Genomic DNA, 72,089 nt, shown 5'->3' on the forward strand with positions numbered 1-72,089 from the left:
ATGTTGTAGAAGTGTTGTGTTTGAGTTGAATGGTTTGGGAGGTATTTGTGCATATAGGAGGCTGAGTTCTGCCCTTTGGAAGAACTCAGGTTAGGCAGCCGAAGGGACTTTCGGCCGCCGAACCTGCCTGTGGAGGCAAGCCTTTGGCTGCCGAACCCTGCTCCTGAAAGTGGACTTTCGGCTCTAGAAGGGAGTTTCGACCGCCGAAGGTGCCGCCGAACATGCATGAGTTTCGTCTCTGGAGAGAACCTTCGGCCGCCGAAAGTGCCGCCGAAGGTGCATGACTTTCGGCTCTGGAGGGACTTTCGGCCGCCGAACCTGCCGCCGAAAGTGCCCTATTCAGCCTTCCTTTGCATGATTTCTATGATTGTTTTAACGTGTTTTAGGGGATTTTTTGGGAGTATTTTAGAGTCATGTTCTTGTTTGTTTGGTCCCTCATTTGAGTCCACCTGTGTAGGTTCGAACTCGAGGAACCGAGGACCCCAGCAGTGAGATAGCTGCTTCAGAGTCTTGTCAGAGCTAGCCTAAGGTGAGCGGAATGACTGTTTATGTTTTAAAGCAAATATGAAAGTTTTAGCATGATTCACGCATCATGAATACCATGAGATATATTAGGTTGTTTGCATTAGAATTCACGAATATGTTGCATTGCATATTATGTTGTTGATGTGGATGAATATTGAATGATCCATTAGTCCTTGTATGATATGGTATGATATGATGATGATATGTTATGAAAGTCCAGGAAGACCCATTCTACGTCCCTGGCACTATGTAAGAGAAAGTCTAGGAAGACCCATTCTATGTCCCTCGCACATTGGAATGGTATGATATGTTATGTAAGAGGAAGTCCAGGAAGACCCATTCTACGTCCCTGGCACTATTGGATATGTAGAGGACTATTGGTGACAAGTTCATCCTTAATGTGATTTGTTTGTGTTGTGATGCATTTCATGGGAGCATGAACTTTAAATATAATGTTTTATTATTCTGCTCACTGGGCTCTAGTAGCTCACCCCACTCCCTTAACCCCAGGTTTGCAGGTACGGGATAGACCAGGAGGTCAGCTAGAGTAAAGTCATGTTTGTGTAATAGCTAGCGGTGGACATGATAAATTATTGAAATGTAATGTATTGTATAGTAATGTAATGAACATTATTGAACAGTTATGTAATGTAATGATGTTATTGAGGATTAGAGTTGTGCTTGATCCTAGTATGTTGTTAATCCCTTTTTGGTTATATGATCTTTTAATGAAATGTTTTATGATGTTATGTAAACCAAACTTAAAATATGATATGTTACCCCATTGGAGCATTGATGAGGACTCCAATGTGGGGTTGATGGCTATGCTTATGAGTTGTGCTTGCTCACGTTGAGTTTGGTAAATAAATGAGAAAAGTTCAAAATTTTTATGTGTGTATTGATCATGTATGGGATTAAACAGGTGTACAGGTTGTATGTTAGGCTTGCTACGGGTCCCGGCGGCCTTAAGTCGATCTGGATCCTAGCGCCGGTGGCGGTCCGATTTTCGGATCGTTACACTTCTAGGCAGCTGAAGAAGCATGAGTTGAATTATCCTACACATGACTTAGAGATGGCAGCTGTGATCTTTGCACTCAAGATGTGGAGGCATTACCTTTATGGGGTAAAGTGTGAGATCTTCACAGATCATAAAAGCTTGCAGTACATCTTGAGTCAGAGAGAGTTGGATCTGAGGCAGAGGAGATGGGTAGAACTGCTTAGTGACTATGATTGCAAAATCCAGTACCATCCGAGTAAGGCAAATGTTGTGGCAGATGCCCTAAGCCGGAAATCACTTGGCAGTTTATCCCATATCACAGCAGAGAGGAGACCGGTGGTGAGGGAGTTCTAAAAGCTCATTAATGAAGGGCTGCAGTTGGAGTTGTCTGGTACAGGTGCTTTGATAGCCCAGATGAGAGTGGCACCCGTGTTTTTGGAGCAGATGGCTCAAAAACAGCATGAGGACCCAGAGTTAGTGAAAATTGCCAGGACTGTTCAGTCAGGCAAGAATGAAGAGTTCAGATTTGACAATAAAGGGATCCTCCACTATGGGAGTATATTATGTGTACCAGATGACGTGGGTTTAAAATGAGACATTATGAGGGAAGCTCATAATGCCAGATACAATGTTCACCCTAGAGCCACCAAGATGTACCAAGATCTGAAGAGAGTTTATTGGTGGCTAGCTATGAAGAGAGAAGTGACACAGTTCGTGTCTGCCTGCGAAGTATGTCAAAGGGTGAAGCTGGAACATCAGAAGCCGGCTGGAATGCTTAACCCACTGCTGATTCCAGAGTGGAATTGGGAGAATATAGCTGTAACAGCCCGAAAACCGATACCCCTTTGTAACGGCCCAAACCGCTACCCCTTTGTAACGGCCCAAACCGCTACCGGCGCTAGGATCCAGATCTGCTTAAGGCCGCCGGGACCCGTAGCAAGCCAAACATACATCCTATTACCTGGTCAAATCCCATACATGATCAAAACATTAACATAAAAACTTAAACATGTAACGACCCCAAAATGGACCGTCACCGGCGCTAGGATTCAGGTCGGCTTAAGGCCGCCAGAACCCGTAGCAAGCCTGCTATACTCTCTGTGTACCTGTAAATCTCATACATGATCATACATTTTCTGTGAAAATAAAACTCATTTCTGAACCAAGGCTTAACCTGTGCATGCACTATCTCTGTACTCTGTACTCTGTACTTTGTACTCTGTACCCCTGACTAGAGCTTGCTCTAGATGGGTTAACTCATACCTGTTAAGCCTGGTTTTTCACATACTCTGTAAAACATATACATATACAGATCACGTACCCAATACAAGATTTACAACACAAAATACCTAAGTCAAGCACAACTGTAAACACAACTAGTACATCTCTTGAACATTACATGTCCACTCTAAGCTATTACAAAACTCTTCTCTCTTCCTGTACTCTGCTCTGGATTTCCCCTGTACACTGTACACTGAACCTGCAAGACTGGGGTTAAGGGAGTGGGATGAGCTCTATAGCCCAGTGAGTAGAACAGTAAAATAAGTCATTAAAACATGATCTTATGGAATGCATCATAACACAGACAAACCACACCAAAGGTAAACCTGTCACCAAATAGTCCCAGTATCTCATACCAGGGCGTAGTCAAAGGCTCCTGGATTTCCTGTCTCATATATGTATATGTGTATATAACACCTGTACTTACCATTGCCAGGGCGTAGTCAAAGGCTCCTGGACTTTACTATACCTGCCAGGGCGTAGTCAGAGGCTCCTGGACTTCTATACCTGCCAGGGCGTAGTCAAAGGCTCCTGGACTTCTCTCAGTGACTATTGGATCATTCAGCATTCACCCACACCAACAAATAACGATGCAATGCAACATATTCGTGGAGTCTAATGCAATCAACCTACGGCACAACCATGATGCATGAAACATGCTAAAAACATTCCATTGCTCAATTAAAAGAATTAAGTTTAGTTCTACTCACCTCTGGCTATCTGGACTGACTCTGCAGGCTCTGTAAACTCTGGAGCAGGACTCACTGCTGCTCTCTCTGGTTCCTCTGGTCTGTGCCTACACAGATGGACTCAAATGAGGGACCAAACTAGTTGATGAATAACTCTAATAAACTCCCCAAGAATCCCCTTAAACTCACTCAAACATCCATGCATAGCATGCAAAGGAAGGCTGGACAGAACACTTTCAGCGGCAGGTTCGGTGGCCGAAAGTCCTCTCCAGAGACGAAACTCATGCACCTTCATTGGCCGAAGCTCTACTTTCGGCAGCCGAACCCTTTCGGGGGCAAGTTTCAGGGGCTGAAAGGCACTCCAAAGACGAAAGTCTCTAACCTTCGGCAGTACCTTCGGCGGCCGAACCTCCCCTCCAGAGCCGAAAGTCCAAAAAGCTCGGGGGCAAGCTTGGGCAGCCGAAGCTACCTCCTCATGGGTTCGGCGGCCGAATGTACCTTCGGCTGCCGAACCTGAGTTCATCAGCAAGGCAGAACCTTGCTCTGCCTCTCGCCAAAATGCACCAAACTCTCCCAAACTCAACCACCTCACTTCCTTAACATGCATACACCTAAGCATATGCTCAAAGGGGTCAAAACCTATCTAAAAACCCCAACAACACAAAACATAAAACACATATACAAGCTTTCTCACAAAAAGATCACAAAACCTCTCTTTTACCCTATTCATGCAACTCTCTCCCTAAAACCTCATAAAACCTTCAGAAAACATAAAAACAAGCTCAGGATCTTCACTTACCTCTTGAAACCAAGAAGATGAACGATCCTAACGTGGAGTTTTGGAGCAACTCTCCTTCAAACTCTCCAACATGCACAACTTTGTGTTTTTAGCTCAAAACCTTCAAAATCCATAAAAACTCAATCAAACCTTTGCATGATTTGATGAAAATATGAAGAAAACTCAAAAAGGACAGGGTCTCACCTCAGAAAGTGAAAGAAACGGCAAAGCTTATCCTTTCAACCGACTGAGGGCCTTTTATAGGTGGCTGGCCAGACCACCTTCGGCGCCACACGTGAAACCGAAAGCCATGCATGTTCGGCGGCCGAATGTCACCTTCGGCGGCCGAACCTGGCTTTTCTGCCTTGGTTCTTTTCTTTCAAACACTTAGTTCCATTTACCTTTAAAATATTAAAACAGACTATATTACTTTAGAAAACCATCAATCTTACCCTTCTAAAGATTCCGACATCCTAAATTCCACCGGAAAGTAGAATTCCGATATCGGACTCTAGCCGGGTATTACATTCTCCCCCCCTTAAGAACATTTGTCCTCGAATGTTTCGCAAATACACAAATAAACACATAAACAGGAGGAAAACGAACCTCAAAACAGATATGGATACTGCTGGAGCATAGACTCCCGCGTCTCCCACGTACACTCTTCTAGATTATGATGGTTCCACAGGACTTTCACCATCGGAATCTCCTTGTTTCTTAGCTGTCTGATCTGTGTGTCCAAAATCCGTACTGGCTGCTCTACATAAGTGAGATCTCTAAGAATCTCCACTTCAGGCTCACTCAGAACGTGATTCGGATCTGACACATACTGCCGTAGCATAGAAACATGAAATACCGGGTGAATTCTCTCCATCGAAGCAGGTAAATCTAGCTTATACGACACATTTCCGATCCTCTGCAAAATCTCAAAGGGTCCAATGTATCGTGGAGCTAATTTACCCTTTCTTCCAAAACGAACCACTCCTTTCATTGGAGACACCTTTAGCAAAACCATACTACCCTCCTGAAACGCTATCTGCTTTCTGCGTACATCTGCATAGCTTTTCTGCCTGCTCTGAGCAGTTTGAATCCTCTCTCTGATCACGGGCACCACTCTACTGGTAATCTCTACTAACTCTGGCCCTACAAGAGCCTTCTCTCCTACCTCTTCCCAGCAAACAGGTGATCTGCACTTCCTCCCATACAATGCTTCATAAGGAGCCATCCCTATGCTAGCATGATGGTTGTTATTGTAGGCAAACTCCACCAGAGGGAGATGCTGCCTCCAAGAACCGCCAAAGTCTAACACACACATTCAGAGCATATCCTATATGGTCTGGATGGTCCTCTCTGACTGTCCATCAGTCTGCGGATGGAAAGCAGTGCTAAAATCCAACCTCGTGCCCATCGCACTCTGCAGACTCCGCCAAAATCTGGAGGTGAACTGATGTCCTCTGTCTGACACTATAGATACTGGAACTCCATGCAATCTCACTATCTCATCTAGATATACCTGTGCCAACTTATCCACAGCATAGTTACTCCTAACTGGAATGAAATGAGCAGATTTCGTGAGTCTGTCCACAATCACCCATATAGAGTCTATTTTGTTGGATGCTGCCGGTAAGCCCACTACAAAATCCATAGCTATGTTCTCCCATTTCCATTCTGGAATCGGCAGTGGGTTAAGCATTCCAGCCGGCTTCTGATGTTCTAGTTTCACCCTCTGACAAACCTCACAGGCTGTCACAAACTGCATTACCTCTTTCTTCATGGCTGGCCACCAATATACCCTCTTCAGATCCTGATACATCTTGGTGGCTCCTGGGTGAACACTATACCTCGCATTATGAGCTTCCCTCATAATGTCTTCCTTCAGACTGTTAACATATGGTACACAAAGTCGACTCCCATAGCGAAGGATCCCTTTACTGTCAAATCTAAACTCTACACTGTTGCCTGACTGAATAGTCCTGGCAATTTTCATCAACTCTGGGTCCTCGTGCTGTTTCTGAGCTATCTGCTCTAGAAACACTGGTGTCACTCTCATCTGTGCGAGCAATGCACCCATACCAGACAACTCTAGTTGTAACCCTTCATCAATGAGCTTATAAAGCTCCATCACTACTGGTCTCTGCTCTGCTGCTATATGGGATAAACTGCCTATCCTCAAATTCAGTTCTCTCTGGCTCAAGATGTACTGTAAACTCTTGTGATCAGTGAAGATCTCGCATTTAACCCCATAGAGGTAATACCTCCATATCTTGAGTGCAAAGATAACTGCTGCCATCTCTAGGTCATGGGTGGGGTAATTCAACTCGTGCTTCTTTAACTGTCTAGACGCATAAGCAAGCACCCTATCACTCTGCATCAAAACACAACCCAATCCCACTCGAGATGCATCACAGAACACTGTGAAATCCTCATGACTAACAGGCAGAGCTAACACTGGGGCTGAAGTCAATCTCCTCTTGAGCTCCTCAAAGCTCTCTTCGCACTAGTCTGACCAGACAAACCTCTGGTTCTTCTGAGTCAGTTTGGTCATAGGAGCAGCTATCTTCGAGAAGTTCTGGACGAACCTCCTGTAGTAACCTACCAGTCCCAGAAAACTTTTAATCTCAGTCACTGTCGTGGGTCTGGGCCAGTTAGCTACAGCCTCTATCTTCTTGGGGTCTACCTCAACCCCTTCTGCTGATACCACGTGGCCCAAGAAGGAAATGCTCCTCAACCAAAACTCACACTTAGAGAACTTGGCATACAAACCATGCTCTCTCAGTGTCTGCAAAATTATCCTCAGATGCTGGGCATGCTCCTCTGCATCTCTGGAATACACTAAAATGTCATCGATAAAAACAATAACAAAGTGATCTAGATACTCGCTGAAAACTCTGTTCATGAGATCCATGAATGTTGCAGGGGCGTTAGTCAACCCGAACGGCATCACTAAGAACTCATAATGCCCATATATGGTCCTGAAAGCTGTCTTTGGCACATCTGCCTCTATGACTCTCAACTGATGATACCCGAATCGCAGATCTATTTTAGAGAAACAACCTGCTCCAGCTAGCTGGTCGAATAGATCATCAATCCTAGGTAAAGGATACCTATTCTTGGTAGTGACCTTATTCAACTGTCTGTAGTCAATACAAAGTCTGAGGGATCCATCCTTCTTTCTGACAAAGAGCACTGGAGTACCCTAAGGTGAGGTACTAGGGCGGATGAAACCCTTATCTACCAATTCCTACAACTGCTTTTTCAACTCTTGTAATTCTGTTGGCGCCATCCTGTAGGGAGGAATAGAGATAGGTCTGGTATCAGGCAGCAATTCTATCTCAAACTCTATCTCCCTACCAGGCGGTAGTCCTGGAAGTTCATTTGGGAATATATCTGGAAATTCTCGAACTACTGGTACTGTGGCTGGTTCCCTAACCTGACTATCTAGCTCTCTCACATGAGCTAGAAACCCCTGACAACCCCTCCTAAGCAATCGACGAGCCTGAAGGGCTAAAATCAAACCTCTGGGTGTACCCCTCCTGTCTCCTCTGAAGACACACTCTGACCCATCCTGATCTCTGAGACTAACTACCTTCTCTCTATAGTCCAAAGTCGCACCATACACAGATAACCAATCCATCCCTAGAATGACATCAAAATCTGTCAAGTCTAGAACCACAAGGTCAGCTGGAAGGTATCTACCCTCTATGAACACTGGACTGAAACGACAGACTGACGCTGCCACTGATGGGTCACACTTGGGTCCACTGACCCAGAGAGGATACTCTAACTCAGAAATCATCAAACCCAACCTCTCTATGGCTCTCGAAGCAACAAAGGAATGAGAAGCACCGGGGTCCATCAAAGCATACACATCAGAACACCCTATGATGAGATTACCTGACACCACTGTGTTCGACGTGTTAGCCTCCTCCTGTGTCACAGTGAAAATCCGTGCTGGGGCTACTGGATTTCCACCTCGGGAACCTGCTGCTGAAGTAGAGGCTACCCCTCTCCCTCTACCTCTGCCACTACTCTGAGGCATGGCTGGAGTCGCTGGCTGTACTACACTGCCTGAACTCATCTGCTGGGATGGTGCAAAAGTCACCTGAGGACACTCCCGAGCAAAATGCCCTTCTTGTCCACATCTAAAGCAGGCTGAAGATCCCAACTGACAAGCTCCCCTGTGTGGTCTCCCACATCTCCTACACACTGGACTGCTTGCGCCAGAGCTTGAGCCACTACCTATTCCCAGACCAGACTTGACTTTATTCCAGAACTTACTCTTTGTTCCTTTTGCTCTATCCCATCTCTTGCTACCTGAAACTGCTGCACTGGGGGCCTTAGAACCCGAAGCCTGTGCCTTTGACTGTCTCTGAATATTGGCACTTGCTTCCATTTTCCTGGCTGCGTCCACTATAGAGTGGAAACTCTCCTTTTCTGCTGGAAGAATCAAGGAAGAATACCTAGGATGCAATCTCATAGTGTATCTCCTTGCCTTCTTCTGATCAGTATCATAGGCTTAACCCATATACTGAAGCAAATCCATGAACTTATCTGTAAACTCATCAACACTCATCTCATCTGTCTATCTCAACTGCTCAAATTCTATGACTTTCATCTCCCTGGAACTATCAAGAAAAGCCCACCCTGCAAACTCATTAGCGAACTCTCCCCACGACATACTATCAATCCTGGGCTCCATATAGTTCTTGAACCATTCTCTGGCTTTCTTACATTTCAGTGTAAACCCTGCCATCTCAATGGCTCTACTATCATCAGCTCCCAGTTCACTGGTTATCATTCTAACTGATCTGAGGTATTCAAATGGATCATCTCCCGTGTTGTATTTAGGAGCATCCAATTTCAGGTACTCGGTCATTTGCACTTTCCCTCCAGATGAGCTAGGTTGATGTCTGTCAACAACAGGGGCTACTGGTTCTGGTGGTGGTGATACTGGGTCATTTAGCTCTGGGTGTGCTGCACTTGGATGGGTAGGGGAAGGTGGATACATAGGATATGGTGGGTAATAATGAGGATAAGGCATGTAGGGCATGTAAGTAGCATATGGCACAAAGCTATAGTACTCCGACATACCTTCCATCGGATACCCTGGGTCCTGAGGAAAGAATGGTGGGTGATTGCTTATGCTTCTAGGCAGCTGAAGAAGCATGAGTTGAATTACCCCACGCATGACCTAGAGATGGTAGCAATAATCTTTGCACTCAAGATGTGGAGGCACTACCTCTATGGGGTAAAATGTGAGATCTTTACAGATCATAAGAGCCTGCAGTACATCCTGAGTCAAAGAGATTTGAACTTGAGACAGAGGAGATGGGTAGAGCTGCTGAGTGACTATGATTGCAAGATTCAGTATCATCCGGGAAAGGCGAATGTCGTGGCAGACGCCCTAAGCCGGAAGTCACTAGGCAGTCTATCCCACATCACGGCAGAGAGGAGACCAGTGGTGAAGGAGTTTTACAAGCTCATTGATGAAGGTCTCCAGTTGGAGTTGTCTGGTACAGGTGCTTTAGTGGCCCTGATGAGAGTGGCACCCGTGTTTCTGGAGCAGGTGGCTCAGAAACAGCATGAGGACCCAGAGTTAGTGAAGATTGCCAGGACTGTGCAGTCAGGCAAAGATAGTGAGTTCAGATTTGACAGTAAGGGGATCCTCCGCTGTGGGAGTCGACTTTGTGTACCAGATGACATAGGGCTAAAAGGAGACATTATGAGAGAGGCTCATAATGCAAGATACAGCGTTCACCCCGGAGCCACCAAGATGTATCAAGATTTGAAGAAGGTTTATTGGTGGCTAGCTATGAAGAAAGAAGTGGCACAGTTTGTATCAGCCTGTGAAGTGTGTCAAAGGGTGAAGCTGGAACATCAGAAGCCGGCTGGAATGCTTAACCCGCTACCTATTCCAGAATGGAAATCGGAGAATATAGCTATGGACTTCGTAGTGGGGTTACCGGCGGCGTCCAACAGATTGGACTCCATATGGGTGATTGTGGACAGACTCACCAAATCTGCTCACTTCATCCCTGTCAGGAGTGGCTACTCTGTGGACAAGTTGGCGCAGGTATATGTGGATGAGATCGTCAGGCTGCATGGGGTTCCTTTTTCAATAGTGTCTGATAGAGGGCCCCAGTTCACCTCCAGGTTTTGGCGAAGTCTGCAGAATGCCATGGGTACCAGGTTGGATTTCAGTACTGCCTTCCACCCCTAGACGGACGGACAGTCCGAAAGGACCATCCAGACTATCGAGGATATGCTTAGAATGTGTGTGCTGGACTTTGGCGGTTCTTGGAGGCAGCATCTACCTTTGGTGGACTTTGCCTACAATAACAGCCATCATGCTAGCATCGGGATGGCTCCATATGAAGCTTTGTACGGAAGGAAGTGCAGGTCACCTGTTTGCTGGGAGGAAGTTGGAGAGAAGGCCTTGGCAGGGCCCGAGCTAGTGGAGATCACCAGCAGGGTGGTACCCATAATCAGAGAGAGAATCAAGACTGCTGCAAGCAGACAGAAGAGTTATGCAGACATTCGCAGAAGACAAGTAGAGTTTCAGGAGGGAGATCTGGTATTGCTCAAGGTGTCTCCAATGAAAGGAGTGGTTCGTTTTGGGAAGAAAGGTAAACTAGCCCCATGATACATCGGACCCTTTGAGATCTTGCAGAAGATTGGGAATGTGTCGTACAAGCTAGATTTTCCTGCTTCAATGGCGAGAATCCATCCGGTTTTCCATGTTTCAATGTTGAGGAAGTTTGTGTCAGATCCGAGCAACGTTCTTAGTGAGCCTAATGTGGAGATCCAAGAGGATCTCACCTATGTTGAGCAGCCAGTGCGGATCATTGACACCCAGATCAGAAAGCTAAGAAACAAGGAAATCCCGATGGTGAAAGTCCTATGGAACCACCACAATTTGGAAGAATGCACTTGGGAGACACGGGAGTCCATGCTCCAGCAATACCCTTATCTTTTCTAAGGTTAGTTCTTGTATGTTTCATGTGTGTTATGTGTAGGTTGTGATGACTCTATGCATGTGCTAGTTGAGGAACATTCGGGGACGAATGTTCTTAAGGGGGGAGAATGTAATACCCGACTAGACTCCGGTATCGGAATTCCTACCGTCCGGTGGAATCTCGGATGTCGGAGACCTCTAAAAGGGAAAAACCATGTTTTCATGAAATGTTTTAATGTTTTTGATGATTTTAAGTAAAGAGGAAATGAGTTTTTGGAATAAAAACACCCTTGGAGGAAACTCAGGTTCGGCCGCCGAAACTCAAAGTTCGGCCGCCGAACATGCATGCTTTTCGGGTGAGCCTTAGGCCCCCGAAGGCATAAGTGAGGGAAGCCCAGGTTCGGCCGCCGAACATGGCATGCATGCGGGGGCACGTTCGGCTCCCGAATGTGGCCTGGCCAGCCACTATAAAAGAGCCCCTTAGCCGAAATGGGCGAGCTTTCTCCCCATTTTCGGCCAAGGTGAGCCCTTCCGCCGTTCCTCACCATCCTTGAGTTATTTCCTTCAAATCTTTCAAGATTTTCACAAGTTTTTGCTTTGTTTTGAAGATTTTCGGGTTTAAAGCAAGTTTTGGAGCTTTGAGGTTCAAGAACTCAAAATCTCCCACCTCCGAGTTTAGGACGTCTCTCCCTCGATCTTCAAGAGGTAAGAGTCGATCTTAAGCTCATTTCATGTTTAAAATAAGTTTTATGCAAGATCTTTGGGGTAGAATGCATGTTTAGCTCATAGTTAGGTTTTTGAGTTTATGTTGTGTTTTTGAGCAATGTGTTGTTATTGTGTGTTGTAGTTGGGGTTTAAGTTAGTTTGAAGCCCCTAGGAGCCAATGTATGTATATTTGCATGATTTGGATGAGTTATATGCATGTTGGAATGGAAAGGAGAAGTTTTTGTGCAAAGGGAGCCAAGTTTCTGCCCTTTGGCAGAAACCAGGTTCGGCAGCCGAAGGATTTTCGGCCGCCGAACATGGCTTGGGAGGCAGGCCTTTCGGCTGCCGAAGTTGCCCCCGAAAAGAGACTTTCATCTCTGTCTGGGACTTTCGGCCGCCGAACTTGCCCTGTTCAGCCTTCCTTTGCATGTTTTTGCATGATTGTTTGAGGTGTTTTAGGGGGTTTTTGGGGGATGTTTTTAGAGTTATGTTCTAGTTGTTTGGTCCCTCATTTGAGTCCACCTGTGTAGATTCGGACCCGAGGAACCAAGGACCCCAGCAGTGAGTTCAGCTGCTTCTGAGTCAGTAGAGCTTCAGCAAGAGGTGAGTAGAATAAACTCTTATGTTTTAAAGCAAATGAATTATACAGTTGAGCATGTTCATGCATCATGAATGCCATGTGATGAATTAGGTTGTTTGCATTAGAAATCACGAATATGTTGCATTGCATTTATGATGTTGATGTGGATTGGTTATTGGATGATCCTTTAGTCCTCATATGGTATGATGATGTTACGGCATGATATGGTATGGAAGTCCAGGTTGTACCCATTCTACGTCCCTGGCACATTGGTATGCATGATATGTTATGATTAAGAGAAAGATCGGTTGTACCCATTCTACGTCCCGGCACTTTGGAATGTAGAGGACTATTGGTGACAATACCATCCGAGATGTGATTTGTTGTGATGTGTTGCATTACATGATGGCATGAGACTTAAATGTTGTTTTCTATTATTCTGCTCATTGGGCTCTAGTAGCTCACCCCTTTTCCCTAATCCCCCAGGATTGCAGGTACGGGCTAGACAGAGAAGTCAAGAAGAGTAAAGTCTTATATTTGTAATAGATAGATAGTGGACATGATAAATTGTAAGATAAATGTAAAGTTGAATAGTCATATTATGTATATTGATATTGAGGATTAGAGGTTGTGCTTGACCCTATGGATGTGTTATCCCTTTTAAATACATGATCTTAGATGTTTTATGATATAGACGCTTAGCCAACTCAACACATGTATATCGCCCATTGGGGCATTTATGTGATCCCACAGAGGGGTCAAGTTTATGATTATGGTTATGTTCAGTGCATGCACAGGTTGAGTTTGGCGTATGATAGAATGTATGAAAGAAATGTTTTAATTTTTATGTATGTTGTTGATCATGTATGGAATTAAACAGGTTTACAGGTTACATGTCAGGCTTGCTACGGGTCCCGGCGGCCTTAAGCCGATCTGGATCCTAGCACCGGTAGCGGTCCGATTTTCGGGTCGTTACATCCAAGCTCCCAAAACACCTATTTAAGCTTCAAAACTTCAAAACAAGGGTAGAACTCATGAAAACTTGAGGGATGGGTGGAGAAAGCATGAAAACGACCAAAGGAGGGCCAAAACGCACCTGAGCTCGAGAATGGGGAGAAAACTCGCCCATTTCCGATCTGAGGGCTCTTTATAGGTGGTCTGGTCAAAGACCTTCGGCAGCCTAACGTGCCCCCTAAACTCATGCATGTTCGGCGGCCAAACTTGAGGTTCGACGGCCGAACCTTGGCTCGTTCAAACAAGACTTTCGGAGGCCAAAGGCGCTCCCGAAGCCTTCCTATGTTCGGCGGCCGAACTTCACTTTCGGCGGCCGAACCTGGCAAACGCCTCCTTGGTCTTTTCCTTTCAAAACTCAATTCTTTTTCATTTAAAACCATAAAATCATGTGAAAACATTTTAGAAAACACATTTTACCCTTCTAGAAGACTCTGGCATCTTCAAAATTCTAGATTCCAACGGAGATTCCGCCGGAAGGTAGGGATTCCGATGCCGGAATCTAGCCGGGTATTACATTCTTCCCCCCTTTAAGAACATTCGTCCCCGAATGTTCCACAAACAAACAGGCAATCTCAAAACATAGCATCAATCATACATGAACAAGCAAGCAAACAAGCGAGCAAAACTTAAAAACCTCTCTCCTAAAAGAGAGACACAGGTACTGCTGGAGTATAAACTCCCGGGTCTCCCAGGCACACCTTTCCATACTGTGGTGACTCCAAAGGACTTACACCATCAGGATTCCTTGTTCCTCAACTTCCTGACTTATGTGTCCATGATTCGCACTAACTGCTCAACATAGGTGAGATCCCTTGAGATCTCCACCTCTGGTTCTTTAAGAACCTCACTTGGATCTGACATGAGCTTCCATAACACAGGAACCCGGAAATCCGAATGGACTTTCTCCATAGGAAATCACCCTTACCAAAAGAAACACCTTAGCAGTACCCAACCTTCTCCTGAAACTCAACACGCTTCCAAAGCGCTACTCTGATCCTTTCCCCTTTTCTCTTCATCTTTACTAACTGGCTCCTTCTCACTGCTAACCCAAAACTATCTCTAACTCTCACAGGTAGTACCCGGATTTCAGATCTATCTTGGAAAACAACCAGCTTCTACTAGCTGTCCTAATAGATCATCCATCCTGCACGGGAATACCTGCCCTTGGTAGTGACCTTGGTTAACTGCTTACAGTTGTTACAAAGTCTCAAGGATTCATCCTTCTTTTCCCACCACCACACTGGAACACTCCAGGGTGAGGTACTAGGTCGGACAAAACCCTTGTCTACCAAGTCTCGTCCCTACTCTGACTACTACCTCTCTCTATGCAGGCGCCACCCTGTAGAGAAGGAAAGAAATGGTTCTGGATCCAGACACCACTCCTACTCCAAACTCTAACTCCCTGACAGGTGGTAAACCTGACAACTAGCCTGGGAAGACATCTAAGAACTCACTGACAACTGACACTGAGGCTGGTTCCCTGACCTGACTACTAAACTCTCAGACAAGAGCTAGAACCCTCTGACAACCCCTCCTACGCACCCTACGAATCTGACAGGCTGACAACAAACCTCTAGGCATCCCTACTATGTCCCCTCAGAAGACTACCTCTGACCTATCCTGTCCTCTGAACCTGACTACCTTGTCTCTGCGGACCAAGATAGCACTACAAGTAGAAAAACCCAGTCCAACCCTAAACTGACGTCCAGACAGTCAAGTCTAAGACCTCAAATTCGGGTGGAAGGCATCTACCCTCAACTATCACAGAACTGAACCGGCAGACTGACTCTGCCACAGATGGATCACACTCGGGTCCACTGACCCAAAGAGAACACTCTAGCCCAGAAGCTATCAACTCAACCTCTCGACGTCTCCTAGAGCAACTAAAGAAAGAGAACCACCAGAGTTCACAAAACATACACATCAGAACATTCAAAAGTGAGCGTACCTGGCACCACTGTGTTCGATGTGTCTGCCTCCTGCTGAGCTTGGGTGAAGATCCGAGCTGGAGCTGACGGACCTTCTCCGCGGGAACCTTCAGAAGAAAAGGCTGACCCTCTTCCTCTGCCTCGACCACTAACCTGAACCATGGCTGGAGCAGCTGGCTGAGCCGCTCTACCTGAAGTTGTCCGCTGGGATTGAGCCATCCAGGGCGCAGTGGAACACTCTCGTGCTATGTGCCCCTCCTGTCCGCACCTGAAACATGCTGTCATCCCCACCAAACAGACTCCCTTGTGCGGTCTTCTGCACCTCAAACATCTTGAACTGCCTGAGCCAGAGCTTGAGCCACCAAAACCCAGACTAGCCTTCAAATTCTTCCAGAACTTCTTCTTCGACCTTCTGAGGCCTCTGCCCCACTTCTTGCTTTTCGTGGAGGCCGTACTCAGAGTGGAGGGATCAATCCCTCCTGAACTTGAGATTCTGAAATCCTGAGTCTGAGCATCCTCCTGAGAATCTCTCATGCCTTCTCCTGGCACTCTGACTCCCAAACTGACATCTCTTCTCTAAACATCCAACTCCACTTCCCTCATACTAGCTGACATCCTTCTTGGAGCCATTCCTTCTCTGCTTACATCAAAAGACCTTCCAGGGTCCCTTGATGTTCCCCATCTGCTGACTCCCCACGACTGCGCTCTCGGCAGAGCAGGGGGAAAGGTGTCCATACCTTCCCTCTCAGATGGAACTCCAATCGATTCCACAGATCGACGAGCACCTCGCATTCTGGCTCCTCTAAAGAACAACACACAAGCAATCAAACAATCATTAGCATCATACGGTTCAGGTGGAAACACATGAACCTGCCACATACATAGCATACATAACATAACATACATAACATACATAACATTAATGCACATACATAAAATCATGGCATTTCACATCATCATTCATAGAAGACAGGACTTGACATCCTATCCCAGTGGACATGATTTTACCTATTGTGCTTGCCCTTCTATGACCTCTAAACCAACCTCTTTCCGATGTGCAACACACCGTACTCTCAAGGCCCAAAGCTCTGATACCAATTTGTAACAGCCCAGAAACCGATACCCCTCTATAACGGCCCGAACCGCTACCGGCGCTAGGATCCAGATCGGCTTAAGGCCGCCGGGACCCGTAGCAAGCCAAACATACATCCTATTACCTGGTCAAATCCCATACATGATCAAAACATTAACATAAAAACTTAAACATCTGATGTAAATACCGAGCTTGACCTGTATGCAACATAACTGGAAACATAAAGAAACCCCCTACTAGAGCCCTCATTAAAACTCTAGCTGGGTCAACATAACATACATCAAGCCGGAGTCACATCCAAAAAAGTAGAACCTAACCTGTGCATGCATCAAACCACAAACATAATACCTCCACTAGGGTCCTCATCAAACTCTAGCGTGGTAAACAACACATGCCAGAAGATTAGTTCAAACTCAACTCAACATTAAACCATAACATACATCATGTACTAAATAGGGACTAACCAAGTCATAGGGCCAAGCACAGTTCTAATCCATAAACATAACTCTACTTTACTTACATTACATTACATTTCATTATCTTACAATCCATTATCTCAATTTATATTACATGTCCACACAACTCTAATCTATTACATAAGCACAACCTTAACTCTTAAGACTTCCCGAGTGACCTCATACCTGCAACACTGGGGTTAGGGGAGAGGGGTGAGCTAAAAAGCCCAGTGAGTAGAAACAAAGAAAATAGTTCATTAATTACATGCTTTTATGAAATGCGCCACAGCACAAACAATTCACATCACGGATTGGACATGACCACCAAAACTCCCTTTGACTGTAACATAACATGGTGCCCGGCCCTTCGGGCTCCTCAGGACTTCATTATACCCGGCCCTTCGGGCTCCTCAGGACTTCATTATACCCGGCCCTTCGGGCTCCTCAGGACTTCATTATGCCTGGCCCTCAAGGGGCTCCTCAGGACTTCATTAACATAATCATAGCTAGAGCTATTGGGGTCGCCTTGGTCCATCCACATCAACAGTAAATAATGCAATGCGTCATATTCGTGTGACTAATGCAATCAACCTATTACATATAAACATGATGCATGAACATGCTTTAGGCATTTGCTTTCATAAAATAAAAGATTAAGTTTAGTTCTACTCACCTCTAGCAGACGCTAAACTGACTCTGCAACTGCTAACACTGATGGCCTCCTCGGTCCCTCGGGTCCGATCCTACACAGGTGGACTCGAATGAGGTGCCAAACACACTCTAAACAACTCATAAACAACTACCCAAAAACCCCCTAAAACATCACTTAAACATGCATAGAAAACAACCATGAAAAGGCTGGACAGGGCACCTTCGGCGGCCGAATGTCCCTTCCAGAGACGAAAGTCATGCAAGTTCAGCGACAGGTTCGGCGGCCGAAACCCCTTTCCAGAGATGAAACTCATGCATATTCGGCGGCACCTTTGGCGGCCGAAACTCCCTTCCAGAGCCAAAAGTCCAACTTTCGGGGGCAGGGTTCGGCAGCCAAAACAAGCTACCACAGGCAGGTCCAGCGGCCGAAACTACTTTCGGCGGCCAAACCTGAGTTCTTCCCAGAAGGGCAGAACTCAGCTTTCACATGCACAACAACCTCCAAACCTTCCAAAACATGCATTGACTAGTTTAAACTTTCAACATATCATCACATAAACACTCATAAACATACATTTACATAAAAACTCACATAAACCTTAACATGCATACCTACCCATACTCAACCATTAAAACCTCTTAAAACTTCATTAAAACATAAAGGAAAGCAAAGATCTACACTTACCTCTTGGAGATCGAGGGTTGGTGTGATCCCTAACTCGGAGGTGTGGAGGATCCAAGCTCCAAAAGCCTCCAAGCTCCCAAAACTCCTATTTAAGCTTCAAAACTTCAAAACAAGGGTAGAACTCATGAAAACTGGAGGGATGGGTGGAGAAAGCATGAAAACGACCAAAGGAGGGCCAAAACTCACCTGAGCTCAAGAATGGGGAGAAAACTCGCCCATTTCCGATCTGAGGGCTCTTTATAGGTGGTCTGGTCAAAGACCTTCGGCAGCCTAACGTGCCCCCTAAACTCATGCATGTTCGGCGGCCGAACTTGAGGTTCGGCGGCCGAACTTGAGGTTCGGCGGCCGAACCTTGGCTCGTTCAAATAAGACTTTCGGAGGCCAAAGGCTCTCCCGAAGCCTTCCCATGTTCGGCAGCCGAACTTCACTTTCGACGGCCGAACCTGGCAAACGTCTCCTTGGTCTTTTCCTTTCAAAACTCAATTCTTTTTCATTTAAAACCATAAAATCATGTGAAAACATTTTAGAAAACACATTTTACCCTTCTAGAAGACTCTGGCATCTTCAAAATTCTAGATTCCAACAGAGATTCCGCCGGAAGGTAGGGATTTCGATGCCGGAATCTAGCCGGGTATTACAATAGCTATGGATTTTATGGTGGGGCTACCGGCAATGTCCAACAGATTAGACTCCATATGGGTGATTGTGGACAGACTGACCAAATCTGCTCACTTCATCCCTGTCAGGAGTAGCTACTCTGTGGATAAATTGGTGCAGGTGTTTGTTGATGAAGTGGTCAGGTTGCATGGGGCTCCTGTTTCAATAGTATCTGATAGGGGACCCCAGTTCACCTCTAGGTTTTGGCAGAGTCTGCAGAGTGCTATGGGTACCAGGTTGGATTTCAGCACTGCTTTCCATCCGCAGACTGATGGACAGTCAGAGAGGACCATCCAGACAATTGAAGATATGCTCAGAATGTGTGTGCTAGATTTTGGCCGTTCTTGGAGGCAGCATCTACCTTTGGTGGAGTTTGCCTACAATAACAGCTATCATGCTAGCATAGGGATGGCTCCATATGAAGCTTTGTATGGAAGGAAGTGCAGGTCACCTGTCTAGTGGGAGGAAGTTGGAGAAAGGGCCTTGGCAGGGCCTGAACTAGTAGAGATCACCAGCAGAGTAGTGTCCATAATCAGAGAAAGGATCAGACCTGCTGTGAGCAGGCAAAAGAGTTATGCAGATGTCCGCAGGAAACAAGTAGAGTTTCAGGAGCGGGATTTGGTATTGCTCAAGGTGTCTCCTATGAAAGGGGTGATTCGGTTTGGGAAGAAAGGTAAGTTAGCTCCACAGTACATCGGACCCTTTGAAATCTTGCAAAAGATTGGGAATGTATCGTACAAGTTGGACTTACCTGCTTCAATGGAGAGAATCCATCCGGTTTTCCATGTTTCCATGTTACGAAAGTTCGTGTCAGATCCGGGCAAGGTTCTTAGTGAGACTGATGTGGAGATCCTTGGAGATCTCACCTATGTTGAGCAGTCAGTACGGATCCTAGACACCCAGATCAGAAAGCTAAGGAACAAGGAAATCCCGATGGTGAAAGTCCTTTGGAATCACCACAACATCGAAGAGTGTACCTGGGAGACACGGGAGTCTATGCTTCAGCAATATCCTCATCTCTTCTAAGGTTAGTGTTATGTTTTTTTGTTGTGTGTTTTTGTTGTGTGTTTATGTTTTATGCTATGCTATGCTTGTTTGGTGAACATTCGGGGACGAATGTTCTTAAGGGGAGGAGAATGTAATACCCGGCTAGACTCTAGTATCGGAATTCCTACCGTCCGGTGGAATCTCGGATGTCAGAAACCTCTAGAAGGGTAAAATCATGTTTTTATAAAATGTTTTCATGTATTTTATGGTTTTTATGAAGAAAGGATTTGAGTTAAAGTTTTAAAGAAAAGAAAGAAAGAAAATGAAGGAAGAACCCAGGTTCAGCCGCCGAACCTCAAGTTCGACCGCCGAACATGGGGTGCATGCGGAGGCACGTTAGGCTCCCAAAGTGGCCTGGCCAGCCATCTATAAAGGGGTCCCCTATCCGAAATGGGTGAGTTTTCTCTCCTCATTTCCGGCCAAGGTGAGTCTCCGACCTCCCTTAGCGATCTTGTGTTCTTTCTTCAAGTCTCTCATATTTTTATGAGTTATTTAACTTGGTTTTGAAGATTTTTGGAGCTAAGATCAAGATTTGAAGCTTGGAGACCCTGGAACTTTCTTCCTCCATTTCTCCAAGTTTAGGTCGCCTCCCCTCTCGATCTTCAAGAGGTAAGGGTAGATCTTTAGCTTATCCCATGTTTTAAACAAGTTTTATGAAGGGTTATGGGGTAGAAATGCATGTTTAGGTTAGTTGATTGTTGTTAGGGTTAATGTTGAGTTTATAGATAATGTATGTTGTATGAGTTGCTATATGTGTTTGTGATGGGGTTTAGGTTAGTTTGAGACCCCTATATGCTTATTTGCTTGTGTATGCATGTTGTAGAATAGCTAAATGCATGTTTGAAAGGTTTGGGAGGCAAAATGTGCATGAGGAGGCTGAGTTCTGCCACTTTGGAAGAACTCAGGTTCAGCAGCCAAAGGTCCTTTCGGCCGCCGAACCTGCCTGTGGAGGCAAGCTTTTGGCTGCCGAACCCTGCCCGAAAGTTGGACTTTTGGCTCTGGAAGGGAGTTTCGGCCGCCGAAGGTGCCGCCGAACATGCATGAGTTTCGTCTCTGGAAGGGACTTTCGGCCTCCGAACCTACCGCTGAAAGTGCCCTACTCAGCCTTCCTTTGCATGATTTCTATGATTGTTTTAAGGTGTTTTAGGGGGTTTTTAGGGAGTAGTTTAGAATTATATTAGTGTATGTTTAGTCCCTCATTTGAGTCCATCTGTGTAGGTTCGGACCCGAGGAACCAAGGAACCCAGCAGTGAGATAGCTGCTTCAGCGTCCTTCCAGAGCTAGCCTGAGGTGAGTAGAATGACTCTTTATATTGCAAAGTAAATAAATAAATTTTGAGCATGTTCATGCATCACGAATGCCATGAGATATATTAGGTTGTTTGCATTAGAATTCATGAATATGTTGCATTGCATAATATGATGTTGATGTGGGTGAACATTGGATGATCCATTAGCCCTCGTATGGTATGATATGATATGATGATGATACGGTACGGAAGTCTAGGAAGACCCATTCTACATTCCTGGCACTATGTAAGAGAAAGTCCAGGAAGACCCATTCTACGTCCCTGGCACATTGGAATGTTATGATATGTTATGTAAGGGAAAGACCAGGACCCATTCTACGTTCTGGCACTATTGGATATGTAGAGGGCTATTGGTGACAAGTTCATCCTTAAGGTGATTTGTTTGTGATGTGATGCATTTCATGAAAGCATGAATTTTAATATAATGTTTTACTATTCTGCTCACTGGGCTCTTGTAGCTCACCCCATTCCCTTAACCCCCAGGTTTGCAGGTACGGGCTAGACCAGGAAGTCAACAAGAGTAAAGGAGTCATGTTTTATGTAATAGTTAGAAGTGGACATGAAAGATAAAGTATTGTAATATTGTGATGTAAGATATTGTTCAGTTATGTTTATGAGAATTAGAATTGTGCTTGACCCTAGAGTTATAGTAAATCCCTTCGTTCATGATCTATGTAATGTTTTTATGATGTTTATGTTGAACCAAGCTTAATGTATGATATGTTACCCCATTGGAGCATTTGATGAGGGCTCCAGTGTGGAGTTTTATGTTTATGGTTGTGTGCATGCACAGGTTAAGCTTGGTGAATGAAAGAAAAAGTTTAAAGTTTTATGTTTATGTTTGATCATGTATGGGGTTTAACAGGTATACAGGATGTATGTTAGGCTTGCTACGGGTCCCGGCGACCTTAAGTCTATCTGGATCCTAGCGCCGATAGCGGTCCGGTTTCCGGGTCGTTACAATAAAGTGGCGAAGGGAGTGGTGGTAGGGTTATATGAACTGTAGTAGGTTCAGTTTGCCCAGCCTGTATTGGAAGGGATAATATCATATTAGGCTCAATCTTTACCCCTATGTTGCGAAGGCACTTAGCTGGGGGAGCTACATTCCGAGTGGCAGGTGCTTTACCTTTTCCAATAGCACGAACAACCTCAGCCCACTGCTTTTTGCGAACCATACCTTCACAAGGAAAAAAAAGTAAATAAGTATTGCAGACTAATGTTTAAAGTTTTAGTAAAATACCTTGGTCTTGTTATATCCTACTAGGGAGGATTAATGTGGGACAATAGCCCGAGTAAAGCTCAAGTACTCAACTTCAAATCCCTCGCTTGTTTAGCCTATTATTGACTTTGCCAAGTGGGAAAAACATCCCTAATTGTTAGACATTCTACAAATTGAGCTTCTTCCCAATTTGGATTCTTGCCTTCTTTTTGAAGTCTAGTTGACTCGCGGTTGTCGAAGCCGGTCAAAAATAACCTTTTTGGTTATCAACAATTTACAACTGCAGATAGTGGTGAAAGGATCGAATCCACAGGGAATTGAATACTTATCTATTTTTCCCAACAAGATCAAGAGAATCAACTGAAAGCACAATTGAAAGCAAGTAACTGAAAGCAGAATAAAAGTAAAGTGCAATAAAGTAAAAAGGGGGGTTTTGAAATTGATTTGACTAACAACTATTGAAAGCAATTAAATAAGCAAGTAATTAAAATAAAATAGGAAATCAATATGAGAAAGGTCTAGTTGAAGATATGGATCCACCTTGGTTGCTTGGATTGATCATTGAAACTCATGTACTCTTGATTGGTTCAATAGATTAGTTATGGGGTGGAAAACGCTTCTCACCACCATGTCTCTCCTTATGATTAAATTAATTAGGGAATGTCCTCTAATCAATTACTAATTAAGAAATTGCCAAGGAACGTCCTTGGGCCATAGGCATCAAAACAATTGTCAATTGCATAAAGAATTAGAGAGATCTAATCCTAACTACTCCAAACGCATGAAGATGATGCTAGATCATACAATTCCTTAGTTTTTACACCAAGTGTTCTTAGGTCAGAATATTTCCAGCAATTACGGACTAAAAAATATCCCAACTAACAATCAATTAACTTTGCAATCAAGAATCAAGTGGCCAATTCGATCAAAACAACAAAGCAATTTTAGATTTAAGCACACAATTGCATGAATATTGAACTAATCAAAGACAAATAGTTTATGTTCAGATCTCACAACCCATAAAACACCTTGGTTTCAACCAATCCTCAACTAGAATTAAGGGTTTCAGCCACTCATGGCTGAACCAAAATAGAAAAATAGAAGAGAAGAAGATGGAAGGAGGACCGGCGGCGACAAAGGTGGAGGAGGAGCGGCGGCCGAACCTTGGAGGAGTGGTGGTGATTGAATTCTTGAAATCTCGTCTTTATAAGGCCTTTAAATATGTCTTGAGAGGCTGCCTAGGGTTTATTGGGTGTCCATACAACTTTTAGAGGCTGCTCAAAGTGCCCTTGGTCTAATATGTGCCTTCTAGGTGCATGTGTGAAGTTGCAAGGACTTTTTTATCTTTTAATTGCTGCCCAAGGTGTGTCCAAGAAGTTTCCTTCACATTATTCTTGCCACCCATGCACTAAAGAGGAAGGTGGAGCCTCTTTTGAATTTTTGAATGTGCATGGCATGAAGTGGGAAACATGTGATCTTCAAGATTTGGCTTCTTAAATAAGGAAGAGGCAAGTTGGGAGGATTTTCGGCCGCCTAAGGTTATTTCCGGAAGCTGGACTTTCGGCTCTAGAGAAGACTTTCGGCCGCCGAAGGTGACGCTGAAGATAGGTGACTTTCGGCTCTGGACGAGGCTTTCGGCCGCCGAAGGTGCTTCCGAAGGTGGCTTTTCCAGATTTGGCACTTTTTGGCAGTAGCATTTTCTCTTGATTGTCTCTTTACACCTAATATCTGCAAAACATGATTAAAACCACAAAATTAGGTAGAAAAGTTATAAATAAACATCAATAAGATCATGATAATATGGACTAAAATATGCTTTATCACTAGTAAAGAAGTTTCATTTGATCTATAGATACTAAATCCACCAGAGACCCAGCACCTCACCAAGAAGAACCTGTTTTTCCATCGCTTAAGTGAGGAGGGGAGGTGATCAAATAATATTTATCTTTTCCTTCCACTAAAGAATCAATATTCTTCATTTTGCCTTGTCCCTAACTAGTAGAGTTAGGAGAATATGGCACCAATCACCTCTATCTCATTGTTGGCATAGAGAAACTTGAATGCAACGAAAATATGCTAAGAGTTGGGGTGAAGTTGGGTGATTGGTAACTTGTAGAAGGCTAGGATGCCTAAGTAGAATTGGTTAATGAGAAATATCAACCTGCCTTCATTTGCTCCTCATAGACAATCACAGTATCCTCCTCAAGAACACAACCGTTTGCATGCACGTTAGGGTGTGGGGTGAGGACCTCAAAAAACCAGTTGGATATCTAGTAGGAGGCACTTAATTTTGCCAAATGCCTCTCCACTATTATGAAATAGATATTTTGAATCAACATAGTTTCCCATCACCAGGGATTTGCCTTGAAGGAACAATAGGAGCAGGAACATGAATTGAGGTAGTAGAAGAGTTAGTAAAAGTTGTGGAGCTTAAAGAACTTGAAGAAGGGGAGTTGTTCATGGAATAAACAGGAACCTCAGGATTGAAGACGAGGCAAATGAATGACTCCTTCTTAGAAAAAAGAAGAAGTAGGGTTTACTTGAAAATGTGGATGTAGAAGAAGAAGAAAGCACTAGAGAAGATGCAGCAGTAGGATAGGAGCTCAAAACCAAAAGGGAAGTAAAAGTAGTTTAAGGGTGACGAACTTAGGGTTTTATAGGAGGCAATTATGGGTAGCAATAAATGCAATTTTTAGAGCTCAAGAGGTTAGAGGCAACTGAAAAGACGGAGATATGAAGTGGTACTACTATAGCTAATCAGAGCCCTCCATGTGACCACTCACAAAGGTTATAGCTAGCAAGTAGCGCCTTCAAATCTAAAGAATTAAAGACTTTTTGAGAGATTTCTCATATGACTCGGTACTTACCCGTCAGCAAAAACTTATTTGACCATCCCTCATTGGTTCTCAATGATGACATTTTTATGACTCACTCATTGCCTCTTTAACTTGGTTAATAGGTACTTGGCAACATAACTGGACCATTATTCCTTAGAGGTTCAGTATTCAGATTGACAAGTCTCGCAAATCCCTGGGCGAACCTAGTCATTATCACTTAATTGTTAGCAGATATTACTACACGATCTCTAGAATTTTGAACAAATACGAATCTCTTCAAGGAAAACAGACGACTAATATTATTCTAAGCACTCAGTCTTTTCTATACTACTTACCCATATTCACAGTTTTCTTACTTAAGCATAGAGTGATTGCCAACAAAGCAACCGACACCTCATTCTTTCTCTTTGCATGTTGACACAAAGTCAGAGAGTCCAAGGAGATTGTTTAAGACCACATCATAACTTTTCTGATTGCCAAAGTTATTTTTTTAAGTAATGCATGCCAAAATATTCTTTTTTTTTTAATAAAAAGATAAATTCTTTCATGTTCCAGTGCTACAATAATTTTTGCCAAATTAATTATTTGGAAAGTAAAATAAAAAATTGTTTAATAATATAGTGTGAGTTTGAAACTATTTATTGTTTCCTTTAAAAAAGTCAATGTAAATGTATTTTCACAAGCTACAAAAAGTGGACGTATAAGAATTGTTTTATGAAAATGCTAATGTGAATAGTATTTTTGCATAAAAACATCAGTTTGACTGATGTTTTTTGAACCATTTAAAATATTTTTTGAAAACGTTAATATCCGAGTGACATTTTAAGAAACATTTTAAATATTTATAAAAACTTAAAGTTGAATTGCATTCATAAACTTAACTTGGTAATAAGTGTAATGGAGTAAATATGAGATATTTTAGGTTCTACTCGCCTAATTCCCATTTCAAAAAAAAAATAATAATAAATCGAATTAGCATTTTCACAAGCTTAAAATGTCATTTGAGATAATATTTTCTTGTAATACCAATTCCGTAAAAATGACAAGTCAGCAAAGCTCACATTAAATTGATAGATTTCTTTGCTCTCGTAAGTTCTCATTCTCTTCCATAATTTTATTTTCTTGTATATTTTAATACTCATTTAAACTTTTATTATCTAATCAATATTCATAAAAACATTAGAACTGCATAAATACTTGGTTAATAATTTCTACCTAAATATAAAAACATTCATTAACCTACCCCTCTTGTTTTTTCTCAGTCGTCACTCCCCCTAACTCTCTCCCTCTCTCTCTCTCTGCCAAGCCTTCTTTGGACCTCCTCTATGTTGAGACAACGCCCAGATCTTCAACATCCAGACTCTTCCTCCTTGTAGTCGCCAGTATGCGTCCAAAATCTTAATCGTGTCATCTTTTTCAACTGTTTGAAATCTTCATCATTCTGGTCTTCTTTTTCTTCTTCTTCTTCACATGTCCAGAGATCTCGTCCAGTTGCTTTGTTCTCCTCCAGATGCGTTGTTCTCCTCTTCCCCCCCCCCCCCCCCCAAATTTGTTGCTCTCTAGATTCGAGGTGCAAATCACAAATTCAAAGCTCTAAGTGGATCTATTTGATATTGTATTGTAGATTTAATATTTGAATTTTTTTTTATTCATATTTGGTTTGTTTGTGGAGGTTTTTTTTTTTTATTTTGGCTATTGGTATTTGAGATGCTTCTTAATGTTGAGATTTGATATTTTTTGGATTGAGTGATTACAAATTGTAGAAAACGATAGTTCTTGTTTTTGGATTTTGAAATTATAGTTTTGTAATATTTTTTTTTAAAAAAAAAATTGTTTATGTCTTAGTGTTAAATTGGTTATTATTGCAATGGTCGAAATTGGTATAGTTTTACTCAAAAGAAAAGAAGGAGATATTCTATAATTTTAACTTTTATCCTTTTCAAATTAAATCAAATTAATTTGGTTTGATTTGATTTGATTCAATATTCTCTAATTTCATTTGATATTTATTGATTTTTTTAAAAATTAATTTTTTAATTTTTTTATATTAATACTGAACCAATCGAATGCTCACTCACTAATAACTAAAGTTAACTAAATAGCAAGCTAACAGAAAAAATTGAATGTATGTGGCTTAGGTTGATTATTATTTAATTAACATTTGTATAAACATTAAATTGCATGAATGGTTATTAAGAATTTCAACCTAAATATAAGACAAAATATAAAAAGAAACAAGTTGGCAATCATTCTAAGAGAAGTCTATATATAAAAAGGTGCCTCACATCTTTTCTTTTCAATACCCACCATCTCAAACTCAAGTTAAAAAAGCTCAAAAAAAGGTTGTAGATCTCTTCTAAAGGTAGAGTCGACACCCATGTCACTTCAAGACTTTGTTACATTTGTTACTCAAGTGATGACCTTAGTTGGTCCTCTACCCTTCATACAAAAGAATTTAAACTCTCATATTAGTGACATGGAAAAATGAACTCGTCATCCACAATTTGCTTAATATTTTTCAATTTTTTTCTATTTAGTAAAAAACAACTTCCTACTAACACTAGTGATATCTGAATAGTGTTATCTTACCATATTCAGGAAAAATAGTCTCAATTTAATAATCTCAAAATCTATGACATTAAAAAAATAAAAGTGAAGATGAATGTGAATGCTACAAATAGTGATTTTTTGAGAGCTTGAATGTCAATATTATAATATCCTTTTCCTCCAAAAATTGAAAAGCAATTAATCTATGAGGTATTTGCATTACTAATTCTGGAAAATGAAGTTAAAACTCATATGCAAACTCTTAAGTAGAATCTTAATATTCTTATGACTTTTTCAATTGGATTTAGATTTACAAACTAGTAAGTTATCAAGTTATTTAATGCGAGTAAAGCCTTCAATACTTAAATCAATAATGGGTCTTATGAGAGATAAGAGTAAGAGATGTTAAGATGATAAATATACATGTAGGAGTCCACTTTGTCTAACTCTTGTTTGTATTAGGAGTTCAAGCTTGATCAATCAGATAGTTCTCTAAATATAGAAGATATAATTTGAATAAAATATAGATCAATATAGATGTCATCGAGGATAGAAGTCCTATCAGTTCTAGGATTATGACATGACCGAAATCTCTTGAGTTATGTTCGGTGGACGAATCTTTCAATTTTAGGACTTTTAAGTTTTAGTTTTAGATCTTTCCTATTTCAATGAGCTACATACCATCACATAAATTTCAAACACAAAAGTTATTTTCTTGGGCTTTTTAGATTTTAGGTGTTAAAAAGAAAATATTTAATAAAAGGGGAGTGGAAAGTATTTTGCAAACAAGGGTTCTCACTGCCACGTTGGCAATGAGAGATTGACCTGGCACGCGCCAGATCGGACAGCACGTCAAAAGCGCCATATAAATTTTTTTTTTATTTTAATTTTATAGAAAAACAAAAATAGTGTCTGTCGCGCATCACAAACACAAGAGGCACCATTAATTACAAGGCTGCCAGTCTTGTAATTTGTTTTTATTTAAAAAAAATAAAAGTTATTTTTATTTTTTTAATTATTATATTATAATATAATAATATATTTATATTATATTATATTAATTTAATAATATTATTTATAACATATTTTTTATAATAACAATATTTTTTATTTTCATAATATATTATATGAAATTAAATAAGTTAATTACAAGTTTGCTGAATAAATTCTTTACAAAATTCTCTTATACAGTACATGTCTGATCGCAACGCAAGGCCATTTAACTTCTCAATATGACTCGAATGTTTTAATCAATTATTTTTTACGCTCTTCCATGGTAAAATATTTATAATATAATTTTTTATAATAAATAATATTTTTTATTTTTTATATATTATTTTATAATAATAAAATTAAATAATATTAATGACATATTTACTAATAAATAGTTAAATATAACATCTTTTATTAGTTGAAATATTTTTCTCTTACCATCCTTAGCTTTCTTTTTTACATTAAAACTATAGAATTATATATTTAATATTTGAATTGCTTATTTTTAATTTTAATTTTAAAAATTAATTAAAATTATAACTAAATATATTATATATAATATTTAGTCATAGTAATTTTAAATATTTATATTACTATTTTTTTTTCAATAACGTTGATACAGAATCCGTAGTGCTATAGAAAAATATTAATTGTTTATCTGATATTATTTAATTTCAATATTACAATAATAATATATAAAAAATAAAATATTATTTATTATAAAAATTTATATTATAAATATTATCACTTTAATATAATATAATAATAATAATAATATTATTATTATTATAAAATAATTTAAAAGAAAAAAAAAACTTAAAACCAACCTTTTGTTTAAATTTTTTTTTAATATGACACGCGTCCAGCATGCTTTAATTAAAGCCCGTCACGAGGCAAACTATAAATTAAAAAAAAAAAAAAATTAAAGTGCATGCCGCGCATTACAAATTTAACAGACACTATTTTTATTTTTTTTAATTAAAATTAAAATCACGATTTAGCGTTTATAGACAGGCACCAAATCAGTCTCACTGCCAATATGCCAGTGAGAACCCTATTTGTTAAATACTTTTTTCCTATCCCTTTCCTAAATATTTTTTTTTACACCAAAAACCTAAAAAGTCCTATTTTCTTTCACCATTCCCATTAATCAGTCTCAACACCTGCGATGTCTGGAAAACAACTGCTCTCTGATACCAAATGTTGAAATCAAAAGTAAAAATTTAAGAAAGAATCACAGAACCAACTCAGCAGCTTCTCAATCTTTATTAATTCCGGAATGAATTTACAATCATTTCAAAGATAAAATCTTATAGCTGGAACTATTAGAATCTTCGCTTTTCCCACATCAGCTACAGTTACAGTCATAACAACCTAACCACTCTAATTGATGATCATAATGGTCTGAGCTCGTATAATAACTTGCATGTGGGCGCTAAACTGCTGCAGGGAAGGAGACTCGAGACTTCAACGCACCATTTCATCTCTATCAGTATTGCAACAGGCATCGAACTGGATCAAGGATAAGGGCTTGTCTTTGATTGGTCATTTTGGCTCCTTGAGAATTCTACTGCCGCGTTGTCCTCTTTTCGTTTGTTAATTGTAAATTTCTTGCCGCTTGGTTTGTTAGATCGTAATTTTCTTGTCCCCAAAGATTAGTGAGGTTTCATTTTGTTTTGTTCGTCGATACGCGGACATCGTTGCTCGTACGTCAACTGGGGCAACTAATCTAAGTGGAAGATTTTAGGTAGTGGGGCGTCACTCCGATCACTTTGATTCTTGACCAACTTAAATGAATTTCATTAAGTTTATTAATAAAAAAAAAGGAAAGAAGAGAGATAGAGAGAGACCTGCCCACATACAAAAGAAGGCACCTGAATCATTATGAATCCAACTGAAATCAGTAAAATAATCAGAATAAATACAATTTATTTTCCTTAAGTGAGGCAGTTTACTTCGACCAAAAAAAAAAAATTGCGGCAGTTACACACAAATTTGACAGTTTTCCCAATGATGCACGTTACACCTGACCATCCTTTATCAAACCAAACACTGTACAAGTACACCCCAATTTTCTATCAAAGTTTGGCTTTTTGCCACTTAAGCAACTAGTTAACATCATATAAAAAAAAATAAATAAAAAATAAAAAAAAAAAACTGTACATTTGATACTTCATATTTCCAGCATTGAACTATTATCTTATAAAAGCTAAATTATGAATTCTTTTTGTGGCACTTGCAGCAGGTTGCTGCACTAGTTCCGCCCACTTGATAAAGGTTTTGCAGAATTGGTGAGTTAAGTGAAATCAGAAAATTACAACACGTCAAAGCAACGAATACAGGTATGATCAAGAAGCTGGGCCACAAGGCTCCCTGGCTCAGGGATGAGAGCAGACGTTGAGCTGCTCCAGAAATGGAATGTCAAGGACTCCCTCAGAATCTTATTGAAAGAAGCATCTTGTGTACCTTTTTCAGTCTCCGCTTTTGGTCTAGCAAAGTAACTGTTCATGATTCAAATATTTGGGTCACAGATAATGAAAAATACAAAAATAACACAGATGGTGTATAGAATTGACAGTGAAGACGCAAATATAAAAGATACCAGCCATTCAAGATCATAAATTAGACCATCTTTTGTCTATGCACAATCTGCTCTTAGCAAGAAAGAGTGGAAGTGAAGCAAGGATCCGTTCTCAAATTGTAAAATAATTGACAACTATATGAGATGCAAATTATATCATTTAAGAAGTTACCCAAATAAAAATCTTTTCTTTTCCCCAATTTCAGCAACTAATTAGTTAAAATAGCAGAACATACAGCAGATGACTATCTAGTTAGAACCAGATTAAATGGCACGAAATAATTTAACTGGTGTTAGCCTTTCTATTGCCCACACGTCCCTTAAATAGTCATACAATAAACAGTAACAGTTATATTATTGGAGTGCTTGCCAAATGCTAGAACTGTTGTTCACCAAATGCTAAAAGGAACTCACAAGACTCTTAAAAAAACTGTTTTGAAAATATATAGTTAAAAGTTACTGTTGTAGAAAATGAATGACTTGTCCTCCCATGTTGCGTCTTCTGTGTTCAAGTTAGACCACTTAATCAATCCTTGACATATTCTTTGCCCTTGCCTGAGAATGACTCTCTTCTTAAGAACTGCTTCAGGGAAAATCACCACCTTGTCTTCACAGTAATCTGGTAATTCGTGGACAGCAACTGCATCATCTCCTAATTTCTTCTTTAAGAGAGAAACATGAAAGAGAGGATGAATACTAGAGGTAGCAGACAATTGAAGCTTATAGGCAACAGCCCCAATTCTTTCAAGGACTTTACAAGGCCCATAAAATCTGACAGTTAGTTTAAAATTCTTCCTTAGAGCCAAGGAGCTTTGTCTATATGGTTGTAGCCTCAAGTACACCAAATCACCCACCTGAAACTCTCTTCAGACATCCTCTTGTCAGCATATTGATTCATTTGATTCTGTGCTCGCAATAGATTTTCTCTAATCAAGTGGGATATATGTTGCCTTTCCTGCAAAAATTCTTGAACGGCTCACACAATGCCTTCTTCTGCTGGCAGTATGGCAAGAGAACTAGGTTTATAGCCATATAAAGCTTCAAATGGGGTCATTCTGAGTGCCTCATGATAACTGGTGTTATACCAGTATTCTGCAAGAGCCAGCCACTTGCCCCAAGAATGCGGTTGATGATAGGCAAGAAAGCTCAAATACCCTTCCAGACACTGGTTCAACCTCTCAAGCTGCCCATCAGATTGCAGATGGTATGCAGTAGCATAGGAGAGCTTAGTTCCCAATCTCTTGAATAGTTCCCTCCAAAACAAACTTGTGAACAACTTATCTCTGTCGGACACTATGGAAGAAGGCATTCCATACAACTTGAAAATAGTGTCAAGGAACTGTTGGGCTACAGTAGAAGCTATAAAAGGATGTTTAAGGGACAAAAAATGAGCATATTTGGTGAAGTGACAAATTACCACCATAGTTGTGTCCTTCCAATTAGAGTAAGGAAGCTGCTCAATAAAGTCCATGGTGACTTGCTACCAAGCTTGAGAGGGCAAGGGCAAAGGCTACAGCAACCCAAGGGGAGAGCAGTGTTCTATTTTACATCTAGCACAAGTGTCATAGCTCCTCACCCATTCCATAACATCGTGCAACATTTTTTGCCAAAAAAAAGCCTTTTCAGTCCTACATAGGTAGCATTAATGCCTGAGTGACCCCCTAGCTGAGAGTTATGATACAATTCCAGCAATTGCTTCCTTAATGATCCATAACTACCCACAACAATCTTGTCTTTAAAAAACAATAACCCATCCCTGTAGGAGTACCCTTGGTGAGCCTTAGCATCTATTGAAAGATGAGTGATAAGATTAAGGACTTGAGCATCTCCTTCATAGCTTTTAATAATATGTTGCATCCATGTACACTGGATGGAATTATCTGTTGATAGTAAGACATCTTCACTAATAGGCCGTTGAGACAAAGCATCTACTACCTTGTTATCCACTCTCTTTCTATACAGAATTTTGTACTGCAATCCTAGTATTAAACACTCCTTTCAATTGCAGATTGGTATGCAATTTCTACTCCAGTAGATGTTTAATACTTTCATGATATGTTTTAATGAAGAATGTTCCTTGCTCCAAATATTGTCTCCATTTGGAGACTGCAAATGTGATTGCCAATAGCTCCCTCTCATAAACTAATAATGCTTTACTTCTGGGACCAAAAGCCTTGGAAGTATAGGCTATAGGATGGTCATTCCGCTGGAAGACTGCTTCCATGCCACTGCCACTTGCATCAGTCTCAACAGTTAACGGCCAAGTGAAATCTAGAATTATCAACACTGGTGATTGGAGCATTGTTGCTCTCAGCTGCAAAAATGCTTATTGAACTGAAGTAGACCAGTGGAATGCATCTTTTTTTAGCAGGACAATAAGTGGCTTGCTGATAATTTCATAATCTTTCACAAACTTCCGATAGTATCCAGTCAATCCTAGGAAACTCCTCAACAAGTTGATTGACTTAGGTTCTGGCCATGATACCATTGTTTCCACTTTTGCTAGATCTGTTGCCACACCTCCAGCAGAGATAATGTATCCCAAGTAATATATTGTAGCCTTTCCAAAGGCACATTTGCTTAGCTTAGCAAGCAACTTCTTCTTCCTTAATAATTCAAATACCATATGCAAGTGCTGCAAGTGTTCTTACCATGGGCTTCTTACTATTCTCCCATCAGCCAGTCACCGAAATTTTAGGTGTTTCCACCATAGGAATCTTTAATTCCTCAATCACATCTTTATCAATAAAACTGTGAATGCTCCCTCTGTCCACCAAAATGATGAGTTGTCTATTCTTGTGCTGCCCAATTACTCTTATCGATTATGCCCCATTACTGCCATCCATTGCATGGATAGATAAGGTTGTTTCCCCTTGCAACTCTTATTCTGTTAATACAATATGCCATTCTTCCTCTCCCTCCTCTATTTTTAATACACTCACTGCTCCTTCCTTCTCCCTAGTTTGCATTGTCAACAAGGATTTGGGCTTACATTGGTGGCTTGAAAAATATTTTTCACCACATTTGAAATAGGGTCTGGGTTGTTTGAGGAGAGTGGAATTGTTGCTGGTAGGGTTTGTGTTGGTTTTAGAATTGTTTTGGTTGACAAAGGACTAACTGGTTGCAGGAGTGCATTTCTGCATTGCAACTGGTTTATTCAAATTCGAATTCAACTCTGTATTTGAGGGTTTTGGGTTATAAGGAAAGTATTGGGTCAGGGAATTGGGTTTTGGCTGAAAGGTCTTATGATAGTGAGGTGTTTTCTTGGTGTTATTGAGAAATTGCTCTTAGAATTTTGCAATTTGGAAAGCATGAGCAAAGGTAAAGGTTTCAGCATCCTTACAACAGGCCTAATCTCATCTCGCAAACCCCAAGAAGACAGAAAGGAAATAATTCTCCCTTAAGTTGGGCATTACTCTCACTCTTCCTTAGTCCCTTCTTGCCTATTCCTCATGAACTCCTCCACTATATCCTCAAGCCCTTCCTCTCCAAATCTTAAACACAATTCTCTTTCAAAATCCTCCCATTCATGCACCTTCTCTCCTTAATCCAATTATAATACCAAGCATCCGCTCTATCAATTAAGAACAAATTAGCTACTCTCACCATTTGCTCCTTAGGCACCCCATAAATTTCAAGTATTTAATACATCTAATCCACACCCTGGGCTCTTTTCCCTCAAATATAATCAATTTGATTTTTGGGATAAATTTGGGTATACCTAAAGTTTCAACCACAAATCCAACATTGCTGAAATCCCGTGCTGGAAAAATAGGTGCCCCTTTAGGGTTGGAAAGGATTCCCTAGCCTCCGAGAACTACCGAAGGCATTCCGGCCACTATCTCTAGCTCTCCATCTCCATCGCCATTCTCCCAAAGATTCTCTTGCCCTTTCCCTATCCTCCAACTCCAAATATGCTCTAAAGCTCTTCCAAGAGTACGTTTCTCATTTTCGCTGCACTTTGTTTAATTTCGCCCCCCAATTCTTCTTTGTCCTTCTTCACACTCTCCTACAACGCCCTTATGCTTTCCTCCATTTGGACCATCCTTGACTCTTGATTCACTACACCAATCGGATCATCATGCAACGGCCCTTGCAATTGGCTCTGATACCAATTATCACAGATTTGGAGATGCGATGATAGAAATTAAGATGAGAAGAGAAGAAAAAGTAGATTTAGGTGAGAAAGAAATCAAAGAGAGAGATGAGAGAGAAATTTAGAAGGAAAAAATAGTTATGTTGTTCATTCTTCAATGCCTGTCTCAATACAGTTGTTCCCCTTTTATACCCAAATCTGAGCATAACTGCTCCAACAACTTTTTGACTTACTCCAACTCATTTCCCCCCTAAGAATGCCACCTACACAACCTTCTTATTCCTTCTGGAATACGTGACACAAAGCTTTTGCAATTACAATATTGGAATCAAGATTTGTATTGGGAAGATCCTATGTTGGAGAAACATTATGTTAGGTAGAACCATCACAAAAAGAGTGAGATAGAGAGATAGGAAGTAGAAGAGAATAGAGATAGAAGATAAAAGAGAATTAGAAGAGATAAGAGAGAGAAAGACAATTTGGAGAGAAGAGAATAGAGAATAGAGATAAATTAAGGAGAGAATTGATATTGATCTTTCTAGAATTCATAATGAGTTGTATAGAGTCTTCTCACCCCCTTTCATACAAATTCCCTCCTCAAATAACTTCTCCCAATCCCAACAGCTAAAACTACTCATTACTGTCTTAAACTTTTCCCTCCAAAACAATTATTCCTTTCACACCTTCCCCTCTTTATATATATACATTCTTCTTCTATATGAAACTCAAAACTCATGTCGGTTTACTTCAGCCACTTCCTATTCTGCAATAGATATAGAAATATATTGCTATGAATTTTATCACAGGCCTTCCCAAGTCTTTGGAAGTCGATTGTATCTTTGTTGTTGATGATAGACTATCTAGATATGTCCACTTTACGCCTCTCAAACACCCCTTTACAGCACATTCAATGATATATTTATTTAAGAGGTGGTATGGTTTCCTGAGGTCCCTAAGATAGTGGTGAGTGATAGGAATTCCTTATTTTTAAGTAGCTTTTGGGTAAGACTTTTTGTTTGCAAGGCACTCTTCTCAAATTCATTGCATCCTACCATTCTCAAATGTATGGTCAGAAAGAAGTGCTCAATCAAAGAGTCTTGAAACTTATCTCCACTGTTTTTGTTCACAACAACTAAAGACTTGAGCTAAATGGCTATGTCGAGTGGAATATTGGTGCAACACATCCTTCCACAGTGCAGCAGGGATATCCCCATTTGAAATCATTTATGGGCGGTCTCCTCCTTCTACGCTTCAATTTTTGTCTGGAGAAACTAGGGCTGAAGCTGTTGCTCAAAGTTTGGCTAACAGGGATGAAAGCATACACCAATTCCAGTATCATCTCACTTGTGTCCAGCAACGGATGCATAAAAATGCAGACAAACATTGGCATAAGGTTCAGTTCCGAGTAGGAGAATTTGTCTTCCTTAACCTTACTCCTCATAGACAAACATTGATTGCTCAACAAGTCCATCAAAAATTGGCAGCTCACTATTATGGACCATTCAAAATTCTTAATCCCATTGGAGAAGTGGCATATAAATTAGATCTTCCACCTTCAACACGAATTCATCTAGTATTTAATGTATCAAAATTGAAACATGTTGTTGATAATCATAGATGGAATCTAATATATCTACTAATATGGCAATTGATGAGTCTCTTTGAGATGAAACGGGAGCTATTACTGCGACATGCCAAATTCTGCAAGAGGGAATAAGGTGCTCCAATTTCTAGTTAAATGGCATGGTCAGTTAGCTGAAAATACTACTTGGATTTATGAAGCTGATTTTTTTGGGCAATTTCTAAATTTCAGCCTCGAGATAAGGCCGTCCTTGCCGAAGATAGATGTTAGGCAGCCAAAAGAATTTCCAGAGATAAAAAGATTCCAAGTTTATTCCAGAACATTCAAAAGAGAAGCTTACAAGTTGTTAGGCGATGAGAAGGCCTTTAGGAATGAATGGCCAGTAGGCTAAATTTCTATAGCTGCAGACAAATATAAATAAAGCTGTGAGATAATAGAAGGGCAAATTTTTCTTTCTGAGAAATTGTGGGCAGAAATGTTCTCTGCACGGGGTTGTCATCCTGGGGGCCGTTGCCTTTATTTTATTTTGTCTTTTGCCGATTTTGGGCATTGAAATTGATTGCTAGGTTTTTGTGTTTGGATCTGGTTTGTACCGACATATTTGTAGTAATATTGCACTAGGAAGTTTGACTAAGCGGTGACTTTCATTCAGTTAAGGGAATGAAACTGTGGATTGAGGAATGAGAGCTCAAAGACAAAGAGAAGTGAGCTTTTCCAAGGAATTACTCCTACTACAGGTATGTCGCTAGCTAAGCTTGCAATTACTGACTGTAGCTGCCAAAAGCTCAAAAAGTTCTGAGAATTTACTGCATTTCTTCTCTATTTCATTGATTTCTTGTCCTAACTTTCTTTACTTCATAATTCTGACCATAAACCATTTATTTTTTCCAAAATAAGGACTTTGAAATACAATAGCTCAAACTAGAATCAAGGGTTGGAGATTTGCCCTATGCCAACAGTTAGTTACTTCATTTAGCTAAGAAAATCTTATTTCCATGCGAGAGGAATAATAATCTCTAAAGTTCTACAACAAATAAATGACTCGATTTTTTTAGTTATCATCTTTTTCCCATTCCCATAAATACAGCCATAATCTGTTAAAAGCAGGAACTTAAGGGGAAAAGCGGATACATTTTGGAATATTCATGCATCGTTTAATGAACTGATTATCGCAAGTTTGCAACAACAGGTCAGATTGCCAAAACCAACAAAGACTACATTCTACATGCCCATTGTATTATGCAAAGTTTGCTGCAAGGATGTGCAAGTCATTTCACCATGATGGATGTGTTATTCCTAAGTTTTTCTTAGTTGCTTCAATTATTCTCCATTGAAGTTTAAAGTATACACTATAAATTCATGAAATGTTAAATGGAAACCTAGAGTTTCCAATATACATCCCCATGACTCCCGATAAATCATTATATATCAAATTCAGAAATCACAATGCAGACAAACTTTAGTGGTTTCTACATGCACGATAGACAAAAGAGTTGATTCTGTACTCTGTATGTGAACTCTACATATTGTATAATTCAAACATACATGTGCAAATAAGTGAAAAGAAGCTTTGATAGTACCTTGCAATGTCTTGTGAACCAATAGGGAAGAAGATATACGAGGGCTGCACTGTCAACTCCAGCTGTGTTGAAGATTTATCTTTTCTATTCAAAAATCTTCTTGCAACTCTCGTCAAGAGGTCAGCCCCATTCCATCTCAATTGGGTATCATCATATGTAGTATAAAACTCCTTCAAGCATTCCATTATGAAAAGACTGCAAGAAATAAAAATAAGCAAACCTTAAATCCAGAAGAGAGGAAATCAGTAAATGAAAATGAATATGAATTCCTTTGGGATTCTACCACCATGTTTCTAATTGAATCAAGAACCAAGAATTACTAGAACATATATTTATATACTAGTTGCTCTCAACGTACATTGCACATTGTTGTCCTCGTACATATTCATAACTTTCCTATATATAATTTTTTAATAATTTTTCATATATAATATAAAAATAATTTTACAATATCCAATTAAATTTACTCTTCTACTGTCATAAATATTAAATTAACATGACTATGATATACTCTTAATTAAAGTTAGTTTGTACTTGAAAATTTTTTTTATATGTTTAGTTTATTAGTCCTAATTAAAAATTAAAGTGTACTGTGTTTTGGCACATCCTCTTTGTTTTTACTATTTATATATACATTTATAGTGACATCAGGGTTAAAACTATTCTCTTGTACTATTATTAGCAATGCACCTAATTAGATATTTTATAAATAATACTCTCTGGCCATTTTTAACTATTGTTTAAGGTTTTTGCATGATGGTTAAGGGAAGCAACTAAATCACCTAAATTGTAATAAAATGCTCCTTTATTTTATCAAATTACTTTGTCTCTCCTAATAATTCCAATATCAACAATTCTTTCTGCATTCATTTAATCAATTACTAGAAAAGTATGACAATTAAGAGAGATAGAAAGTGAAATGATCAAATATATTTTAGTAAATTATAGAAATAGTAATTTTGTTTAGTAGAAATAAGAGTAAAATTGAAAATAATTAGTTACTCCTTAATTTTCTCAAAAGGACAGATAATATTGGATGAAACAACTTCTAGAAAGTGATAGATAAAAATGAACAGAGAAAGTATTAACAATGCAAGTATTGGTTTAGAATTTATTTGATCTTAAAATATTTTTTTTATTTTGTAGCCATATATTATATTGCTTTTTAAATAGTTTTAGCAATGCATGAATTAATACAGGATTTTTAAAAAATTTTAGGTTATTACCAGCTATTTACATATATACACCGACATATACATCAATTTTTATATTTTTCTAAAATATTATAGATTTTGTTAAATCTATCAGTTTCTTTTCATTTCATTTCTTTCTATGCACATGATTAAAAATATTTTATTGAAAAGTATCAAAATGAAATTGCACATTTAAAATGTAAAATTCTCAAATATAACTAAGATTATATATGAAGCAATTATAAAAGTTATTAAGTTAATAGCATTAGCATTATGATCAATAATGAGCAAATGTAACATAAACTAAAAATATAATGGCATCAGTGGTTGAACTTATATGATATATATCCTATACTATATTACACTTTACAGTAATTATTTATCTTGTAACAAAAGAAATTTATCATGTAGTTATAAAGTTTCACGTTAAAAGTTCTATTAAGAATAGAGTATGAATGAATTTCATTAGCTTTTTGTATTTCATTGATACATTAGGTTATTTATTAAATTAAAATTGAATTACAATGGGAAAAGCCTTTTTTTTATTTCAACTATTGGTAACATATATATTTTAATCATTTTTTGCTTAAAAATATTTTATGCTATTAGAATTTGTAATGTTGTAAATAAATTTTTTAAAAAATAACAATAGCAAATTAAATTTGGTTCTTTGTGATGATAATATCAAATAACATAAAATATTAATATAAGAGTTAGAATTAAAATTTTCTAAGCGTTTGATGTGAATTACTAAAAGGAAAAAAAAAACCTACATGACTATAGTGTAATTATAATTAAGCACTATAAACATCACACCATATTATAACATGATAAATCTATATATGTGCGTTTGTGTGCGTTTGTGTGTAAAGCAGGAAGGAGAGGAAGGGTTGATCCCAACTCCTCTCTCCCAATCCAAGTTATCCAACCATTTCAAAAAGGAAAAGACAATGATAACAGAGGCTCTATTTGTTTAATGGAAAATATTTTCAAAAAAGTATTTTCATATTTTCCAATGTTTGGAGGCACTCAGTAAAATTGATCGATGGAAAATATTTTCTTCGTCAATGGGAAAATTAAATCATTTATAAGGAAAATGACTTTCAATTTTTCAAAGAAGAAGTCATTTTTCTTACTTTGAGAATTTTATCAACACAACTAAACGATTTATATATAAATTTATTAACATTCTTTATTTTTTTAACATTGCTAGTAAATAACGGAAAAACAGGTTATTTTCATGGAAAATACTTTTCACATACAAGTTTTCTTTTCCAGTGAAACTAACGAAGCCTAAATGTAAAATGAAATTTTCCAGGTAGTATTCCATCGTAAAGAACCAATAAATGGGAGGTTCCCAAAAATTTAAAAAAAGGCCATATGTAACATTCTTTTATGATAGGTTTCCTTCTTCTATTTGGAGTCCAAAAGACAGTAAAACTAGCTTTGCAGAAAAAAAAAAAAAGGAGAAAAGTGGAAAAACTCACTGTCAAACTGGTAAAGTTTACTCTTTCCTGTCACTCCTCTAAGCAAATTAGGATACATGATTAGAAAATGCACTCATCTTTCCGACGGATTAAGAGGAGAGGGCTAAAAGTCACCCATCCTCTGCAACAAAAACGATAATGTGACAGGACATAAAAGAGAGGGAAATTTGTCAGCACATTTGTTTTCAAAAATAGCTCCACTAAGACCACTACAATTAAGTAGGCCTAAATTCCAACGACGCTAAGTACTAGGCTAAGTCAAGGTTTTTCCAGTAGTAGCATGATTTTCTACAAGGAAAACAAATGCCAGAAGTACCTGTTCTTTCTAAATGCCATCACAGCCCCATTCAAAGAACTTCCAATGAGCTGATTTTCCTGACCAACAGTGTTATTAAGTGCAGGAAATGGATTTAGAACTATAATGTCAGAATCTAGATAGATACCACCATATCTGCACAATCAAACAAATAGAGTACAGATATCTAAATTCAAAACACTATGCATAATAAAGCAGAAGGTGAAAGAACAATTAATCGATAAAATATAACATGGAAGAACAAGAGGGTTTGCTTTAGATGAAAGATAAAATGGAACAATTTTAGTTATTATTCCATGTCTTATTGCGCCTCCCTTCATTTGATGTCTCTAGGCCTCCTTTATAGCCAAGGGAGAAAGCACTTGAATCCATTACAGATAAATTTGGGGGAAAAAACACACATATGGAAAAAGACATTTCTTTCCATGTACAGGGGACTTAATCTTAGTCAAACTGAAAACATTAAAACCTTGAGCAAAATGTTAAATCACGGTCATGGTGTTGTAGCACAGGAGTATGGTGGCCTAATTTTAATAGTTGTAGCTGTAGTTGTAGTGATCATGAAAATTTAGGGAGGGGGGGGGGGGGGGGGGGGGGAATGCGTAATGATTTAAACTCATAGTTTAAGCTGAATTTAACAAAAATATGCAGCATATTAATGTTCCAAAGTGTCATGCAAAAATAATTATTTATTTTTAAATTAAAAAAAAAATGCAGCTCTACTTAATACTAGAAATTAATCGACCATAGAAACTAAAACCAGCTAATTACAATGGTGCTTCAAATAATCCATAACATGTGAATGAAGCAAACCTACTTGTAGAGGGCAGCAAGCCGGACAAGCTCACTGTAGTGTGTGGGATAGAACTTTGTCCCTTTCCACTCATGCCAAACATCAGCAAATACATGAGTTGGTGTATCCTTTAGCAATTCATCAAGATTTGGCATGGCAACAGCAACTTTGTAACTACACAAAGAATTTGGATTAGATCACTAATTAAAAATAGAGTCTACCACAAAGTCCCAACTTGAGCTCTTACCCATCTTTCACAAAGCTTCCTGCAAAAAAATCCAGCTCAATTGTCTCTGATAGCACTACAACACAAGCTTCCCTGTGGTGCAACAGCAGACTCTCAAGCCCTCTCTGGTGCCTAACAGTATACATCCAAGGCGGGGAATTCCACACCATGAACACCCTCATGTCACACTTCCCAATGCTGAAAAAAGAATCCATGAAATCTGAGAAAGACAAATGAGGAAGCAATCCAGGAAAGTAGCCCCATCTTTTCCCGTCTGCAAATATGTAACTGGACTCCTCAGACTTCCTGTGTGACTTAGGCTCTCTATTCTCCATTTGCCTAAGTTTTTCATCACTACTATTATCATTTGTAGTTGAATTTCTATTCCCATTGGGTTCTTTTATATTCTCAGCAGATGATCTGTTATTTGAACTGGAACCCTGAATCACAGTACTCCTTTTATCATCATTTAATAAATTCATATTTCCACCAGAAATCAGATTCTCAACAACATCATTTACTCTCTCATTACGTGATCCAGTACTCACATTATCAAAAAACATCCTCCTTTCTGCTATTTTAATCCCACCCCCATTCTTGAAATCACTCTCACCACCTTTATCTCCGCCATTATCACCGGGTTTCCTAATTCCGATCACACCGCCATTTTCTTCCACTTTATCCTCAGGATTTATTCTCAAAACCCTCAAGGGCTTCTTAACCAGAAACGGGGTCTTCTTAAACTCATTAAACAACAGCTTCTGCACCGCTTTATCCCCTCTCGTCAACCCAGTAACCCCAACCCCATCAGGGTCCTGCAAAATAGGGTTGTTCATAGGATTCAACACCTCCAAATTCGACTTGAACATTCTATCCCTCCTCAAGAAATCGCTCTTTTTATCAAACCAGTCTCCCCACCCTTCCCTTAATGGAGAAGATCTTTTCCCAACCTTTAACAACAAGGCATCCTCAATCCCACGAACCTCGATCACTTTTCTTCTCACTTCCTCATCTATAGGAATATCGTCACTTCCAAACGCAGCCTTGCTTTGATCTTCTACGTTGAATCCTACACTAAAAGAATTGTAATCATCCCAATCGTCAATCGAGCGTTTATTCGGAGCTCTACGAATCGATCCAGTTATGTGATCCATATAATAACCAGAAGTGGAAATCTTCCTTTTGATTTGGGTTTGGCCATTTTCAAGGTCGCCGCCTGATAACTCCTCATCGTCAATTCTGAAACCAGTGGTGTCGTTTTGGTCTTCGAAGGTGTCGTGCTCGTCGATCTTGTCAACTACGTCATCATTTGAGTTGTCGTCGGAGTCGGATAGAAGGGTATTTTGATGAATAATGTCGGCTGAATCAGAGCCATTTCGGGAGTGGAGAGGGTAGTAGCGGTGGTGATGGTAACGGCCCTGGTGGTGAGAAGAAGAGAGGCGGGTATGAAGGAGAGACACTGAGAGGAGGAGGAGGAGAGCGGAAATCACGGCGCACACGTGTACTCCATAACGAGGGCGACGACGGGAGCGGAGAGAGCGGAGCATTGATAGAGAAAGAAAAGTGTAGTAAGTTTAACAACACCACAATTTGTTCAGCTGATGAATCCTCCGCGTTCTCAGCTCGGAAACTGTAATGCGGGTGTTAAACGCAGGAGTTAAAAGAAGCTTTCGTAAACGGAAGGTTTTTAAGCGGATAAAAGGGCCATATTTGCTCCATAACCATATAATAAGGGGCTAAAAATTTTTTTTTTTTGTAATATGTAAATAGTATTTGTATTATATGACTGCCGCTCTCAGTGAAATTTTGGCACAGTCTAAATACAGGGCTTCTTGCTGATTGATTCAGATAAAAAAAAAATTCAAATTTTAGTGCTTTTTCTTGAATTAAGATGAAATGAAAATTTATCACGTTTTATAATTTTTAAATCCTAGTCTGATAAAAAGTTTTTTCCGAATAAGAATAAAATATGATTTTACTGTACTATCATTCTCAGTGAAATTTTAGCACACAGTCGAATACAGAGCTTCTTACTGAGTCAGATAAAAAAAAATCAAATTTTAGTAAGAAAAAAATTTTTCTTAAATTAAGATGAAATGAAAATTTACTAAATTTTATAATTTTTAAATTCTAGTATGATAAAAAGTTTTTTTCGAATAAAATGAAACTGAATTTTATTACGCTTTATGATAGAATTTATTATATTTATAAATTATAGTAAAAATTATTAATTTTTATTTATTAAACTTTAAATAATTAATTTTAAAAAAAATAATTATAAATATCACTGTGCATTTTTTAAATGTAAAAACATTTATAATAGTCTGTGCAAATTGTTGGACAGTCTACATGCACTTTAGTGTGAACCGCACATTTGAAATGCAATATTATACCGCATTCTTAATTTAAATTATTAATTTAATTTTTTTATTTAATTATTATATTTTATTATATTAATTTAATTTATTTAATTATATATTAAATTTATATAAATATAGTTATAAAAAATATTTTAATATTAATTATTTTAATTTATTTATAATATAACATTATATTTATCATATACATTAATTTATTTTATTAATTTATATAATTCATTTAATTATATACTAAATTTTACATACGTATAATTATAAAAATTATATTAATATTATTATAAATTTTAATTTATTTACGATATATCATTATATCTTTTATATTTATTCTTATATTTCTATTGGAATTAATTTATAAATATTTATAAAGCGGAGAAATTATAAAAAATTAAATAAAAGAATATATGTAAATACTTAGAAATTATGGAATATAATAAAAAAAAACAATATATTTACAAACGATAAAATCAAAAAATAATGATAAGGAAAGATACAAATGTCCTCCTGTGCCACATAAACGTCCCTTTTTTCATATGGATGTCGAGTTTTGTATGGCCGGTGATCACTATTTGTACCCTCACCTTCAGCAGCAGCAGAATCAATATTTGTGGAGGTCATGTGAATATTAAGATCAGGGACTACTGACTTCGAATCTTGTGTTATAGTATAATGTGATGGTAAAAAAATATTATCAGATGCAACAGTAGAGTAGTGTTGGCCTGACGTATATTGTACAAAATGGCCAGAGAATGGTTGTGCTCCTAGACTAGATGAAAGAATATAATGTCTAGCTGAAAATGCATTAACGGAGCTGAAATATTGAGCAAAAGTATCAAAAGTACCCTTTACTAGGATCTGCATCTAAAATGGATGATTTTGAATACCAACTTGTTAGAAGGACCACTGCGTCAAGGTTATATGAGGTGGTACCATGTGTCCAGGTAGTATATTTTGATCCACTATGTTGTTGAACACTAGGTCCTGCTAATGACTGTCCAATCTCACAAAATGATCGATAAGCATGAAATGAAACGGGTGCTGGAATTATGACATTTGTCGGGATAGTGGTATGTGCATCAACATCAGCTTCTTGGCGTGAGCTACGTCTACGCTTAGGTCTCCTCGGCGGGTCAATAGGCTCGTCAAGGTCATCTAGCATAGGTTGTGCTCGAGGAGCAGACTGTAATGGATGTATCTCAGTTATTCGTTTCTCTTTCTACATGGCATAGAATATGGTTGTTGTCTTTCTTTCAATAAGATCTGTACTCGAATTAGAAAACTGTCGATTTATCAAATGAATATTCTCGATATCGTCATCCTGCTGGCATTATATAATTAAACAATAATATTTTAAATAAATATAAACATATGAAAATATATTGAATAATAAAATATTATCATTGTGTCAATAGCTGCATCACAATGCAATATCCAGAGAAACTCTTCTATACCATTCCAAGTACTTGAATGATAATGAAGTTGCCCATCTAATGGTGATGCTTCAACCAACCTCTGCCATCTATCTTTCCATATGGCAATCCAACACACATGAACTGTAATCCAACTACTATCAAATGATAGTAGAGATGCATTGTGAAAATTAGTTGTTAGTATGGTGGATTTGGTATTAGTTGTTGCATGCCGGATTGATGCAACACCCTATCTTGTTGATACCATTCTACCCCATGGAAGCAGATTAAGGAAATCGTTGCTCTCTAAATATCACGTCCTTGGATACAAATACAATGGTAATGATGCAAGGAGTTCATCGGAATATATCTCCCATACCATCTGAAAAGAATAGATCTATTATAATAATATAAGAAATATCATACAAATCAAAGTATATAAAATATTTTATATAATACCTTTGGATTGCCCATGCTGTCAAATTCTGTCAAGACATGTATTATGACTTGAGTAATACGTCGTGCATTACTCCACCTGAAATTATTATAAAAAAAAAACTTAAGAATTTAATGTGAATGCGTCATATGCAAAACATAATAATGTCATAATAAGCATAAAATACTAACCAACTTCCAAGTGGGGCATTATTATTAGGGGTGAGCAGTATTCGGTTCAAACCGAAAAAATCGACCGAACCGAACCGATTTGAAAATTTGGTTCGATTTTTTATATATTTCGGTTCGGTTCGGTTTTCAATTTCAAAAATTTTGGTTATTTCGGTTCGGTTCGGTTTTGATAAAAAAAAACCGAAAAAACCGAACCGAACCGATTAGTAATAATAATATGTTTTTTCAATAATATATAGAAATTAAATCATATTAAAATTAAAATATTTTAATTAAATTTTAAAATATTAAAAATAAAGTGTAAAAAATAAAAAAATTATTAAAAATCGAAACCGATCAAACCGAACCGAACCGAATCAGACCGGTTCGGTTCGATTCGGTTTCTGACCAAAATCGGTTCGGTTCGGTTTTCATAAACACTCAAATTTCGGTTTTCGGTTTATTCGGTTCGGTTCGGTTTTGAACCGAACCGACCGAATGCTCACCCCTAATTATTATGCGGATCTCGTATATTTATAGATGGTACTATTGAAGTAAATCGGTCTCATGCCCATATTTGGAAAATATGTAGGGCAAATTAAGACACTCTTGGATCAGTGGCCCAACAAAGTTCTCTATACAACCAAGCAAGCAAGCTGAATTCCAACAATATATGCTGGCTCTATGTAAATTAGCAATAAGAGCAAAAACAATAGGTTAACTCTACTAGGATTTCTATCAGTGAAAAGAGAACCTCCAATGATTTGCAAAATATAAGACGAGTATATCTCTAGACCACTTTTTCATTAGCATCATCTGGTAGCTCATTAAAATTTTTTACTTACCAACTTAATGGCAAAGAGCTACCACGCATTATATTAGCGGGATGTATAAGACCTAAAAGATCTTGACAATGCATCATCCAATTTATAATAGAGTTACCGGTAATAGTATCTCCATCTATAGGTAGGCCCGAAACATCATAAATGTATGCGTTTCTGGACGACATCTCTCAACCAATACTGTAATTAAATTATGATAGCACCGTAAACAAAATGAGGGTATAAGAGTGTATAAGAGTGTAAACTCGTGTAATCATAGTAATTTTGTCTGCTCATTATATCTATAAAATAAAATATGAACAAATAAGTTATAAATTTATAAAAAAAATTTTCCAATGCCATATATACTAAAATTTTTAAATTACTACATTTTCAACATAATTATAAATAATAAAAATTTATTATAACAATTAATAATATGTTATTTTTTTTAATAAAATAAATTATAATATAAGATTAAATTTCTTATTTTTTTAAATTCATTCCTACACAAAATCTTCCCAACCACGTATATAAAAAAATTTAAGAAATCTATTTATAAATTTTTTCTACTTTTATAATATTTTTACTCCTATAACTTTTTTTTCAACACCATATATACTAATTTTTTTTAAATTACTACATTTTCAATATAATTATAAATAATAAAAATTTATTATAATAATTAATAATATATTATATTTTTTAATAAATAAATTTTAATATAAAATTAAATTTCTCATTCTTTTTTTAATTTATTTCTGGACAAAATCTTCCCAACAATATATATATAAATTTAAGAAATTTATTTATAAATTTTTTCTTCTTCTATAATAATTTTATTTTTATAAATTTTTTCCCAACACCATATTTTTTTATATTTTTATATTATTTATCACATTATTATAAATAATAAAAATATTTTATAAATTTTTATAATATTTTTTATATTTTAAATAAACACAACCATAAATTTTTTCACCTATAAATCTAAAATTTAAATTTTACTACTAATTTACATACAAACTACAATTTATCCAAAAACATAAATATCTTACTAATTAATTGCAAATAACAACATAACATAACATATTTTTATAAATCTTTTCTAATGACTCACTTGTATGAAAGACGATTACAAACTTCACACGTCCATTAAGAGATTATTTCATCTGATTAAATAGATAAAATTATAAAAAATAAATAATTTTTATTAATATATTTTCAATTATATTATTTCATCAGAAAGAAAATTTATAAAAAACATACCTATTTTGTTGAAAAATCAAACTTCACCAACAGGTTCTTCAATGAGATAAAAGAAATATGAGAGAGTGTTGAAATAATTTTAGAGAATAGATAAGAAATTTGGGAGAGTAAAGAGAAAATTGAGAAAGAGAAAGGGAGTGTTGAATAAATTTTAAGAAAATTTTGAGAGAGTAGAGTATTGAGAGATTTGGGAAGGGAGAAGAGGGAAGGGGAGTGGGGTATTTATAAGGGAAGAAGGGAAGGGAAGGGAAAAAGGAAGAGGAGGGACGGGGTAGGGAAGAGTGATGGGGAATTGGAGGGAGTTAATACCGCGCTTTTAAAGCACGATATTAACTCCCTCCCTCAACAGGAGGCTAATACGCCTACTGAGAGGACAGCTTCTCTAAAAGCGTGGTAAAGCTATCCCATAGCAGGAGGTGTGCTTGCCTCCTGCTAACGGGTCTTGTCTCTACTAGGTGCAGAAATAAAAAATATTTTCTTCATTTATCGTGCTTTAAGAGCACGGTAAATGAAGAATAATGCTTTCTACTGCGTTTCTAAAGCGTGGTAGAGTCACGTTTCACTCTTATTTAGAAAAAAAATTTTTCCGGACCAGGGTTTGAGAATTTTTTTTTTCCACTTGAAACAACAAAAAGCTCCCAAATACAACTCTAATCTTGTAGCCAAGGGCCAAATAATTTTATTTTTAACTTTTTAGCTCGTATTAATTTAATACTTTGTAAAATGGGCCTATTTTACAAATGAAAATTGTTATTATCAAAGTTGTATTTGAAAAGAACGTCTCATGTACGGGTGTGAATGTGATAAAAAGTAATAAAATAATAAAAAATTTGAAAAAATATAAAAATAAATAAAAATAATTTCTTTGAGAGAATAAAAAATACACGAATAATACTTTATTGCATAAAGGGAAGACTTCTATATACAATTTCTAACTTTTGATTTTTTTATCTAATTTAAAACTTGAAATCCTGAAACACAATTCCATTAATTTTTTGCCATTCAAGCGCACATTGGGAGCATCTTATGGAAGGAATCATTGTGAGAGTTTGACCAATACAAAAACACATGTATTGCTTTATTTTGAGAGAATGACACTCCAAGTTGAAGACTCGTATTGGATAAAATTCTAAATACATAATGGGTGACTATATTTTAGTTAGACACATCTCCTCATTTAAGTTCAGTTCTGTAATATTATTATCTAGTTTGTGATCGCTCTCAAAAGCTCTATATGCAATATTGATGCTAGTGTGTGAGCCATTATAGATGCCGATACTCTCCCTCATTTTATTTTGCTTTTTTCTAATCTTGATAGTAAACTAATTATGATTTTTTTTTGCGAAAGGTTTCAACTTTTCTGTTCCACAGTTTCTGAAAATAGAAAAGAAAAAAGAAAAAGTCCTCTAAATAGAAACTAAATTGTGCCCCTTTTTAATTTCTTTTGGATTTTTAGGAAAGCAAAAAATTTGTTATTTTGATTTTTGGATTGAAGTTCATGCTTAAAATTTAATTGTTTGGTTTCAGAGTAAAAGGAGGACATAAAATTATTGTGTTGATCAAACTGCTATATTTGCATTTGAAATTTTTCAGTATAGAAGTTTTGTATCTACATTGTTTGTAGTTACCTAAGTTTAATATATATTTTTTTTTCTTTGAGATGGAAGTTTAATGTATTACAAGATGAATAATAATATGCAACTGGCTTATTTATGTGTTTTCTTCATGAACTAATTATACAAATATTTACTTGTTTGTGAATTTTGGAATCTTCTTTTTATTGGCTATTTATCTTATTCTGTTACAAAGAATTGGATTTATAGCTTCGATTCAAAAATTGGGTTCTATAATTTTATATTATTATATTAATTTAATTAAATAATTCTCATTTTTTAAATACTTTATGCGGAGCATGTATTTCAAATACCGGAACTCTGATAATAACGCCCTTATTTGGCCATTTTACAAAGTATGGGTTAATATGAGCTAAAAGTTAAAATTTGGATTATTCGACCCTTGAATAGAAGTTTAGGGGTGAATTTGAACTTATTGCCATAAAATTTTCTTACAATAAGAAACATAAATTTGTCAATTGAGATTATTACTAACATGATGATAATAAATTTCTCAAGCAAAACTTAGTGATATAATAAAAGACCAGAACCCAAAAAGATGGAATCCAAAATCCAAAAAGGATGAAAATCGAAATTCAAAACTCGAAAAGAATGAAACTCAAAACCTGCCAATGAAGTCAAATACAAAGTCATTGTTCCATCAAAACTCTATCACAAATCTCTAAGTCTCATCAGGACAACACTCAAATAGAGTCAAATAAGGAGTCATTATCCTACTAAGACTTCATTATAATCTCTAAATCTTATCTAAGATTGGACTCTCAATATTTATAAATAAGGCAACCTCCAGGTACACAGATCATATTTTCTTATTCATGCTTTTCACTCGTTACACTTTCAAGGCCATTAATGACTTAAACATCAGAGGTTTTGTCCATCAAACTACCCAGTTCTCTACTTATTTTGCATATTTGAACCCATCAAAGGAGTTGGTGCAACATCATTGGCACCATATGTGATAAACTACTCTAATTTCTCATAGTAATACAAATTTTGTCATTGTTTATCCTAACTCTTTCCTTCAATGGTCTCAAATCCTATAAACTTTAGTCACGATATTAAAGACAATAGTGCTATTGGACTAGGTAAGGGTACCAATGGAAATATCACAAGCATGGAGTGGATGAATCATTAACCCGTGAGCAACTCCTGGAGAAATTAAAATTACTGATAGAACTTTTAAAAAAATGCAAAGGAGATAGCATCCCACAAGAAAGTCAGAGTCTAAACATAAGACATAATAAGGATGATGTTTTTAAAAGATTTCAGTAATTTGAGAATTTGTGTTATATTGATTACTAACTGTAATACCGTATAAATACATATAGTGACATACAACAATAGAACTCTACTTTAATATATACATCATTTAAACTATAAACAGAATTTATCTCTTCCCTATTGACTCGGGATCAGCCTTATCATCTTTATGCCCCCTCAAGTTAGGTGTTAGTTCAACAATACCTAACTTGGATAAATATTGCTGAAACAGAATTTTGGTCTGCGCCTTGGCCATCATGTCTGCGAGTTGATCAGCTGAATGAAGATGTGTGACCCGAATGCTGCCACTTTGAACTTGATTTCTAACAAAATGAAAATCAACAGCAATATGCTTCATCCGGCTGTGAAAAACAGGATTTTTACAAAGATATGTTACTCCCACATTATCACAAAAAACAGTGGGCACTGTAGGCAAAGAAATGTGTAACTCTTTGATCAAATTTTGAAGCCAATTGACTTCAGCCACTGCACCAGCCACTGATCTATATTCGGCCTCTGTGGAGGACCGAGCAACAGTTTTCTGCTTCTTAGAGGACCAACTAATAGGAGAGGCACCAAGATAAGCAATATAACCAGAAGTGGAGGTTCTATCATGCTGATTACCTGCCCAATCAGCATCGGCAAACACTTGCAATGACAAAGATGAAGTTTTGCTCAAGAATATCCCATAGTTAATAGTATGCTTCAAGTAACGCAAGAGACGCTTGACCGCTTGCCAATGCATTGCTGTCGGAGAGTGCATGTATTGAGATAATTTATTTACTGTGAAACTAATATCGGGCCGAGTAAAAGATAGATACTGTAATTTACTAAGAATCTCATGATACTGTTTAGTATCAGCTGGTGCCGAACCATCAGAAACCTGCAACATAAGAGAACTTGACATAGGCGATAATACTCCTTTACTTTCATGCATATTATACTTCTTAAGTATTTCAGAGATGTATTTCGATTGAGTGAGGACAAGCCCATGTGGTTTGTGAACAACCTCAACACCAAGGAAAAAATGCAATCTGCCCATATCTTTAATTGAAAACCTTACAGCTAAAGCTTCAATCATCCGTTTAACCGCTATAGAGTTGTTGCCTGTGACAATAATATCGTCAACATACACCAGCAAATACATTAAGACACTAGCTTTAGAGTATATAAAAAGAGATGAATCTGATTTCGATCCAAGAAAACCATAGCTGAGCAGAAAAGAAGATAGTGATAAAAACCATGCTCTCGGCGCCTGTTTAAGTCCATAAATCGCCTTTCGAAGCTTGCACACATAATTCGGGTATGTAGTACTTTCAAACCCCTGAGGCTATTGCATATAAACCTCATCTTCAAGCTGCCCTTGAAGAAAAGCATTATTCACATCTAATTGATGTAAACCCCATTACCGTTGACAAGCTATAGACAAAACCAATCGCATAGTAGCAGGTTTAACAACTGGACTAAAGGTAGAATTGAAATCAATACCTGGCCATTGTGTAATGTAACATCCTCAAACCCATAGGTAGAGTAGTGCCATCGTTAGGCTATTTCATTCCTAGAGTAAGGGGCATTAGGGGAGGTGCTAGCTTAACTCTAATCTGCTAATAACTGAATCATAGAAAACTTAATAAAAGAAACGGACATATCCAGAAATAAAGCAGACAGTGTGATTAGCGAGTCGGGAACGAGTCACTTTCGGGAGGTGCTTAGGGTTTCCCGACGTGCTTGCTTGAGGTGCTTGTTTATATCCGTCATGCTTGCTTAAGTGAAAAGGGCTTCTAAAGGCTATACACTTGGACTATCTAAAACGTGGTATTTACAGATAAAGAAAATTGTTTAGTCTTGATATGTCTAAAAGGTATAGTTTGTGACAGACCTTGCTTTATCTATACTTGATAGGGTAAGGGGTGTTACATGTAAACCCTTCGCAACTAAATGTGCCTTGTATTTATCAAGTTCACCATTCATTTTATACTTGATGTAAAAAATCCATTTACACCCAACAACATTCTGATGAGAGGTTTTAGGCACAAGCTCCCACGTTTGATTCCGTATTAATGCCTCATACTCTGCTTTTATGGCATTGCGCCAGTTAAGATCTTTTTTTGCTTGTCGAACAGTAGAAGGCAAAGACTGATGATCAACAACAGCCAGCAAATCAAAAATTTGTCGTGGTTTGAAAATGTGGTTCTGGGATCGAGTAACCATTCTTGCAGGTCGGTCAACAGATGGAGCAGGATCCAGAATCTGATTTAATGAAGCAACAATATTTACTGCATCAGAAACCAAGGGCAAATTGGGTGTTGAAACCATACCTGGAGATAGAGGTGAAATCGGTGACCCTACTGATGGAGCAGGTTGAATAGAACGGTTTGTTGTGATAGCAGTGGCTGGAATATTTATTGGCGACGGCAATGGATCAAGTATAGCAGTAGCAGATGACTGTGGCATTTCTAAAATTGCATTCTCCTTATCATACCATGTAACAATGGGCATCTGTGGTTTAACTGTAGCAAACATCGACTGAAAAGGAAATATATGCTAAAAAAAGACAACATCTCTAGCAAGAAACAATTTGGATGAAACCGGATCAAGACACTGATGACAATGATATTGAGAAGAGAAACCAAGATAAACACATGGTCTCGATTTGGGTTCTAATTTATATGATGTATACGGTTTTAACCAGGGGTAGCATAGTGACCCAAACACACGAAGCTGTCTATAAGAAGGATCATGACCAAAAAGAGTTTGATATGGAGATTTATTTTTCAAGACATCTGTAGGCAAACGGTTTATAAGAAAAACAACAGCAAGACAAGCATATGACCACAAATTATAAGGTAAGAAAGCTTGATGCATCAAAGTTCTAGCAGTCTCAATTATATGCCTATGCTTGCGTTCAGCTTGTGCTACTCTTTGAGGAGTATATGGTGGTGAAAGAAGATGTTGAATACCAACAGAAGCAAGGAATTTCGAAAGCCCAATATACTCACCTCCCCCATCTGAGTATACAGACTTTATTTTAACAGCAAAAAAAATTCTCAACCATGGTTTTGAACACTAGAAAAATTTCAGAGACATCACTCTTTTTGGTTAAAGGATAAATCCATAAAAATTTAGAGAAATGATCTACAAAAATCACATAATAGCGTTTTTGATCAATAGACACTACAGGTGAAGGACCCCAGACATCTGTATACACAAGTTCAAGAGGACGACTGCTTTGCAAAGTAGTAATAGAAAAAGGTATTCGAGTACTTTTATTAGAAAGACAAGAATTACATGGTGACAAAGTGCTAGCCTTATCACAAGACAACGAAAAAGAATTTAAAATAGATTGCAAAACACGAACATGTGGATGCCCCAATCGCCGATGCCAGACTTCAAAGCTAGGAGTTCTTGCTGCAAAATTAACAAATATGCTTGCCTGATTGTTGAGAGTCTTCGACCACACATACAAACCATGTCTATTCATCCCGAGCAACAGTGGAGCCCCCATTTCCAAATCCTTCACAAGAAAATAAGCAGGAAAGAATTCAATGGAGACATTATTATGAGTAGTAAATTTCGAAACCGAAATTAAATTCTTTTTAATATCTGGAGCACACAACACATTGCTCAACAGAAATTGCTGCTTATAATGAGGCAAAGATATAGAACCTGTATGAGTAATTGGAATATTATTACCATTACCCATAGTGATGCTTTCAGTTCCAGTATATTCAGAAGGAGTAGACAGATTCATGCTATTATCTGTAACATGGTGATTTGCACCACTATCCACAACCCATGGATTAGACTCTTGTCCTTGGCTTGCCGCAAACATGGCTTTGGCCTCAAAGTGATTATGTGAGCGAGAATGGCAGTCAACAGCAATATGGCCATATCGCCCATATAACTGACACTGAACACGAGATCGACCAAAACCAGAGGGTGAAAAAGATTGCTGCCCATAGCTATAAGAAGGCCGCCAGCCCTGTGAATTCTGCATAGCACCTTGATAAAATTGAGATTGTGAATTACAAGTAGGAGATCTGAAATTACCATTCTGCGACAATCGTGGCTGATTATTGTAGTTTCTGGAATCATTACGATTCTGCCAGCGCTTGTTAGATCGAGTACCATTTTGCGATCCATTGGAAGAACCAGCAGCCGATGATTGAGCCACTTGAACTGTAATAGGCACCGGTGGTTTTTTAGCATCTTCATGCTTGAGAAAAAGTTCATGATCAACCAACTTATCTTGTAATTCTTCAAAACTGATTGGATTGTCTCTGGCTCGTATCGCAGCACTGATTTCTTTATAATCAGAACCCAATCCGCTCAAAATTTTGACAACCAGTTCAGCAGTATCAACAGGTGCTCCAGTAGTGGCTAACTCATCAGAAACTGTTCGAATCTCACGAAGATAATCAGTGACTGACTTCTCGTCTTTTGATAGTTTAGCTAGAATATCTCGAAGAGTATAGATGCGAGTCTGCAATTTATTGGCATAGGTGGTATGAAGATAATCCCAAGCCTGTTTGAAGGTCTTGGATGAGGCAATAGTTGATGCTATAGTTGGATCGGCTGAAGCAATCAAGGCATTGCGAATTAAGTTATCTTGGCAAAACCACAGTCTATAAGCACTGGACGAAACAGCAGGTACTGGGTTAGAACCTTCAAGAAAATCAAGCAGATCATAGCCACACATAAGTGTGTAGACTTGTGCTTTCCATGTGGGAAAGTTGCCGCTACCAGTCAGCTTAATCGGAAGCTGAGATGCAGGATGAAATGATATTATTTGAGCAGATCCATCTTCAGATGTGCCAGGAGAGGTAATTGATGGAGTAATAGCAGGATTTTTGGTAATTGATAAATCGTTACCTATATTGAAGAGAAGAAATAGGATCGAAAAAAAACCTCAGTTAGAGATGGAGAGGCTCTGATACCATAAAGGATTTCAGTAATTTGAGAATTTGTGTTATATTGATTACTAACTGTAATACCGTATAAATACATATAGTGACATACAATAATAGAACTCTACTATAATATATACATCATTTAAACTATAAACAGAATTTATCTCTTCCCTATTGACTCGGGATCAGCCTTATCATCTTTAGTTTTTAGAGAGGTTGATTGAAAGCCGAGGGACCGAGGGGATGAAAATGAGAACCAGAGATCAAAATTTATTGGATGCAAGACTAATGGATGTTAGGAAAAATTCAAAAAGAGCAGTACAATCATAATATCATGATGAGATATGTGACTCCTCTTTCTCTCCAAATATTAACGGAAACCTTTCCTTCTAAATTCAAATTGCTCTCCTTGGAGAAGTATGATAGGAAGATTGACCCTCATAGCCACGTGACCAATTATTGCGCAACTATACTCCTCTGGAATGACAATGACTTTATTATTTATTGGATTCCCTTTCAACCTTCACTAGTTTAGCATAAAAGTGGTACCAGCACCTACTTGCTAACTCCATTCATGACTTTAAGGAGTTGGCCAATGTTTTCAAATATCGATTCGTCACAAGCTTTCCTCTCAAAAAATTGTCCTCAAACTTGCAAAGGTTACAACAGAGGGATACTGAATCGTTAAGAAATTATGTGGAAAAATTTAATATTGAGGGATCTAAATCGATAACTTGCATTATGAAATTGCATGTGAAGCCATCAAGAAGGGTTGTAGGAACACCAGGTTCATTGAGTCTCTAATTAAAATCACAGCAAGAGATTCTATCAGTTGATGGAGAAGGCTCAAAAATATATTCCTCTGCATTATGAAAAGCAAGCACTAAAGGAAGAAAGATAATTTATTTTAGAGGGTCGAAAAGGAAGGCATTTAAAGAAAGGACATGATAAAAGAAGGCATTTTAAAGAAAGGACATGATAAAATTTCAAAGTTACACACCATTGGAAGAAAGTAAATCTCCAACGTACATTCTACCTGTAAAAATGATATCAATAAAGCATAAAAGTTTGAAACAAATTCCAAACTACAAACACTTAGGCGACTTCTCACCTATTTTAGGTGCCTTAATGTCCACTTAGATGACTTCTCATCCACTTTAGGTGTCTTAGCACCCACTCTGATGAATTTTTGTCTACCTTGAGTGCCTTAGTATCCATTCAACCCCACTTCGGTTACTTCTAGCCCACTCAGGCAACTTCTAGCCCACTTAGGCAACTTCTTGCCCACCTTCGATACCTTTGCACCCACTCAAACAACATTTTGCACATCTTAGGTGTCTTAGCACTCATTCAGGTAATTTTCACCCATTTTAGGTGCCTTAGCATCTACTCAAGTGACATTTCTCTCATCTTAGGTGACTTTTTGCTCGCTTTAGGTGACTTTTCATCCAGCTTAGGCACCTTAGCGCCCATAGGAGACGTTTCCTCCACCCTAGGTGCCTTAGCGCCACTCAAGCAATATTGCACCCATCTTAGGCACCTTAGTGCACAAACAAGTGACATATAGTCCATTTAAGGCACCTTAGCACCAGTCTAGGCAATATTTCCAACAAATTCAATTAACTCCAAATAATTTTCTATGTCGAAACTCACTTTTCAGCTAAGTAATTTTCTTCACCTAAACCCGCTTTTTAGCCAAGTAATTTCCTAGGTTAAATTTTATTTTTCGACCAAGTAATTTCCTATGCTGAAAATAAATTTTCGGCCAAGTAATTTCCTAGGAAAAAATTCATTTTCGGCAAATTATTTTCTATGCTAATATCCACTTTTTGGCCATGTAATTTCCTAGGCTGAACTACATTTTTTACCAAGTAATTTCCTATGCTGAAATCCACTTTTTGGCTAAGAAGTTTCCTATGCCAAAATTCACTTTTCGGCCAAGTATTTTCATATGCCAACATATGCCAAAATTCATTTTACACCCAATTAATTTCTTAGGTCGAAATTTATTTTTGTTGAAAGGTAGAAGGCAAAAAATTAAAGTGCTAAAAGTGACATGTGGCCTTCCTCCAAGGTGACACATGTCCCAAAAAAAGAGCAGAAGCAAACCTAAAGATTCACAATCTAGGGGAGGGCTATTGATATATAGTATCCCTACCTTAACCCGAAAGGACAGAACCTCGAACTTGAAAGGATGGGACCCAAAATCTGAATGGATGGAACTTGGAACTTGGAACTTGAAAGGATGTAATCTCAAACTCGGAATGATGGAATCTGAAACCCAAAAGGATGTAACTTGGAATCTAAAAGGATGGAACATGAAACTCGAAACACGATGGTGGAGTCAAACAAAGAGTCCTTGTTCCATCAAGACTATCACAAATCTATAAGCCTTATCAGGATAATGCCTAAGTGGATTCAAACAAGCAGTCTTTTTCCTACCAAGACTCCATTACAATCTCCAACCTTTATCAAGGTTGGACTTTCAACAGTTATAAATAAGGGCCAAACTCCATGGCTATTACTGATTTAAGCATCAGAAGTTTTATCTATTAAATCACCCAATACTCTACTTGTTTTGTAGATCTGAGCCAGTTGAAGGAGTTGGTGCAACATCACTTAACTACCATATATGCAACAATAGTTAACTAATGGGGAATCCAATAGAAGGAAACATGTGAAATTCGAGAGCAAATATTGAGAATAGCCACAATTCAAGCCTCAATTTCTAATGACATCATAAATGGCAAACAATAAAGAACTTTATACATAGTAGTAGAATCAGTTTCACATTCAATAAACTGAAAGCCAGTATCTTTTGTCAATTTGGCTGCTGCCAATGCATCACATGTTTCCCTTACCACAACAAATAAATACCATACCAGTATGGCAATACCATGCACAGTCTGTCCTGCACTATCTTTAGCCTTCAAAACAATATCAGTGACTGTACGATTGTCGAAGCCGGTAAAAAATAACCTTTCTGATTATCAACGATCTTACAACTGTAGATAGTGGTGAAAGGATCGAATCCACAGAGAATTGATACTCACCTATCTTCCTTATCAAGACCAAGAAAGTAAACTGAAAACAAGTAAACTGACAATAAAAGTAAAAGGGGGGTTTTGAGATTGATTCAATTAAACTAATAGAGAAAGCAATAAAGTAAATGAATAATAAAAGTAAAGGGAAATCAATAATAAGAAAGCTCTAGTTGAAGAATTGGATCCACTTCAGTTGTTGGGATTGATCATTGACACTTGAGTTCTTTTGTTTGATTCAATAAATTAGTTATGGAGATGGAAGACGCTTCTCACCACCATGTCTCTCCTTAAGCATAAATTAATTAGGAAACATCCTCTAATCAATTTGATAGAGCATATTTTAGTCCACTTTATCATTATGTTTTTGATGTTTATTTGCATCTTTTCTGCCTAATTTTGTGGTTTTAATCATGTTTTGCAGATAATAGGTGTAAAGAGACAATCTAGTGAAAATGCTATTAAAATTGCCAAAAAGTGCCAAATATGGAAAGTGCCAAAAAAGAAAAGTTTTCAAAAAAGGAAAGTGCAGAAGCAAAAGCAAATAAGGAAAGCTCAGTCAGAAGATTATTTGAAATTCAAATTGCAGATCTTTCTTTCCTTGTTCAAAGATGTGCACACACTGCAGCAGTCATATCTTCCTATTTAGGCAGCAAGATTTAATAAAGACGCACTTGCCTCTTCTGCATTCAACATTCAAAATTCAAACGAAGGCTCCACCTAAAAAGGAAAGACTAGACAGATTCACCTTCCCTTCTGCACATCCATTCGCGCGCCAACTTCCCTCTGTAGAGCATCCGCGCGCGCCTCTTGCCTTCTGAAGAGCTTGCAACGCGATTCTTTCCTTTTCAGACACAACTTTTGCAGCAAGCACCTCTGGGGCAGCAAGGGAAGCATGTAAGGACCTAGGGCAACACTTTCAACTATAAAAAGACACATAAGGAGTCTCCCCATAGCTTTTTCCACACCCCCTTAAACACACCTATGGGATTGCAATTGATACCATCTCTTCTTCTTCCTTTCTTTATTTTTTGGCTTTTGATTCAACCATGAGTGGCTGAAACCTTTTGTTCTAGTTGAAGATTGGTTGAAACTTTGGTTGTTTTATGGATTGTGAGATCTGAACATAAACTGATTGTCTTTGGTTTGTTCAATATTCATACAATTTGGTGCTTGAATATATTATTGCTTTGTTATTTTGATCAAATTGGCCACTTGATTATTGATTGCAAGGTAATATATTGTTAGTTTGGATAATTTTAAGTCCGTAATTGCTTTGATTATTCAAACATAAGAACACTTGGTGTAACAATTAAGAAATTGTATGATCTAGCAACATCTCATGCGTTTGAGTAGCTAGGATTGGATCTCTCTTTTTCTTCATGCAATTAACAATTGTTTGATGCCTAAGGCCCAAGGACGTTCCTTAGCAATTTATTAATTAGTAATTAATTAGAGGACGTTCCCTAATTGGTTTAATCATAAGGAGAGACATGGTGGTGAGAAGCGTTTTCCATCTCCATAATTAATCTATTGAATCAATCAAAAGAACATAAGTTTCAATGATCAATCCCAACAACTAAAGTGGATCCAACTCTTCAACTAGACCTTTCTCATATTGATTTCTCTTTTATTTTATTATTCGCTTATTTAATTGCTTTCAGTAGTTGTTAAATTGAATCAATCTCAAACCCCCCCATTTTACTTTCAGTTTAGTTGGTTTCAGATTTATCTCATTTCAATTTATTTTGCTTTGAGTTTCGCTTTTAGTCAATTCTCTTGGTCTTGTTAAGAAAAATAGATAAGTTTTCAATTCTCTGTGGATTCGATCCTTTACCACTATCTGCAGTAGTAATATTGTTGATAACCGAAAAGGTTATTTTTGACCGGTTTCGACAACCGCGAGTCACAATTACTAATCAACAAGTTGCCAAGGAACGTCCTTGGGCCTTAGGCATCAAAACAACTGTCAACTACATTAAGAAATAGAGAGATCTAATTCTAGCTACCCAAACGCATGAAGATATCGCTAGATCATGCAATTTCCTTAGTTTTTACACCAAGTGTTCTTGTGTTTGAACAATCCAAGCAATTACGGACTTAAAACTATTCAAACTAACAATATATCACCTTGCAATCAAGAATCAACTGGCCACATTGATCAAAATAACAAAGCAATAATGGAATCAAGCATGAAATTGCACAAATATTGAATAACCAAAAGATAAACAACTTATGTTCAGATCTCCCAATCCATAAAACAACCAAAGTATCACCTAATTTTCAACTAGAAATAAAGGTTTCAGCCACTCATGGCTGAAACAAAACCAAAAATAAAGAAGAAAGGTAGAAGAAGAGAAGAGCTAAAGCTTGGAGAAGGTAGAGGTGTGCCGGCTGAATGAAGAGAAGATGGGGGGGGGTTCAAGAGTCCTTCGACGCCTTTGAAGAGAGGCTTATATAGCCTTTGAGTGTTGCCCTAGTTGTTGCCCATGCTGCTGCCCAAGCCTTGCCCTAGTCTCTCTCCTTGCTGCCCATATCCTTGCATTGATGAGGTGGAGCCTCTCTTTTGAATTTTGAATTTTGAATGTGCAAGACTTGAGGTGGCATGTGTGGCTTCTTTGACAAGCTGAATTTTGAATTTCAAATTTGAATGTGCATCATCTAGAGATTTGGTTTCTTCAATAAGGAAAAGGATTTCAAATTGTTCAGCACTTTCCTTGTTTGCAACTTTCCTTATTTGACACTTTCCTTCTTTAGCTGAATCTTGAATTTTGAGTGCTCTTGGAGATTTAAAATTTGAATTTCAAATTACTTTCCTTGTTTATGTCCTCTTCAGTTGCAACTTGGCATGCTTGCTCTCCTTTGTTCCATTTAAGGCAGTTTTAAGGGCATTTTCTCCAAATTACCTCTTTACACCATTTTCTACAGAATAAGATCAAAATCACAAAATTAGGCAGAAAAAGTGTAAATTAACATCAAGAACATCATGATAAAGTGGTCTAATTTGGACTGATCAAATACCCCCACACCTAGCCTTTTGCTTGTCCTCAAGCAAATAGACTTAGTCAAACAAGCACTCTTTGCTACTTGATCATTTATTTTCACTTAAGCTCTTACTCTAGATACCTACCTTGAATTATTGCAGTGAAGAATGTATGCATCAAGGTTACTCACCTTCTTTCCTTGTCTCCCTTCACCTACCATGGCTAGTATTTTTTTTTCCTCAAGAGAGAGATTACACATGTACATATTATTTGTTCAATTAAGACTCTTTCTAGCTTTCAGAGTGATTTGCCCTTACCTTGAAGTACTTTATTCAGCCTTTTGTACTTAATTCTTACTTGAAAAAGTCACCAACCTTTTGATGTGAAGGTATATATTTTCAGTTGGTCACCTGTCCAAGTGGCTACTAGCTCTGTTCATAGTCTTTCAACCATTGGAACAGTTTAATTTGTGCTCATGAAGTCTAGGCCTTTGCCGAATTTTCTTTCTTAATGATTTGGGCAAATCAACACCAATTGCTAAAACAAGTCATATTAAGTTCATTCACACATCTTTTCAATTCATTCTCTCTAATGAGTAACATATATTTTTCACCATGGCAAGCTCAAAGATTCAATTCAAAAGGAGATTCTCAAAAATGAATACAACTCACTGCAATTGATTCAACTTAAGTTTAAAGAGTCATCACATCAATGGGGTCATGGAAAGAAAGCTCATCCAATATAGCCTATGTGTTTGAGTAAAGCAAATCAAAACAGAAAAAAGAAAAAAAACTGTGGCTACATGTGTGTGCATTGAAATGAAAAAAAAAATCAAACTGTGGCTATTCAAACTAAAACTGAAAGCAACAATGACTAAAAATAAAAGTTCACAGATATGCACCCCCACACCTAATTCATGCATTGTCCTCAATGTATAGGAAATGTAAAAGATCAAAGGAAACTGAGTACTCCCCTGGTGTAGTGTGCATGGTGCGATCAATTAGACAGACTGAGTGACGAACAGATGTTCGCCTAGAAAGTCTTCCTTGACTGGACATGGCACAGAGCTAGAGGGAAGCCGGCTTAGGTGGTTAGCCACTCGATTCTCCTTCCCTTTCTTGTCTCGTATCTCCAGATCAAACTCTTTTAATAGCAAAATCCACCGAATGAGTCTCGGTTTTGCTTCCTTTTTCTTGATCAGATATCGTAAGGCTGCATGATCAGAATAGATGATGACTTTAGTCCCCAGGAGGTATGGTATGAATTTCCCTAAAGCAAATACAACAGCCAAGAGCTCTTTTTCTATTGTTGAGTAGTTGCTTTGGGTAGCATCCAATGTGCGAGATGCATAGTGAATCACGTGGGGTGATTTCCCCACACGTTGTCCCAATACTGCCCCCACAGCATGGTTGCTTGCATCACACATGATCTCAAAGGGCAGGTTCCAGTCAGGTGCCTGGATGATTGGGCAATCACAAGTACTTCCTTTATCAAATCAAATGCTGTCTTACAATCTGCATTAAAATCAAATGTTACATCATGTTGGAGCAATCTACATAATGGCAGTGTGATTTTGGAGAAATCTTTTATGAATCTCCTGTAGAACCCTGCATGGCCAAGAAAAGAGCGGATCTCTTTAACATTTGTGGGATAAGGCAGATTTTTTATGGTGTCCACCTTGGCTTTGTCCACTTCAATTCCTTTGGCTGAAACAACATGGCCCAATATCAAATCCTGGTTAACCATAAAGTGGCATTTTTCATAGTTCAGTACAAGATTTGATTCAAGGCATCTTTGTAAGATCTTTTCCAAATTGGCAAGGAATTCTTCAAAGGAGTTGCCATACACTGTGAAGTCATCCATCAAGACTTCAATGATCTTCTCAATATAATCTGAAAATATGCTCATCATACAACGCTGGAAAGTGGCAGGAGCATTTCATAGTCCAAATGGCATTCTTCTAAAAGCAAAGGTGCTAAAAGGAAAAGTGAAGGTAGTCTTCTCTTGGTCTTCTAGAGCTACTGGAATTTGATAAAAACCTGAAAAACCATCAAGACAATAATAGTGGGACTTACCTGCAAGCCTTTCTAGCATCTGATCAATGAAAGGCAAGGGGAAGTGATCTTTCCTTGTGGCTGCATTTAGCTTCCTATAGTCCATGCATACTCTCCACCCATTCTGAACTCTAGTTGGAACAAGTTCTCCTTCAGCATTTGGGACAATGGTGATCCCAGTTTTCTTTGGGACTATATGCACAGGACTTACCCATTTGCTATAAGAGATTGGGTAGATGATACCTGTGTCTAGGAGCTTGACTATCTCTTTTTTCACCAATTCCATCATAGATGGATTTAGTCTTCTTTGAGCATCTCTGACTGGCTTGCATTCTTCCTCCATGTGTATTTTATGCATGCATGTGGCAGGGGAGATGCCTTTTATGTCATCTATGGTCCACCTTATGGCTCCCTTGTGCTTTTTCAGTACTTTTAGGAGGCTTTCTTCTTCATGTTGGCTTAATTGATTAGACACTATCACTGGAAGTGTCTTCTCAGCTTCCAAGTACACATATTTCAAGTGTCCTAGAAGAGACTTCAGATCTGGTTCTGTAATTTTCTGACCTGTATTCTGCTGTCTGGCTGGACTGGATTCTGCTTCTTCCTTTTGCGCAAGTCCTTTCTGCTATAGATGGATGGTGGGACTATTCTGCGATGGGAGCTAAAGAGGTGCACTTGGCCCTCCCTGCGTATGGCTCTGCGATCCATCCTGAACAGGTGCGATCGCCTTCTGTTCTTTCTGCGGCTGTCTGCAGCTCATCTGCTGGATGCTGTAGACTGTTTCTTTTAGTTCTGGCTCTTTCTGGCTCTCTTCACTGCAAAGGTCATTGTTTAGCATATCATCGTGATTCATATAAAAAATTTTCTAGCTCAAACAATAAATGATATCTAAACCATAAACAGGGGACAAATCATGGGGATATTTCATGGCATCATAAACATTGAATTTAATCACTTCCCCTTCAAATTCTATGGTCAATGTGCCATCATGCACATCTATCTTGGTCCTGGCTGTGCTTAAGAAAGGATGTCCAAATAGGATGTCTGAAGTGGTGTTACTATTGTCTTCCTTTGTATGAATCACATAAAAATCTGCTGGAAAGACAAGTTCATCTACTTGTACTAGAACATCTTCTAGAACTCCTTTTCGATACACCACGGATTTGTCAGCCAATTGGATCACTACTCTGGTGTCTTTCAGTGCACCTGCATTCAAAGAATTATAAATAGCAAGAGGCATAACATTAATGAATGCACCTAGATCACACATAGCTTTCTTTATCCCAACATTGCCAATTTTGCAAGAAATAGCAAACATTCTTTTATCTTTGCATTTGGTTGGAAGTTCTCTTTTTATCACAGCAGTAACAACCTCACCTACACTTACTTTTTCTCTCTCAACAAGCTTCCTTCTGTTGTTACACAGTTCTTTCAGAAATTTTGCGTACCTGAGAATCTGTTTTACAGCATCTAGCAGAGGTATGTTGATTTCCACTTTCCTGAAGGTCTCAAGGATCTCTTTTTCTTCTTTTTGTTTTTGTGACTTTTCAAATCTTTTTGGGAAAGGAGGTAGAAATTTGAAACTTACCTGTTGATCTACATTCTGTGTATGCGTAGGTGTGGTGCGTCCAATCGGGTTGGATGGAAGGTGTTCCAGCTACTTCTCTGCAGCGGCCTGTCTTTGCTCTTGTGAATTTCTTTCATCAGTCTTGGAATCCTGGAGCTCTTTCCCACTTCTCAACATGATAGTATTTACATTCTGTCTAGGATTATCTTCAGTTTGAGAAGGTAACTTACCTCGGGATTCAAGCTTGCTTATGGAAGTGGCCATTTGTCCCATCTGCTATTGGAGACTTTGCAAAGTCTTCACTACCTCATCAAGATTAGTATTGGAACTTGGAGGTGCTGGTTGGGCTTGATTTCTTTGATAGTTCTGGTAATTATTGGCCCTTGCATAGCTGAAATTTGGGTGGTCCCTCCAACCTGGATTGTATGTATTAGAGTAGGGATCATGTCTTACCTGGCTATTGTATCCTCCAATTGCATTCACTTGCTGGTCATCCTCCTGAAGTGTAGGACACTGATAAGTTTGGTGTCCTCATGTGCACATATTCCACATGGTCTAGCCGGTGGAAGTTTTTGGGCTTGTTGAGCTTGACCTATGAAAAGACTTTTCACTGTGGAGGTTAGTTCAGAAATTCGAGAAGCGAGAACAGATGTACTTACCTTATTGGTGCCTCTCTGCAGTTTCTTTTCTTCTCCATATTGCCTAGATGAGGCTGCAAGTATTGAGATCAACTCTCTCATCTCCCTAGGTGTTTTATCTGCAATGGAACCTCCACATGCTACATCAATGAATCTCCTTTCGGATGGTAGCAAACCTCCATAGAAGAATTCTATGAGTGACTTGTCTGAAATATCATGTTGAGGACAACCTATACACAATCTTTTAAACCTTTCCCAATAGTCATATAAATCCTCATATTGTTTTTGCCTAATGCTACTGATCTCTTCTCTTATGCTAATGGCTTTAGAAGTTGGGAAGTATTTGTTCAGAAAGGCTATTACCATATCATCCCATGAAATGATAGATCTAGGTGGTAAGTAAAACAACCAATCCTTAGCATAATTATCAAGTGAAAAAGGAAAAACTCTCAATTTAACATGTTCTTCAGTTATGCCTTGCGGCCTCATGGATGAACAGACAATGTTAAATTCTTTTAAGTGCTTGTGTGGATTTTTATTCTCTAAACCTCTACACTTTGGGAATAGATGAATCAAACCTGTTTTGAGTTCAAAAGGAACTGTCAAAGGTGGATAAGTGATGCAAAGAGATGTTTGATCACCTATGGGGGCTGCCAACTCTCTCATTGTTCTTTCTCTTGGCATTGGTGGCCTTACTGCTGGATTTCCTAGTATTAGTTCATCATGGACAACATGTTCAGCATGGGCAATAGGTTGTGCCACGTTTTCAGGCATTTCTGTGGCTTGGTGTGCGATTCAAAGGATTCAGAAGGATGGTCTGCGATGAGGTCTTCTTCTTGCATAGATTCGGGTTGTGTGGTCTCCCAAAGTGTGGCAGCTTGCTTACCAAGTCTCCTGATTGTGTGCTCAATTTTTTGGATCGTAAGGCAGAGTCTCCTTGTGTCCAGATCTGGTCATGAAAGAAAAACAAATTAGTTAAATCAATTCTCCGACAACGGCGCCAATTTTAAGCTGTGCGGTTGTCGAAGCTGGTCAAAAATAACCTTTCTGGTTATCAACTGTAATACCCGGCTAGACTCCGGTATCGGAATTCCTACCGTCCGGTGGAATCCCGGGTGTCGGAGACCTCTAGTAGGGTAGAAACATGTTTTCAGAAAATGTTTTAATGTATTTCATGATTGTAAGTAAAAATGAAATGAGTTTTTGCATGAAAACCTTGGAGGAAAACTCAGGTTCGGCCGCCGAACCTCAACTTTCGGCCGCCGAATATGCATGCCTTCGGGAGCGCTTTTAGGCCCCCGAAAGCATAAGTGAGGGAAGTCCAGGTTCGGCCGCCGAACATGGCATGCATGCGGAGGCACGTTCGGCCCCCGAACGTGGCCTGGCCAGCCACTATAAAAGGGTCCCTTAGCCGAAAACGGGCGAGCTTTTCTCCCCATTGTCGGCCAAGGTGAGCTCTCCACCGTCCCTCACCAATCTTTGAGTTCTTCCTTCAGATCTTTCAAGATTTTCATGAGTTTTTGCTTTGTTTTGAAGATTTTCAAGTTTTTAGCAAGTTTTGGAGCTTTGAGGTTCAAGGAAACTCAACCCCTCCCATCTCCGAGTTTAGGTCGTCTCTCTCTCGATCTCCACGAGGTAAGAGCCGATCTTAAGCTCATTGCATGTTTTAAGTAAGTTTTAAGTAGATCTATGGAGTAGAATGCATGTTTAGCTTATGGTTAGGTTTATGGGTTTTATATGTGTTTATGAGCAATGTGGATGTTTGATGTGTTGTAGATGGGGTTTTAGATAGTTTGAAGCCCCTAGGAGCTTGTATGCTTGTATATGTGAATAGGTTTATGCATGATTGGAAAGTTTTGGAGGCAAATGTGCATAGAAGAACTGAGTTTCTACCACTATGGGAGAAACCAGGTTCAGCAGCCGAAGGAACTTTCGGCCGCCGAACATGCTTGTGGAGGCAGCCTTCGGCTGCCGAAGCTTGCCCCCGAAGGAGGACTTTCGTCTCTGTCTGGGAGTTTCGGCTGCCGAAAGTGCCGCCGAACATGCATGAGTTTCGTCTCTGTCTAGGCGTTTCAGCCGCCGAAGGTGCCGCCGAACCTGCCTGACTTTCAGCTCTGGAGGGACTTTCGGCCGCCGAACCTGTCGCCGAAAATGCCCTGTCCAGCCCTCTCTTGCATGTTTTTCTATGATTGTTTCATGATGTTTTAGGGGGTTTTTGGGGAGTAGTTTAGAGTTATGTTCTAGTTGTTTGGTCCCTCATTTGAGTCCACCTGTGTAGGTTCGGACCCGAGGAACCGAGGACCCCAGCAGTGAGCCAGCTGCTCCAGCGTCTGGTCAGAGCTATCCAGAGGTGAGTAGAATAAACCTTTACGTTTTAAAGTAAATCAAATTGTAAAGTTTTGAGCATGTTCATGCATCATGAATGCCATGTGATGATTTAGGTTGTTTGCATTAGAATTCACGAATATGTTGCATTGCATATTTTAATGTTGATGTGGATGAATGTTGGATGATCCATAGCCCTCGATCTATGATGTGACGATGTGATATGTACGGTATGGAGTGTAAGACCAGTGGGACCCATTCTACGTTCGCTGGCACTATGTAAGGGAAAGACCAGGACCCATTCTACGTTTTGGCACAGTTGGACTGTTATGTTATGCTATGTAAGGGAAAGACCAGGACCCATTCTACGTTCTGGCACAGTTGGACTATGTAGAGGGCTATTGGTGACAAGTTCATCCTTGACGTGATTAGCTGTGATGTGATGCATTCCATGTTATCATATGTTTTAAATGTTTTATTATTCTGCTCACTAGGCTCTAGTAGCTCACCCCTCTCCCAAATTCCCCAGGTTTGCAGGTACAGGGTAGACCAGGAGGTCCGTAAGAGTAATGAAGTCATGTGTATGTAATAGATAGTGTGGACATGATAAATGTATTAATGTTATGTAAAAGTACAGTTTTAGTCATGTAATGATATTGAGGATTAGAGATTGTGCTTGACTTTATGTATAAGGTATCCCTTTTAATACATGATCTTAGATGTTTTATGATGATTATGTAAACCAACTCAACTTATGAGGTATCGCCCATTGGGGCATTGATGAGATCCCACGGAGGGGTCATGATTATGATTATGATTATGTACAGTGCATGCACAGGTTGAGTTTGGTGTATGAATGAAAGAAAAGTTTTAATTTTTTTTTATGTATTTTGTTGATCATGTATGGGATTAAACAGGTTTACAGGTTGCATGTCAGGCTTGGTACGGGTCTCGGCGGCCTTAAGCCGACTTGGATCCTAGCACCGGTAGCGGTCCGATTTTCGGGTCGTTACAGAATGGTATCAGAGCCCTAGGTTCATAGGATCGGACCTAGAGTGTCGGGCTCATAGATGTTCTAGAAGGTCAAGCACAATAGGAAGATCATGTCCACTAGGATAGGATGTTGAGTCCTGTCTTATATGATGTTGTGAAATGCCATGATTATATACATGTGCATTGATGCTATGATATGAATGATATATATGTGATGCGGGTTCATGTGTTTCCACATGAACCATATGATGCTAATGTTTGTGTGATGTGTACTGTTTTTCAAAAAACAGAATGAGAGGAACCCGTCGATCTGCGAGATTGATTGGAGTACCACCTGAGGATGAGGACACGAGCGCCCGTCCTCCTACATTGCCTAGGGCAATGTCATGTAGAGCAAACAAAGAAAGAGTGTCAAGGGACCCTAGAAGGTCTTTTGATGCTAGCAGAAGGGGGACAGATAGAGGAGGAAGTTCTTCAGATGTGAGGGAGGTTATGGAAGAGGATCAGAGGAGGGATGGGAATCTGGATGTCAGCATGGCGGAAGAAGGGACAGGGGAGTCACAGGGAGGCGCTCAGGCCTCGGGGTATGGTTTTCCACCCCATTATCCACCCTTCCCACAGGGTTCAGGGTATCCGATGGGAGGCACATCGGATTACTCCAACTTTAACCCCTACCCTACCTACATGCCCTATCCACCTTTCTATCCACCTTACACACAGTACCCAGCTTATCCACCCTCACCCTTCTATCCCAACCCGGCAAACCCCACCTCGGGGAATGCTGCACCCCCACCTCCACCACCTACAGAATCAGCAGCCCCAGTTACTCAACCTTCTAGACCTAGCTCAGCCGGTGGGAGCAAAGTGAAGATGACAGATTACCTTAAGCTGGATGCTCCCAAATACAAGTCAGGGGATGATCCCTTTGAGTACCTGAGAGTAGTGAAGACGATAACTGATGAGCTAGGGGCAGATGACAGCAGGGCCATTCAGATGGCAGGGTTCACTTTAAAGTGCAAAAAGACACGGGAATGGTTCAAGTGTTATGTGGACCTGAGACTAGACGGTATGACATGGGAGGAATTCGCGAATGAGTTTGCTGGATGGGCTTTTCCAGACAGTTCTAGAGAACTGAAGATGATTGAGTTTGAACAGCTGAGGCAGACAGAACACATGAGTGTAGAGGAGTTCACAGATAAATTCTTGGAGCTATTGCCTTTTTCAGGGCAAGCTCTAGATACAGATTCGAAGAAAGCCAAGAGATATGTTATGAAGCTGCATTCTAGGTACTCCTCTTTGATTCAGTCAGTTGAGAGGGAAAGTTTCCACACTGTGGTGGATATGGCTTGAAGGATGGAGGCGAGTGCTATAGTTGAGGGGTCAGTGAAGCAGTCAGTGACCCAG

The 72,089-nt window shown here is 38.6% G+C and overlaps 1 protein-coding gene across 2 annotated transcripts; it reads right to left on the minus strand.

The window, feature by feature from the left end:
• Positions 1-30,928: 30,928 nt before the first annotated feature.
• On the minus strand, positions 30,929-44,497 carry LOC110603697 (uncharacterized protein At4g19900). 2 transcript variants are annotated; one of them, XM_043951816.1, is made up of 5 exons: positions 42,821-44,496; positions 42,598-42,747; positions 41,781-41,915; positions 38,785-38,979; positions 30,929-31,446 (listed from the first exon to the last, which is right to left on the minus strand). In XM_043951816.1, exons 1-5 carry the CDS (start codon positions 44,344-44,346, stop codon positions 31,260-31,262), a joined length of 2,193 nt encoding a protein of 730 aa, XP_043807751.1. In that variant the 5' UTR covers positions 44,347-44,496; the 3' UTR covers positions 30,929-31,259. The 2 variants fall into 2 exon arrangements, with proteins under 2 accessions (XP_043807751.1, XP_043807752.1); XM_043951817.1 differs by lacking the exon at positions 41,781-41,915 and having other exon boundaries at positions 42,821-44,497.
• Positions 44,498-72,089: the final 27,592 nt, after the last annotated feature.

Source organism: Manihot esculenta, chromosome 16 (assembly GCF_001659605.2).
Source record: "Manihot esculenta cultivar AM560-2 chromosome 16, M.esculenta_v8, whole genome shotgun sequence".
Lineage (NCBI taxonomy): Eukaryota > Viridiplantae > Streptophyta > Magnoliopsida > Malpighiales > Euphorbiaceae > Manihot > Manihot esculenta.

Bases quoted from the DNA above. Each gene is read 5' to 3' on its own strand.
- LOC110603697 (XM_043951816.1), bottom strand. From the start codon at position 44,346: ATGCTCCGCTCTCTCCGCTCCCGTCGTCGCCCTCGTTATGGAGTACAC. The intron at 38,980-41,780 runs GTACTTCTGGCA...TATTTCTTGCAG, and splicing joins ATGGCATTTAGAAAGAACAG to TCTTTTCATAATGGAATGCT. The intron at 31,447-38,784 runs GTACTATCAAAG...AATCATGAACAG, and splicing joins GGTTCACAAGACATTGCAAG to TTACTTTGCTAGACCAAAAG.